Below are 56,919 nucleotides of genomic sequence, written 5' to 3'. Positions count from 1 at the left end.
CGAGCCTAGAAGACACACGGCAAGCCTAGGGGATGACCAGGATCAAAAGTCACGATGTGAACAAGCCTGGTTCACGACGTGAATGTCAGATTTTCAACCTATAAATAGAAACCGAAGGCTACCGTATTTTGTTTACAATTCTCATTTCTCTTTTACTTTTTACTCCCTTTTAGTCTATTTCTAACCCCTGGAGTCCCGGTATCATCCCCGACACCCGAAGAAAGCCCCGACGCCCCGAAGATCACGAGAAAAAGAGTTATCGAGTCGAAACTCTGCCCGCAAGAAGCCCGGTTTTTGAGAAAACATCCCGGTTTCATCGAAGAATATTACTTTAAGAGCCGTAGTGCTGTCCAATCATCGTCTTAACAAGTGAGTGTATAGTCACTTTCATCTATCACATAGATATGAAGTATTTTCTATTAAATATGTGCTATGTGTGTGTGTATATATATATATATATATATATATATATATATATATATATATATATATTGATTGTTTATTTGAGATGGTTGTGGAATGGAGGTTTTGTACAGATTTTAAACTATATATATATATATATATATATATATATATATATATATATCTCCCTATTTTAATAAAAGAATAGTTTTATTCTTCATTTGACATGTGTCACCTTATTAGCTTCCTAATTAATGCATATTTTATTCTTTTTTTGTTATGTGTCATCATATTATTCCTTCTAATTAATGCATGCCACTTCTCCATTTTAAATTTCAAAATTTGAACTTTTCACCCTAATTAAGTTAAATTAATAACAATAGAATAAAAATTAATACAAATTATAAAATGATATATTTCATATATTCATTTAAATCAATGATTATAATTCTATATAACTAAAAAAGTCTCTTAATTACTAATATATTTAAAATAATTTATTTAAAATAATTGATTAATAATTTTAAGTTTTTACTATAAAAGTTTAATAAATTTTATAACCGTGGTTTCCACGGGTTATAAACTAGTATATATATATATATATATATATATATATATATATATATATATATATATATATATATATATATATATATATAATCTACAAATATGTTGGATAAAACATGGGTAGATAGTTGATGTGTGATAAAATGATGAGAGACCTCGATGTTGTTGCTGATTTAGTCATATAGCGGAGTTTAGATGACGACCACATACTTTTCTCGACAGTACAGTGGAACGCTGACAAGCTCGCAACCTGTAGGTGTTATTGAACTTGGGTGTTCAGTTGCTGTACTCCATCCCCCACATGGTTGCCTTATTTGAAATAAATTGCTGGGAAAACCACAAAGCAGTGTTGTCGCCCCCATGAAAATCCTTAGACTAGATCCCTTGTGATAGTTGTTTTAGGGAAACAAAGTGAGGATAACGGGAATGGGTAATCGGGTTATGGTTGTTTGATGAAATTAATAAATTTATTTATTGTGGGTTGAAATCCCTATATGCTCGCCAGACTCCCAAGCCCGACCCACTAAGTTTTTCTTTGTATTACAAGTAGTGGCACAAGAGCATAAGTTGGATGACTTGTCAAGATATTTTGGATTATAGACCAGTAGTTGTAAATAACTGTTGTAAGGTCTATATTGTACTGTTGTAAGCCTGACCCACTCAGTTTTTTTTTTTTTTTTAAATTTTTTTTAAATTTTTTTTATCATATTTTGTTTTGGGAACAAATTCCGCAACAGTTTTCTTTTAAAGATAACTCCGATTTTAAAACAAAACATAAACAAATCGGTCTTTTTTGGCCGTGAAATTGAGGATGTCACAATTATTTATTCATTTTCATTTCTTTTCTCTTCCTTATAAACAAGTAGAAGTCTCTTCTATCATTATTTTATTTATTTATACTTTACAAATGTACCATTCTAATGACTATATTTTGGGGGTATTTTGCTCATTTTTGCATTGTTTTTTATACTATAAATCAAAAGTTTTTGGTGGGTGTTAGATGCATTTTTAGGTTTGTTTATTTCATGCATGTGTATTGCATTGGGTGATTATAACTCCTACCATTTAGCCATTTCAGAACTTCTATATGGATTTGTAGAACCCGTTACTTGCACATTTTTTGTTGGTTTTTCATGTGTTTTGAAGGTTGGAGTGTGACATCTCCATTTTCACGGCCAGAAAAGACCGATTTTGTTTATGCTTTATAAAAATCAGAGTACTTGTTTTAATAAAAATGTTGCGGAATTTGTTCCAAGTAAAACATGATAAATACGTTATCAAGGCATTTCCGAATAAAAATATTTTTATTCATTTTAAAACATTTGGGATGTCATCGTCAATACAGAAACATAAGCATAAACAGAACTTACATTCATTATCACTAGTGATTTATATCTCCTTAATCTCTCAGTGTAATGTGACTTCATATCAACACCTGTTATATAAATAAACTGAGTGGGTCAGGTTAGGAAACCTGGTGAGTACATAGGGTTTTCAACCCACAATAATATTATTATTATGTTTAATCTTTAAACAATTAATCAACCCAATTACCCATCCCCATTATCTTCTTTACTCTTAAGGATCTACCCTAAGAATGAACTATTCCTCGTTCATTTATTCCTAAGGATCATCGTAAGGAATTGGCACGAAGTCCATCATTACCAAGGTTTATAGATTACAACTGGTGAACACATAGTCCAAAACATCTGGTAAACACTTAGTTCATAAATAACTAGTGAACAAACTTAGTTTAAAAATACCTAGTGAACACACTCAGTTCAAAATACCTAGTGAACACACTCAGTTCAAAAATACCTAGTGAACACACTCAGTTCAAAAATACCTAATGAGCACCTTGTTCAAAAACACCTACAGGTTACGAGCCTGCTAGCCTTCCACTGTACTGTCTAGTATAGTTCGTGGTCGTCATCTAGACTTCACTAGATGACTGGATCACTGTCAACATTGATGTCTTTCATCGTTTTATCACACATCAACTATTTAATCTACCCATGTTTTACCTAACACATTTTGTAGATATAAAATACATATACAGTTTAAATCATATAAAACTTGTATAAAATCGTTCATACAACATAGATAACAAATATACAGATAATATGCACACATAGCACGTAGTTTATATATAATACTTCATATCTATGTATAAGATGAAAGGGACTATGCACTCACCTGCAAAGGTGGTGACTCGATACTCGGAAAGCACTTCGTTTACTTTAAAACAAATTTCCGTTGACAAAACCTAGTATCATTTCCATTATAGTTTAGTCTAATGTTCAATGATAATAATTAATAGTCTAGCTATTATTATTATTATATAAGCATAAAACAATACTCTTCACCCACTATGTACAAACAGGGGCTAGATATGAAACACCGGAGGGCAAGATCATTTTGGCATATAGCACTTCTGAAATCCAACAACCCAGGCAACCCTTCAAACTCGATTCCCCGTACCGCGAGTGGTTAAAAAGATATTATAACGACACTTATATAACCCATAATAATAGCTCAAATAATTATTATAAGGTCCTAATAACGTTACTATATTTAAATAAAAGCTATATTAAAAATTAGGTAGGCGTATCTTACCTACAAGGGGGTTTGGCTAGAAGTCGTGCTCTGCAGCTGCAGAACTTCCGAGCCGAAAGCTCTTCTGCTCGGAGCCGTCGAGCGCTTTGGGGCTTTCTTCTAGCGCTATGGGAGTTTTTGGGAGATTTAGAGAGTGTAGAGAGAAGAAAGAATGTGAAAGGTGTGAAGAAAATGATGGTGGTAGAGGTTCTATTTATAGGGTGAAATATGGCTGAACTTGGTGCCACATGTCACCATCTGGTGGCAAGACTTCGGGAGAAAGCAATGACCAAGATTCTGCCACATCACCCATTTTCGCACAACACACTTCCAACTTCTCAAATCTGTAACTTTCGCATACGAGCTATGTTTTTGACGTTCTTTATATCCACGCGTAGATAAAAATAAGATCCACAAGTTTCATTTTGACTCCGTCGGCTATTTCTCGACCGATCGTGAATTTAACAGTAGGAGGACATTATACTATTAAATGTCCGCCTAAAATTCATAACTTCTATATATGGACTCCGTTTTCTTCTGTCTTTTTATCGTTGAATTCCTATTAATGATATCTTCAACTCTCATTTAGGTCGCATATGCCAAAAACCTCTCGAACTAAAATTCGAGTTTCGGACCGTGCACTGCTATGCCAAATCTTATAAAATTCATAACTTCCTCATACGAAGTCAGATTTGGGTTTTTTATTTTATTTTATTTTATTTTATTTTTATTTTCTCGGTTTAACGTATACTAAAACTTTTTTTTAGATCACTAAGTCTAGAAAGTCCTCTATTGTAAATTCACTATTTACGTCTCTCGGTGCCGTGTCGGTTTTGCCGTAAAACTTCGACATGTCATAACTTCTTCGTTATAACTTGGATTTCGATGTTCTTTATATGTACGGAACCCTTGTAACATATACTAAAACTTGGTAAAGATTAATCCATCTAAATAATCTTCCATCAAAAACTCATTTTTGACGCTCATTGTCTCTAAATTGACTAGGACGGATCTACGGGTGTTACATGGAGCGTCCTTTGGAGGATTCTAGGAACCTACTAGTCAAATTTTGTGAAGATCGGAACAAAACTAAAAAATTTGAAAATTTCGAAGATTCAAACATTTCCAAGAGATTCCACGATTAGGTCATGCTTTCTCTATGGACTGACTCGGCCGAGCCCGTAAAAAAGACACCTTTTGGGAAACAGAAGACAAAACCCGGTCAAGTCACTCCAAGGCTAAAACTTGACTCGGTCAAGTCCACCAAGTATCTTGTATGGTTGGTTTGTTGAGTCTATTAATACAACCCCTAGGTTATTCCTACGAAAGATCTCGACTTTGGACATAGGGAAATGCAACTTGGAGCGGAAGGAATGTAAAGAACTCAATTTGGAATAGTAATTCGGTATTTCTAACAATTTAATTATGGAAAAATATATCAATTACATCTTTGAACTCTTGTTTTTGGTCATAAACGACTAAAAGCCTTATTTATTTATTTATTTTTGGATTTTGTTCGTCATTTGATTATTGTTAGGTCATACCTTGTTGGTTTGTGCTAGGCATGTACATGTTAGACTTTGTTATTCATTTATTGAGTCTTAATATGGGTTTTCGGTTAGGGTTGGACCGAAATCAGTCTTGATTTCGGTTCTTAGGCGTGTTGGGTTTAGGGTTTCCTTGTCTAATTGTGTTCCCTATATAAGGAGACTTATATGACTGATTTATTTTTGTCATATCATTGTGAAGGCCAACCATTGTGAAGATCTCCATTGTACTAGACGATTTCATCAATATAATTGTGTCCATTGGGTTGATTACGTGTTTGTTTATGATTTACTTTGCATTGATTCCACCCTTGCTTAGTGATTTCGACGATTACTAGTTGGTTCGTGCTTTTGGGACTTATGATTGGTATCAGAGCCAATCTAGTGTCAATCATGCTCAAGAACATCAAGATCAAATTTGGCTGTTTTAATTCTTTAAGCTTTTAATCAAAAATTGTTTAAGTTTGTTATTAGAAATCGTTCATTGTTGCTGCTGTGTTCTTGGTGTTCATCGAGAATCAAAATTCTGTTTGAAATCATCGTTTTCAGTGGAACTGGGTGTTTTCGGTGGCACGACTCCTATTCTCGGTTAGGGTTAAAGAGTCTTTGGTGGCACACTAGAGTTCTCGGTCATCGTTTTTGGCCGAAATCTACTGTTTTTGGTCAACCTCATCTGTTGACTTTCTGAGTTTTCGGTGTGACATTCCTTGATTTTTTGGACACATTTAATTTTAATAAATCAAAATGGAACCTCAACACAATGCCTTACATCAAGAACTGAATTCAATTATGGGAACCACTACAAGAATTCCACGTCTTTTATCAGCTGATGGGTTTCCAAAATGGAAGTACAGGATTGAAAAGTACATTAAGATGAAAGATTTTAAGATATGGAGAAGCATCCTTAGAGGTCTGGTTAGAATTACCAAAACAATGGCAAATGGTAAAGTAATTGACAAATCTGTAGAGAATTACACTGATGCGGACTATGAGAAGATTGAGGAACAAGAAAAGGTGCTTGCAAATTTAACCATGGCATTGTCCCCTAACATTGCTCAAGGATTCAGGGAATATGATTCGGCAAAGGCTCTTTGGGAAGAGTTAATAGAAGCTTATGAGGGAAACGATGATATGAAAGAGAGCAGGCAGGATCTGCTCCGCCAAAGGTTGAATATGTTCAACCACCTCCTTAGGGAGACTCTTGAAGCCCAACTGTAGCGATTCATCACTCTCACTACTGAAATGAGTACTGTAGGAATCTCAGTATCCCGCTCCGAGATAAACAAGAAGCTGTTAAACTCTCTTCCCAAATCCTGGGACATGAATGTTTCTGTCATTAAGAAGACCAAGGATCTTCACAGGCTCTCTCTTGCTGTGATTATGGCTATCATCAAGGTCTGTGATTTGGATGATAAGCAGCGTGAGATAAATCATGTGAATTCCTACTCCACAGAAACCTGGGAATCTCGTCAAACAATGATTTTTCATCATTCTCTGTTCCACAAACTCATTCTCCTATGCCTCATCAACATCCAACTTCCTCAAGTTCTTCAGGGTCAAACTCAAAAGCTCCTACCATAATTTCAACTCCCAAGGAAGATGAAGAAAAATATGGCATTAGCTTCTAGCCTTGTGAACTGTTATAATGATTTCTTGGCAAGAGACTTACCTCCTTAAATATCATTCACAGATCTTGATCAAATTCATCCAGAAGATGTGGAAGAGATGGATATTACCTGGCTAGTTGCAATGGTTGTGTTTAGGGCTAAGCAATTTGCTAAGAAGACAGGGAAGAACAATTGGAGTATGAATGAGGACAAGAATGTAGGGTTCAGTAGAGGTAGGCTTAGGTGTTTTAATGTTATGAGCCATGTCACTTTGCTCGTGATTGCCCAAAGTCGGACAGAAGGGAGAATCCTGATAGGACGCTGCCACCAACAATGAAATTGCAAACCTGGTAGTGGTGGCTCATACTTTTGATTGGGAGGACCATATTCAGGCGTTGAACATTACAGGGCATGAGACTACAAATCTGGCGCAGATAAGTGAGCTCCCTGATAAAGATGCTGAAGCAGAGATGATGCAGCTGTAGTTTGCTTTTATGGTCTCCACCACTTCTGAAACAAAAGAGGTCAGTGAAGTTTCTTGTTCTCAAAATTGTATGGATACTGTTAAACTTCTTCGTGATCAAATTGATATATTACGTAGAGACAATGATGACCTTAGGTATGAAGCCTATAACCTTAGGAAGGGCCAAAAACCTCTAAAAGAATAATTAGAGGCCAATACAATAAACTTTAGACAGCTTCAGGAAGACTATAGTAACAAATGTGATAACTATAACCATGTTAAGAGACAACTTGCCAGCTTGACTGACGAGCTTGACACATTGAAGACTAGATTTGAAAATGCATATTTTAACATTAAAAGGTTTGATGTGTCTAGTAAGACAATTGAGACCATGATAGAAAAACAGTTAAAATGCCAGGACAAAAAGAAAGTAGGTCTAGGGTATGACAATGTTCCTCCTCCTTTTAATCATAATTACACCTCTATCTCTATGACTAAAGAAGAAATGGACAGAGAAGCACACCTTCAGTATGGTAATGATGAATCAATGAATCTAGTAAGTAACAAATCAGAGTATGTATGAATGCAAGATTGAACAATGGATGTAAATAAGATTTGGTTTCAGCTCAATTACGCTCTCAAGGTTTACAGAATACAAAGAAAGGTTCTGTAAAGAGTTATCTTTCTAACTCTAGTAAACATTCCTATTTATAGGAAACAGAGAAAGCGTACAAAAAATACTAAGGAATAGACACTAAGCTTCGAACTAAAGTGCCTTAGTAAATACATTACAAAATATACGAAGGGTACATAATTGACTTCGACTAATTACAACATATATGACCCTTACAATCTCCCCCTTTGTAATCATAGTCAAATATCGTAATTTGTGAGTAGCTGGATGGAGTACAGCATCACCCTTCGTATCTTGGTATACCAGGATATGATCTTCTTAAGATCCTTCTTATCACCTTCATTGTTCTTCTTACAATGATTCATACGAACAATTAAGTTCGTATATTGTGATGTCGAATACCTCTCCACTTCACTTGCTTGGAACAAAAAACGTTTCACTTTTCCAACTTTGTCTTTCCCTGCGAAGACCAACCCAAAAGGCTTCAGACAAATTTCCCCATCTACATACTTGTTTAATTCTATTTGGGTCTTCGTAGGCGCTATAAGAACTTTTATTTCCAATCCTTTAGCAGTAGCTAACTCCACATCAGTTAGTGCCAGGCACTCGTAATAATTATCAATGAAAATCTTGATGTGAGCAACTCCAAGCTTGAATTCATCAGGATTAGTATTTTGAAGATAAGAAAAAGATTTAACTCATGGTCTTGGCAATCACTATAAAAGTCCTTGGGAACCAAACTCGACATGAGTACAACTTATCACCCTCAAACCTATAGGCAAAGCAAGAGGACCATACAGACGCTAGAATACATGTTGAGAGCTTGTGTGATAGACTTTAGTAAAGCATGGGATACCCATTTACCACTCATCGAATTCTCATACAATAAAAGTTATCACACTAGCATTAAGGTTGCTCCATTCGAAGCCCTCTATGGATGCAAGTGCAGATCACCTCTGTGCTGGGCTGAGGTGGGTGACACGTAGCTAGCAAGAGGACAAGTGTCTAATAGCACACTCACTGGCCATGAGATCATATGGGAAACTGCGAAGAAGATTGTTCAGATCCATGAACGATTAAAGACATCCCAGGATCGAAAAAAGAGCTACGCAGACAGGCGATGCAAACCCTTGGAATTCCTGGTTGGTGACTGCGTTCTGTTGAAGCTCTCACCATGGAAGGGAATGATACGTTTTAGAAAACGTGGGAAACTAAATCCAAGGTATATCGGGCCATTCGAGATCCTTGATAGAATCAACCCGGTAGCTTACAAACTGCGACTACCACAAGAACTCAGTAATGTACACCCCACCTTCCATGTGTCCAACCTGAAGAAGTGTTTTTCCACCGAGACTCTTGTAATCCCACTAGATGAAATCGAGGTGAACAAAAATCTACACTTCGTAGAGGAACCTGTGGAAATCATGGACAAGGAAATGAAAAGGACAAAACAAAACCGCATACCCATAGTGAAGGCTCGTTGGAACGCCAAGCGAGGGCCTGAATTCACCTGGGAACGAGAAGATCAAATGAAACAGAAGTACCCACATCTTTTCCTTAGCTCCTGAGTACCTACTCTAGAACCAATTTCGGGATGAAATTCCCTCTAACGGGGGGATAATGTGACAACTGGTAGTTTTGGGTCAATCAAAGTCAATAAGTTAGCAAAAGTCAAACAAGTCAATGAAGGTCAACTGATTAGGATATAAATTTTGGGTTTACACTTTATGATATTGCCATATTTATTCATAGTTTTAGGCAATATTGATCTACATTTTATTCAATATTTTGGTTATTTGCACGAAATTATGGTACTTATGAGGATAAAATGTTATTTGCAGCCAAAATAAAGCATTTTAGAAGAAAGGGACCAGAAGTGACAATTTATGGAACATTGGAGGCTTGAAGCATAAAAGATGAAGAAATTCACGAAATATACTGGGGTCATTACGTGAACTTGATGGCCATGACATGGAATCGATCTTTCCAGAAGATAAGTAGACGAAGAAAGAATCCTTGGCGAATACAGATAATTCCTGAAGTCACATCATGGAGCTTCCTGCCACAACGTGGAACGTGATTTTCCAAAAACTATATAAACCCCTCTCCATTACGAATTGGAAAATTTTGGCTGAAGGAAGAGGTTCTAGGAGGCAATTTACAACAGAAGTAAGGTTCTAGAAAAAAGGTTTTCAACACCAAAAGAGTGAAGGTCCATAATTAGTTTACTTGTTTGATACTTATTAACATGTTTTCTTATTTGAGTTGTGTTTATGTGTTAGTTGCTATTATGAGCAGCTGAATCTAGCTACTCTTGTCTAGATAGATGAAGCTTCTAACTTATGAATAACATAATTCTATATGGATTTATTTAGTTAGTGATTTGCTTGTGTTTGATTTATTGTTACCTAGCATGCTTATGTTTGTTGCTTTAGTTGCTTAAATTCATGTTATGTGTAGCTTAGTGACCATTAACTGCATGAACTTGATAACCTAGTAATTTAGTGAACATTGAATTGCTAGAGCTAGGATCAACCAAAATCTTAGTTAGTAATTGAAGTAATTAATTTTGCTGTGCTAGAGAACATAGATTATGACCATAATTGTGTTTGCATGATAAATCTTACATAGCATATTCATAAACATATTTGGTTCTGTGTTTAATTGTGTGTGACCATACATAGTTTTACATGAATTAATTAACTATTGGTAGATTTAGACCTAAATTACTAATATAATAACAACCAACTTAATAATCCATAATTATTAGCTAGCCATAAGGACGAAGTGGATTCGAACTAGATAAAAGTGTTTTTAATTATTGATTGAATTTGAGTTAAGTTAGTATGATCTTGCAAAATCAGATAAAAACCCCTTTTAGCTTGTTAATAATTAGATTAATTTAGTAGTAAATAGATTAATTAATAACACCGTTCCCTGTGATCGACACCCAATTTACCCAAGCTATACTGTAATCTGACTAGGTACACTTCATATAAGTGCATAGTTAGTCTAAGTTTGTTAGGTTATAAATATTAAAATTAGTGGGTACTTTCATGCACATCACTTTACTTTTATAGTTTTCGGCCTTGGACCGAAAACACTAAGATTTCGGTTGGTTCTTGGACCGAAATCACCGTGGGATCTCGGTGGTACTTGGACCGAAATACCATGGGATCTTGGTGGCACTGGACCGAAATCACCATGTGATTTCGGTGGACTAATGACATTTTCAGTGAGTAAGTGAAAAATATGAGTTGACTTCTGACGTGATAGACGCATCTTTCCCCAATGAGATAAAATTAACACCATATAAATGCCTTTACCTAACATGTAATAATTTAAACATCACCTCACCCCTCCCTATTTAACTTTGGCCCAAATCCCATTCCCCCCTTCTCATTTTCAATGTTTCTTCAAACTTCTTCACCTTTTCTCTCAAGAACAAGTGCAAACCTTCCAAGGAATTATTTTGCTAGTTGATTCTTAGAATCTTGGATAATACCATTTTCAAAGAGTTCTTCAATCACCTTCACGGGTTCTAAGCTTGAGGATCTAAACAATAACCTCTTTATTCAACCACAAACACACTCAACGTGAGTTCATACCCCTATATTTTTGAGTTTTTCATGTTTTAGGGGGGGGGGGGGGATACAAGTAAAGTTTGGTGTATAACACAAATACTTGCATGTTTCATTTCTATGTTGAATATAAAGCATTATTTGCATGAAATATGGTTATAACTAGCTTTAGAATATTTATTTGTAGTATGTTAGCTTTGAGATGTAATACTAAGAAAAAAAAACATAAATTATATTATATATTCATAAGAAAAAGTTATAATTACAAACTTCAAAGACTAAGATTTTCTTTGGACAAAATAAGGCATTTTTAACAAAAATAGTTATAACCTAGTTATTATACCATTTTTGTGGGATAAAACCCATAATATGTTGTGTTGGTCATGTATTTTGAAACTGGACAAAATATCGAGGAGTTAGTTCTACGAAAAGAAAACTTAAGAAACTATTATTTTATGTAAAAATGGATTTTTAAACAAAAATGGACATAAAAACTTTATGACATTATTTTGTGAGTTTTAATTAAAAATATATGGTTTTAAAACATATGAAACTATTTTGAGTTGAAATCCCAAAAAGGTTAGAAACAAGTTTACCAAGTTATATTTTCCTAGTTACTAGTAAATATCGTCAAAAAGGAGCAAAAGCTAGAATGGACTTTTTCATACCATTTTCTCATACTTGTGTTAGATGTAAGTTTATATGATATAATCTTTTAAAACATCTAGACAAGATAACTATTACTTATTTATATAAATGGAATTAACAAAGCATTCATAATAAACTATAATTGGTATAGTTTGGGAATCGTAAATACTACACTATCATTTTGGACGAATCATATAATTAATTAAAGGTACACTATATGTCCCCTATGGAAGGGTAATACTTTCATTGGGGGTTTCATTACACTAGACGTAAACCTGTTGAAACAATTTTGTGAGATATTTGGCTTCACCGTACTTACCAGAGTACGCACTAAAATCCTGAATTATAATCAGAATCTCGGTTAGAGAGCGTGACACTTGTGTATAGATCTATATGGGACTGACAACCCCGCACGCAAGTTGTTAGCTACAGTAGACCGACAGGTCTAGGGTGGCAAATGTCTAACATTCCGACGCTTGAAGAACGATGTAGCAGGCCACCAGTCACTAGCATGGTTATGATATCTCACATGGAGTATTAACAATACATTTGGTTTACGGGGTTAACATACATTCAAGTAGTTTTATATAAAGATAAAACTTCATAATACTATTTTCCAGTATAGCACTACTTACAATTTCTATCTTGGGATTTAAGATTTATAACTAATTTTTAAAGAAATTATTGGATTTTCTGAAAGTACACACCATCATTTTACAAGGAAAAGTTACCAATCCTTTTTATACAAAGCTCTTATGAACTCGCCAACTTAATTGTTGATACTTTTCAAAATCACTTATATTCTCAGGAAACCATTAAACAGGTAATCAATAGAGTTTTTGGAGGATGGGGCGTCTCCATGTCACGTTATTTATTTTTGTCATATGTATTTGATATCAAGTAAACAATGTTTTGAGTACAATGTAAACTTCTTAAATATTCATTATGATGGTTGTATGGCTTTGATCACTATTATTCATTGTGTTATGATACGGTGCATGGAGTTATCCACCCGAGACGTTTCTGCCGTTCTGGTTTGGGGATGTGATAGTAAAGATTAAATTTTCATTATCTCGTGATTTTCTCCAAAATGACCAAATTACCCTTTTAGTCAAACTATTCATACAACATAGTATTCCGATTTATTTTGGATTGTTACAATAACTCCCTTTGAAAGATATGTCATCCTTGGGAAATCGTTTTAGAGTCTTATGGATCATATTCCAAGTCTATAACCCTTTTGCTTAGTTATTTCCAACTTATCATCTTTTACACAATACACCAATCTACTTTGCTATTTTCTTGCATTCTTATGAAAATTTCCAAACTTTCTTCACTAAATCCTATCATTCTTACATAGTAGTACATGTTATGAAAAATAGGAGTTACATTCTACCCTTAATTTCATAGGAAAATGGATAAGGTATATATGTTACTTGAGATATACTTACAAAAATATGTGAGTTCGAATCAAAGTGATCAAGCAAAACTCATTGACATAACTCAGTTTTCTTATAATATGCAAAGAAGAAAATACACGGGTCAAAGCCCATTCGAGATTGTCACATGATGAGAATGTTGAATTCTAAATACCTTAGCCACGACATACGATAGAAGTAGCATGGCTGCTTATAAGTTGACAAAGGTGTGGCACCAACAAGCAGATATAACCCAATATTCATTGGACAAAACAACTATGAAAATAAAGAAATTGTCGAATGAGAAAAGAATTAATGAAGAACTCAAAGTTGGGTATCATGTCATAGTGAAGTTCTTTCCCTAACAGTTAAAGTCCCTACCGATATAAAACATGTTATGCAGGACATATGGATACCTCATGGTCTCCAAATATTGCGATGTACTCTAAGTCTTCCAACACAATGTGTTGCGTGATTAGGAAAAGACGCATCACGTTCCTCTTGTTGCTCTTTTTTTCTAATTCTTTCATTCCAAAGTACAACTCCCTGCTCCTTTTTGTCCAACTATGTCTTTTCAACTACAAAATGGAATTTCATGCTTAATTAGAATCATTTATCTTATTTTACATAAATAATGCTTAAAACACATGAATATCATATGAAATATTTACATAATAATATCTATATCACTAACACATGAAATAAAGTTAAATTACCACTAGAGTAAGAAATAAAGTTCTGTGAATGAAGAAACTGAAAAATCGACAGACTTGGTGGCCTATATGAGATGTCATGTATAAAAGGAGGTGCCAAAAAGAGTTAAGACAGAGTTTGATCAAACAAATAAATGAAGAACATGATAAATATCAAAGTGATTGATGTCACAACCAGACAACAAGTTACGTGTGTTAAGATCCTTCATAGTGAAACCAAATAGATCAAAGACAATAAAACCTGGTTGTATAAAAATTGGACAAAAAACTTAGGATTTTGTTTTACTATTTTGTCTTAGACTAAAGTATTTTTTAAAAGAAGGCATTTGTTTGAAAAAGGAAAATATATTTGATCAAAAAGCTAACCAAAAGTAAAACACCTTGCCAACCATGATGTATTTAGAATTAAATGGAGGTAAAGAACGCATTGTAACTTAGTTGAATGTCATATGTCGCTCCAAAATCCATATAATAGTGATTATATTGAGGAGGTTGAACGAATATTGATGGAAAACTAATGCACGATCCATGTAATTTTCATTCCTTGATTGAGTTATGTAACCACTAAAATATGTGTTTTACTGATTGATATGACAAGTGTTGATGTGGGCCAATGTGGATGAAATGAGGTTGAATGTAACTACAGTGGTTGAACAAAGAAAGGTGACAACTATTTCTTCTGCGATGTTGAAGGAAAGCCGTTGTTATACAGTTACCGGAGAGAATTGAAAGAAGCATGCATATGGTTGTAGAAGGTGACCAATGGTATTAGGGGTTATAGTATAGGTTCGTGGAGGTTTTGCTGTTATGGGAAGCTTCCTTGTACGAGTTTTACTCCATAGTACACATGGAATTGGCTTGAAACACATGGAGTACATGAACCAGGCATGATTATAGGTAGTAGAAACCTTAGTATTCCGCCCCCTTAGAGGCACCTCACCTATTATTTTTCTACTTTTAAACTTATACTTTAATTTTATGTGTGGAGAGTCGGACGAGTGTAATGTATCTGTGGAAGATTGTAATAAGTCACATGATAGATTAGTTGTGTCTTCGTGAGACTCATAAATGAGGAACATGCTTTTAGCACCTATACATAGTTTGTGAGGCTGGGATTTACTGAATGAGATATATAGTTCGCATTTCAATTTATCAACAAACAATTCAAAGCTAAACTATGAGTAAACATCAATAAGAGAAAAAACCAATTTACTAGTAGTGTGAGTGAATGACATGGAAGTGCTTGATAATGACATAGTTGTCATTGTGGCTTGGAAAAAAAGCTTAATAGAACAAAACGTAATGAACAAGAAGCTAACCTTTGATAGAGATAATATAATGTATTGATAGTCTAAATCATAGTGAAGATCCGAGTAGGAAAGATGATGTTGTTGGACTTCAATGATGTCGATCAAGCGACGTTGGTAAAGTAGGACAACGACGGATCGTATGTGTAGTAGCTGTGGTGATGGTTCTAAACTAGGCAACAACAGTTGTAGCAAAGTGTTGCAGGTGAGAGATGGAAATTTTTAAAGGGTTTCGGGTGCCTAGTAAGAGTAGTGAAAGGACTGACTTGATACCATGATAAATTGTGTTGAAACCTCTTAATTAAAGTTTTGCATGGTTAGATCATAGATATCACTATATAGATATACATGTTACAATAGGGTCCTAATACTATAGAAATCAATATATATATATATATATATATATATATATATATATATATATATATATATATATATATATATATATATAGTCCCTAAGTAGCGGATCCAGAACAAATGGTAACTGGAGTCCATAAAAGATAAAAATATAGAAAATTTGTGTGTATTAAAAAGTGTTTGTAAAATAGGAGCATTTGAAGCCTTTGTTTGTTATAGTAGCACCATAAAGAGGTATTTACTTTGGGTTTTCATATATATATATAAACCTTGATTTAAGATAACATTAGTGATAAAGTTTGATTTTTTTTTTTGGAATTTCATTGCTTCTCTGTGGGTTTTTTTTTTTTTTTTTTTTTTTTTTTTTTTTTTTTTTTTTTCACAAAAAATAGATGATAGGTAATGATATCTTTTAAAAATAAAGTCTTAATTTTTGAAAGGGTGCCAGGCACACCGGGGACCAATACTATAAAAACATACAAAACAAATCTTATTTTATCTAATGTTTATAAAATGGAATCTACAATCAAGTGGGGTCCATGTAACGCACTTCTTACATCCACCATTCTGAATTACTATACAAAATGTTAACAAACAACCAAAAGATATAAACATGTACAATATTGTGTAACAATAACTAGTAAACAATTTTCACGTTATGTGATTTGTTTTCTAACGTTGTTTGTTATAGCATTATAAAAATATTTATTAACTATCCGAAAAACTTTAGCAATTCGTTTTATTAATAGGAAAATAATATATATATTTTACAACAAATTAAAAGCGTTTGCGTTCCCTACAAATATACAATGCTTAATAAGTTGCACAAGATTCATTATACTACAAATTATACTACATATGACATCATTAATAAGATAAGCCTTTTGAGTTATTCTTCTATTGCATCGTACAGTGCTTCATTAAAAAATATTTTCCTTTTTTCAATTGTTAATGAAATTTGCAGCAAATTTTGAACGTCTTATAGCATTGTAACTATATTTCTTAGACATAATATATTTTTTTTCAAGTCCATAAGTGTTTATGTATGTATATGTGTGTATGTGTTTGTGTCTGTATACACACACTAGGAAAGTTTTAAAATTAGAATGCATGGTTGTGTATGACAGCGAGCACCAAAGTTCTATTATTTTGAATACATCACGCTCGAACATTATTTTTTAGGCAAACAATACTTAAGATGCTTATGCATGAAGGTTTCTACTTAAGCATGGAAGTTTCTATTATTGTGAAAAAGATGCTCATGCATGGAGGTTTCTACTTAAGCATAGTATTTTAAAATTTAAAATAAAACATTTACCTAATGGTAGTACTTTATAAATTAAATACTAAAGGATAGTAATTTGTTTTTAATGATTTTTTTTATTATTTTAAAATTTTAATTATACTTTGGCAAACTTATCAACACCATACCACCACTGTATTTTCACACTCGATGCTTGAATATGGTTATCCAATTATGGAATGAGAAAATAAACAGGTGGTCCGTTAATTTAATCTACCCAGTCCTAATTCCCTCAAACATATCATCATTCATGGCCTCGTCGGATGAATTGTAAGCACCGATGGTGCATTCCGGGCAAGTGGTTGGTCGGCACAAGGGAATGTGATGTTCATCAGGATCGGTCCTGAAAAATTAAATATTTTCAATGGTCCAGGACGAACAAGAGAAAAATGATCCTTATCTTTATTATAATATTTATTCTTAAATAAAAATATATAATGAGAAAAATTGGGCCCTGTGCAGGTGCCCACTTCCCCCTCCCCCCCCTCCCCCATGATGTTCATCATTGTTGTGAGTTGGCGTTCTACGACAATATTGACCTTCCATAAACTCTTCCTTTGCTTCTTTCCTTTCAACAACAAGATTGTGAACTCTTCGACAATAAGAAACAATTTGAAACACAATTACACAAGACAGGTGACAGAATCAAAGAAGAAAGGAGATGGAGGACCACTGGCAGTGGCGAGGCTACATGTTAACAAGTTAGGTCACTTGACCTACCTTATTTTATTTATATTTAATATTTTATATATAATTAAATTCTTGTGACCTACTTTAATCATTTTAAGTAAACTACCCTAATTTTTTTGCTAAAAATAAGGTAGGTCACCATTTGAAGGCCTGTATTATATATTTTAATAGCCCTAAATTTTTAAGGTATAATACAATATGCATAGTGAAACATCCCATAAATACAGTCCAAAATTTTCATTTTTAAATCATTAACAAAATTATAAATATTATCATTATATGAAAATCGAGGTACCTGAAACCAAAACTGAAAACTGTAAGCACGAAGCTTAGTGAGTCTTCCCATACTAACACATATCATACACTGGGCCTTGCCCGCTACATCGGGCCCCACCCGGTATTGGACCGAAATCCAGTATACATATAAACACATCCATAATGCAAATAACATAAACACATAACAGCACATACTGGGCTTTGCCCACTGCATTGGGCCCTGCCCGACATTGGACTAAAGTCCGAAATACATATCATAGCACATATTACATAAACATATAACACACAAACATATTAAACTTCCTCGGGCTTGCCCCGACATCAGACCGAAATCCGGTAAATATAAGCTAATTCTGCATCGGGCTTACCCCGACATACATAACACATAACATGCATGAATCAGAAAGACATCAAACATACATATACTATTCTCGGGACCGCCCCGATATCGGATCGAAGTCCGGAACATATAAGATGCATCGAGTTATCCCCGACATCGGGCCTAAGCCCGACATATATTAACATATTTAAACGGGCCGACATTGGTTTCTTCGACCCGTTCCTACTATAGAAAACTCACCTCACACTGCTGAAGTCCTACAAACAAAACCTTAGCTGTTGGATGACAGATTCCCAAATCTGTCAACATCAAAATAACACTCAATTAATAATTGGGTTCCAACACATATCCATAAATCCATGCTTGGGGTAAAAGACTACTTTACCCATAACTTAGCTTGACTCAAGCCCAAGGATCAATCCAAAGGCCCAAAAGTCTAATAATGAACCAATGCCCAACTATAGCCCAAGTTTCTAAATTGGGTCCAAACCTCTACATGGTCTTGCCTTAAGGCCCAACCATTTATTCTTGGTCCAACACTTAACATTCTGATGGACCAAAATCTCATAATCATCAAGGCCCAAACTATGCCCATCTATGGTCCAATTTTCCAAATTGGGCCCAAACCCCTTACATGGGCCTTACCCTAAGTCCATTAAATTATTCTAGTCCATTTGCTTGCTCTTGGATGGTCCATTATTATCCCAATCACCAAATCCCAATAGGAAGACCCAACTTAAAGCCCAAGTAAAATTAGGGTTTCACATAAAATGACAATTAGGGTTAAGTGTTTCTCACTTAACCCATTAAGGAGTTAGTCCATTAAGTCCATCACTCTACTAGATAAATCGTATGGTGTGATTGGGTGTAATTCACAATTCCATTCCAATGGCCCAAATATGGGTCCCAATATGTCCAAGGGCCATAAAACTAATATTAGGGTTTTCTAAACCCTAATTAGTGTTTCCCACCCAATCATAGCCCAATAGACCCAAAACTAAATCTTTAAGCCCATTAGGGTTTCATTAGGTCAATTAGGGTTTCACTAGTCGGGCACCACCCACTACCACCTTGGGTAGTGGTGTCAATGGCGGCTCACGGTGGTGGTTATGGTTCTTTTCATTATTCTTTTTGCTAATTAAAATTACAATGCTTTAATCCAAAAATAAACACACACTAACTAACATAAACACACACGCACACAACCACCCTAGTGGTGGCCGGCGGTGGCATATGGTGGCAGCCACCACCTCATGGTGGTGGAGGTGGCTTTCATGATTTTCCGGCTAGACAAAACACGCACAACATACACTAACAATGGAAAATACAGCCGCACACACACATAAACACATAGTAAAAACGCACACAGCCACTTACTACGGTGGCCGGTGGCGACGAAAGATGGCAGTAGACAACGGTGCAACGAAAGGACCGATAAAACAGCTGTTGCGGTGGTGTGACTGCAATGGCTAGTGGTTTACAGCCTCAACAGTAATGTATATCCATTCTAGATACGAGACCACCGCTCCAATCCATCGACTAGGCAGCAGGTGGCGTTGGAGCCAGTTGAAATGGCAGCTGAAAGCCATTTCCGACGGCAACAGTGACACTCGTGATGTCGAACACCTCGAGAAGGACAGAAATGCGAGATGAGGTGGTCTAACGGAGAGATTCTGGTTGTTCGTGACCTGCTCTTCTTCGTTTACAGCTCACATTCCGATCTTGGGGGTTTCTCTGGCCATTCACGACATTACATGTGGCATCAGGTGGCTACGACTTGCTTCCCGTTGTTTCCGAGTGAACTACGCTCCATCGCCGGTCTCCGTCTCCAGTAACAACAGAAACGGCGGCAACGACACTTGACTCGATGGGTTGCGTCCTCTACACGGTGGTGCACGGTGACTATGGAAGAGATGGTGGTAGCGGAAGGAGAAGGAGGGTGGAGAGGGTGGGGGCTGAACATTGGTTAGGGTTAGGGTTACAGAGAGCAATGAAACAATTAAATATCGTGCCCTATCAAACTTCCTTCCATAATGGCAGGAATGGCCCCTCTCCATAACATTTTATTTCAATCTTAATCCAATATTTACAATTTAAACCATGCCTCTTGAAATCCTTTACAAATTAAGTCCGAATTTTACCTTTTTAACCCCAACCATCCAAAAACCCTTCAAGTTAAGTCCCAATAACTAACATGCAACCCCTCCCTCAACAAAACCTTTTCAACTTAGGTCCGAAATTTACTTTTTAGCCCTTGCTTCCATAAATCCTTTCATATTAGGTCCAAATGATACTAAACACCCCCTGTCTTCTAACAATCCTCACAAAATATATCCCGGAACTTACACTTTTAACCCCCAACTTCTAAATCTATGACAATTAACTCCTCGAGACCAACCATTGATATATAATTATTGATTTTAGGACTACTATACGTTAATTAATTAATTAATTAATTTAATAAGTGGGGGTGTTACACATAGCCCAATACAAACTAAATTTAAAATTAAAAAAGAAACAAACATGAATCAACAACATCATGTTTCACATCACATACTTGGTGCATCGATCATTCACAATCGTTGGTCAAGTTGTGCCTATTTGGTGTCATATATTGAAAAAAATGTCTTAGAAAATATTAATAATGATAAAATTGTGAAAAGACATCGTCGGATATAATTGTAAGAAATTAATCATTTTTTTATATGACCCGACCTGATCCGGAACCACAATTAGTATTTTTTGATATTTCATTTTCTATCGGTTTCATTTAAATAGTGAACCATTTGGTTTTACGTTCTAAATTCGTTACTAACCGTTGGACCGGTGGTTACAATTCTTTTCTTTTATTATTTATTTAATATAAAAAATAAAAAAATGTTTGGGTCGACAAGTATCTACCATTATTTTGTAAATACTTTACAAACCACCTTATATCCGTAATTACTTTTTTTGCTTACACTGTTTTTAAAATCTCCTCATGCATGGACAGGTACATAATATAGAAAATAGGAGAGATGCTTTGAAGAGGAGAGAGAAGAAAAATCATCCTGGTACCTGTGTTTAAATTTTATAAATACCCTCTATGGGAATCTAGTTATGCACACTTAATCTGTCCGATTCACCACTGAAAAAAGATCTAATGAGGAAGAAGAATATGAAGATGATGATTAATGTGCTCCAGACATGCATATTCATTTCTTTAGTTGTAGTTGTTTCTGCAATTGATGAAGACCGAAAGGTTAGTATATATCTTAATCTCAACTTAGAACTTGAGTTTTATGATATATAATTTCTTTGAACTTTTTGTTGTATAATTAATAACACACTTTTGATAACTAAAATCTGAATATTGACTTATTTTGACATAGAAGATGGGAATTAAATGTATTATTTCTTACCGAAATAACCCAAACTCTAATTCTAAACGAAATTCTATATAAACTATTATCATTTATTTTATATCATCCGAAACTAAAACAAAAGCTTAGTCTCACATGATGTGCACATCTTTCATCCATGAAGACTAAAATATGTATAAAGACATAACTTGGAGATATGGATGTGCAACTCCGAATCTAATGCAAATTTTTTATGTAGGTTTTTATCGCTTACATGGGATTTCTACCTGAAGGTGAATATTCGGCTTCTTTGCATCACCATGAAATCTTGAAAAATATTACCAAACCCAGGTATTTCATTTTTTTTGAATTACGTACATTTTAGTTATTAAAAACCATATCTGTTGTTTATATATGTTCTTTAAACTTGTGGCTAGGTTCGCAAGCAAAGCACTGATAAGGAGTTACCATAGAAGCTTCAATGGATTTGCTGCCTATCTCTCCCAAGAAGAACAACAAAAGTTGGCTGGTAAGTTTCAGTGATCAGATTTTGTTGCATTTTGATTTTTTTTTTTTTTTTTTTTTTTTTTTTTTTTTTTTTTTTTTCAAATTAAATCAAGCAACAATTAAAAGTATAAAAACTTTCATCCCTTTTGTCCATTCTTCTGCAGTCGCCACTCGCCATCATGACCAAATTAATGTAATCACATAAAATTAACAACATATTAATCCAAAATTAACAAACCAAATGACAAAACATTTTCTAAAACAGGAGCTTATTTATTTAGTTATTTTTTTAATTTTTTTTTTGGAAAAATGGGTCTATTTTTATAACTCTACAAAAACGGGTTACTTTTAATATGGTTTGCAAAAATAGGTTAATGGTCCCACTTATCACCAAAACGTTTTTTTTTTATTTATTTTTTTTTTATTTTTTTTTATTTTTTTTAATAATTGTTTTTTTTTTTTGCTTATTTTAAAAATTATGTTTACATCTCTCTCATTTTTATTTTTACCTTAGACATATTTTTTTTATATAATAAAAATTTGAACTACAATCAAATATTAAAATTATTAAAACATGAAAATAATTAAAGAAACTACAGATTACATATCAATAAATTATATAATCAATTACATATGAAATTACAAGATATATTAACATAAATTTCAAGATTATATAATTCATATTGTATAGAATCTTAATTGAGATTTTAAATATATATTTTCTTTTAAATTTTTAAAGATAGTTAACTTTTTTTATGTTAATTACTTGCATGTTATTTAGTAATTGTATTATATTTTTCATTGTTTTCTATTTTTTCTTAGTTAATTAAATAGTTAAATCTCTGATATATTTGGACAAAACAATATTCTAAAGTAAGTATGGCATACGATATATGTATCTGAGTTAAATATCGAGACTGATTAAGTTAATCTTTTTTAATATTATCAAAAATAATATCTAATAATTGATAATAGTTACCTAGTTGCTTTTAACAACATATATTTATCAAATATATTTTATACAAATAATTTATTTTCTTGGTAAATTACCGCGCGACATTCCTTATTGTATATCTGAGTGACTTTAAAAAGGAAAAGAAATATAAAGGGATAACCACAAATTCAATCAGGTCATTCAATTATATTCAGTTTTAATATTACTTTATAGTTATGTTACATTGTTAATTGAAAAAGGAAACTTAAAGGGTTAAATATGAAAACATAGAAAACTGTTTGTTGATTGAGTGACCATTAACCCATTTTTGCAAATCATATTAAACCAACCCATTTTTGAAAAGGATACTGAAAATAGATCTATTTTTGCAAAAAAAAAAAAAAAAAATGAGTGAGAATGGGTCAATGTTAAGCCTGTTGATTCTTTGCATTTAGAGTGTTTCCAACAATCAAAATTTCTTAAGCGAACAAAAATTGAGATATATCAGAAACGAGTAGAAAAACTGAGCAAACAAGAGTTGGATATATATTGCTAAGATTGATTAAAACCCCTAATTAAATGCAGGTTATGAAGGGATCGTCTCCGTATTCCCATGTCAAAAGTTGCACCTCCAGACAACGAGGTCTTGGGACTTCATGGGATTTCCAACAACAATCGAACGCAGTCCCGTTGGTGAGAGCAACACGATTATTGGTGTCATTGACAGTGGAATATGGCCAGAGTCGGAGAGCTTCAGTGATGAAGGCCTCGGGCCAATTCCCAAAAAGTGGAAAGGGGAGTGTCAGGGTGGGACAAATTTCACTTGCAACAGGTAACTTTAATATGTGAAGTGATCTAATATTCCTAAATATCATGCATGTTTCTATTTAGTACTGTTGATTAATAATTACCATATGTAATGTGGAGACTAACACAATTTTTATAATATTGCTCACAATCAATCCATGTGGCAGGGAGATTCTGTTAGGGACACGAAAGGGCATGGAACTCATGCTTCTTCTATAGCAGCCGGGAGACATGTTCATGAAGCAAGCTATTACGGTATAGCAAAAGGAATTGCCAGAGGGGGAGTTCCTTCTGCAAGGCTGGCTGTCTACAAAGTCTGCGACGAGCTCTCATGCGAGGCTAGAGATGTAATGAAGGCCTTTGACGATGCGATTTCTGATCGATTTAGTAAAACAAGCAGGAGCCCTTGGCTGTATCCTCCCAAATCACGGATACAATTACTCAGATGTCGGACCATTACCTGTTGCAGCTCTTGGTATAAATGACATGAACTTGGTCAAAACCTACCAAAACTCTACAAAGTATGAATTTTTTTTTACTATTATTATTATTATTATTATTAAATCTCTGTTGTTTAATTATGTACGTAATTGCATGTTTATGTTAAATGATTACTCGTCACTTTTACAGGAAACCTCAAGTTCAAATTTTCAAAAGCCAAGCTATATACAATAATCCAGCTGCTCCTCTTGTTGCCTCATTTTCTTCCCGAGGTCCTAGCAAATTTATATCCGATATTATAAAGGTACTTCGTTTTTCTTTCTTTCTTTTTTAACAGCAAGAATATTATATATTAGAAAAGCTAGCGAGTAGTTCATACATTCGTTTAGAGGGCTATTACACCGATTTAACCAAGACAAAAAGAACTACCTTTCTTACTTCTAATCTTAATCAAACTGAAAGTTTAGAGCTTTGCCTTGCTAACCAAATCTTGACTTTTTCTTCTAATTCCCTTGCATGCAATTAGTGTTAGATCATGTTTCCTTTTTCTTAGGACCTTAATTTACCCATTTACTTCCAGTACCAAGTTCACGTTCCAATTCGTAGATTAGGTAGTTTAATTCCTTCATTATAAATAGCTTGTCAATTGCATCAGATTAGGAGAGAAGAAATTTGTTTTCAGTTTGTGTTCTTAATTTTGTTAGTAGAAATTGGCTTTATCAGACTGCTCCCAATCTTGACTTCTTTTTTCCATATGCTAGCAGCTACATATATAGGAGTTGTCTCCAAGTTTTATTACACAGTCAGAACCATTGCTTGTATTGTGTATAAACTAATCGGAATGAATGCTCACATTAAAATATTACATGTTGATCGAGCAGTTGAGGGTTGAAAACATGATCCGCCTAACATAAGTTAACCATTATATTATTATAGTTGTCTATCTATAATAGTTTTGTGTTTCCTTTACAAATATTAATGAAATGTTTTATGTTATTATAATTTTAGCCTGATGTAATGGCCCCTGGTGTGGAAATTCTGGCGGCGTATTCACCAATGGCTTCACCATCGAATTCCTTTATCGACAAAAGCTCTGTCAACTACACCATCCTATCAGGCACATCCATGGCTTGCCCACATGTAGCTGCTGCTGCTGCTTTTGTTAAGTCTTTTCACCCAAATTGGTCTCCATCAGCAATCAAATCTGCACTCATGACCACGGGTAATCAATTTCTTATCTTACCTTAACCTAAGAATTTAACCCTCTTCAAGTAGCTAAGCTTGAGAAAGTTGGATGAAACACCCGTCTTTTTGTTATTCATATTCTGTGTATTGTTTCTCTCACAAACAATATTTAGTATTACTAAATTAATAAACTTAATTTATAAAGCTCATTTGATTCCTTCTTGCTTATCTGTGTCATAGCATGGGAAATGGATCCTATCCAGAACTTAGATGCTGAATTTGCATATGGGTCTGGACATATTGATCCGCAAAAGGCTAAAGATCCAGGGCTTGTGTATGACATCTCTGAAGAAGACTATCAAATGATATGGTGCAACATATATATCTCACAGCGTAAATGCTAGTTGTCATGCCAATTTTACGCTTAGACAACTAAATTACCCTTCAATGGTGGCACGAGTTGATGTGAAATCTGCATTTGTGCTGTCGTTTCCTAGAACGGTGACCAATGTGGGTGATGCTAATTCCAAGTATGTTGCATCCATACAAGGAGATTCAAAGCTCAACATCCGTGTAGATCCAAACATTCTACAATTCACTTCATTAAACCAGAAATTGTCTTTCGTGGTGACTGTTGAAGGAAAAGGTATCAAGTCACCACTAACAGTAAAGAGTGGGTCTTTGTTATGGACCAGTGAGAAGCACAAAGTCCGCAGTCCAGTTGTGGTGTATACCGGGAATGCTACCACTAGCAGTGGAGGCGTCTCAACACCATCACCATTTTGTAAAGCCTTTGTTATTCTTTTTGTTTGCATTATTATAGCTCATTGTATTTAGATAGTCTAGGAACTATATATTATTCATGCCATCAAGCTTGAATGTCAGATACATATCTGTCTTTTCTCCTTTTTCATCTTACAGATCTAAATATATAGCTGATTTCTCGTTGATACAGAAGTAAACGATCTAAACCGCTTGGCTTGATGATCATTATTTAATGATAAATCAATTTATCAAACCCAACGAGCATTAGGTTTATCAGTTGATCACATCGATATTATATAATCAGTCATTGGAAACTTTCAAAATTGCAAATAAAATTTAGTTGGTAGGGATGAGCAAAGGAACCGACCCAAACCAGAACCGGCCCGGGAACTGAACTTGGTGGAAAATAGGAACCGAGCCGGACCGCAGGACGGTTCTACCGGTTCCGATTCTTACGGGTTGTTGCTGTGTCTTCAATGTTGGGACCGGTCCTTGAGAAATAGCAACATACGGTTTCGGTTTTTGCTGGTTCTATTGGTTCCCGGTTCCAAAATTCCACAAATATATCGTCCCGGTCCCGGCTGGACCGGTTCCTGCCGGTTCCCGGTCCATATCCTCATCCTTAATTTAGTGTTATACACTTCGTATAGATAGCCCATTAGCTTTACCCACTTTGCATTATTTGTATGTAGGCCCATGCATGTTATTTATTTGGTGTATATTTATTGTTTAATGAGAGATTCATTGTGGAAAATATTGGAACATGGTATCATAGACTTCCAACTTTTATCTCTTGATCCTTATTGACCTACAAGCCACCGTCGTAGTCCTCTCTCTCTTTCTTTGATTCCGGTCTATCTATCTATCTATCTATCTATCTATCTATCTATCTCAAACACACACACACACTTCTTTCCTCCATCTCTAAGATAATGTAGAAACCCTATTATGAGATAATATAGAAACCTCATTGATTGGGGTTGCATGTATTGATATCAATATATAGTGTAACATATTACATAAGAGCCACTATACTATGTTATAGAAACATACAACCGCTGAAACAATAACTCATGAATAAAGTAATACTCCTATCGAATAGCTTTGTTTTTAAGCATGTCATATTTGCTTATTGGTTATAATCTTGATTATTTAAGACTCCATCTCACTTATAGGAAAATATAGGATTTTACTGGTTCAAATACATTCACTTTATAACTACGGTTTTACAACATCATTCTTAAGAAAATATCAGATTTTCTTAAATCAAACGCGGTCTTTTCAAATGACATACAATTACTCAAATAAACTTCTTGTGAACTCACCAACTTAAATGTTGATACTTTTTCTTCAAAATAACTTGTATTCTCAAGGAATCATTAAACATGGTTAGCTACTGCTTTTGAAGACTTACTCCTAGGTGTTAGTTTAATCTTTTAAACATCATAATGTAATTGATTTTTGCCAACATGTAATACTACAATCATGTAAACTTTTCAATTATGTCTATGATCGTTGTATGTACTTTCTTTACTATTCATTTGTTATGATACTTGACATGACGTCCTTCACTCCCGAATGTTTCCGCCGTTCTGGTTTGGGGGTGTGATATTTTCCCAGATTATATATGATTCATATCAGTAATGTATAAATTTTGGGAAATTTTCTTAATTGATAGATATTTTTCATGAATTTATATCTATCTATAGAGTTAAATGCAGTTAAAATGGTTATACATACCTATAATCCATGAAAATTTATCTGGAAGTGCTTTGACACAGTTAAAACCAAAATCAGAAGTTTGGTAATTTTTATGAACTGTTTAGTATTTTTCATGATTTTATGATTATTCAAGAAATTAAAATAGTGAAAAATAGCTAGACAAATAAAAAATAAAAGAAAACTTATCTTAATATCTTTGACTTCAATTAGAACTGAAATGAAAAGTTTGGAAAATTTTGGAACTAAATTGACTTAGTTTTTTAATATTTAATCATTGGAACACCTCCTAAAATGTTTAATTTTAACATTTCAATAATGTGAAATTCCATTTGAATTTGTTATACAACAAATTGATTTATAGAAATTTAAATTTAAAAGAAAAATGTTTGTAACTTAACCATATTAAAATTTGATACAATATTGACATAATTTCTATTGTAGTAGTAAGTATACTAGTGTTAGATTTCGATTAGAGACTCACTAGTGTATACCATTCTTATAGGAATCGGTAGTGGTACAGGTGGAACGTAGTTAAAGGCACCATCTGCATCATCACAATGCATTGTGAGTATTCATGACTCCCTTTATTTTCGGTTTTTATGTTTTGGGGTGGAAAAGCATGTCCGAAAAACTATTTATTGCTCGTTGTATTTACATTGATTTGTATCAAACTTGATTGCTATATTTTGCTATGTATGTTTATGCAATTTGAAACATGAGGCCTTATCGTCTTAAGTCCCTTCCCTTACACTTTACTCCAACCATTAACTCTTTGAGCCAATGGTCATTATGGGTAGCACTATTAGGAATTGACAACTCTTCACTCACCCGATTGCTGGAGTGCATTATACCATATAATCTATGGAACGATAAGCATACATCTTGATAGGGCATCAGTCATAGGCTTCGTTGGGAACTCATTGTTTGCTCATATACATACAAACTCACTTATTAATGATAGCAATGAACTTTGTTTCTCATTATAGCGATAAACTTTGTTTCTCATTATAACAACAAACTTTTGTTACTAGAAACTTATTTACTTCTCTTAGCAATGAATTTGTTTGCTCGTTGTTGCAATGAAATTGTTTGCTCGTTTTAGTAATGAACTTTATTTTCCATGAGAATATAAACGTTGCATCTCATTTGGCCAACATAATTTATCTCTCATGATGACAACAAACTTTGTTTATGCAAACTTATTTAATCATTTTTGCAATATGTTTTCATTTATGGAAACTTTTATCAAAATTTTGATTTTGATTCATGAAACCAATATTATTTTTAATCTGTGAGTACTCACCAACTATTTTTATAGTTGATGCTCGTTTTACATGCTTTTTTAGGAATCATCTAGTAAGAGGCACGTAGAGACACAACACTTGTAGGATCATTTGCATGTGTTGACTTTTAAATATATTGTACTCACCAACTATTTTTATAGTTGACGTTCATTGGTGTTGTCTTTTAACTTTTTCTATGAGACCCTTTGTAGTGCAACGCCCCATGTTTCTTGTAACGTCCCGATTCCAGGTATAAATTTAATTAAAGAATAATTGGTCTTATGACCTACTCGGCGAGTTGGTTGCCCTACTCGCCGAGTAGCAGTGGGAATGGAACGCGTGTTTAGTGACCTACTCGGCGAGTCCACCAAGGGACTCGGCGAGTAGGATCTTGCAAGTGAAACCCTAAATTCTGGGGTTTTACACCCTATTTAAAGGATCATTGGCCTCCAACAGCCTCCCCTTATGCTTCTTGTCCCTCTCAAACCCTAAAATGTGTGTGTGTGTGTTCTTTGGTATCTAAGCTTGAAGGAGTGACCTTGGAAGGAATCATTTGAAGAAGCAAGGAAAAGCAAGGCCAGGAACTCGGGAAAGCTAAGGGATTGCATCAGACATCACTCTCTGGAAGGTAATAGGCTATTCCTTAAGCCCTTTTCACTTTGAACCTCCCTTAGATGGGTGTTATGAAGGACTCTCCATGTTTAAGCTAAGATCTGAAGTTATAACTTCAGATCTGGACTTCCCTTGACCTCTAGATCCATAAAGTTTCCAGATTGTGCAAGGTTGAAACCCTCCCAAGGTGTAAAACTCCATTAAAGAGATTAGATTGATCATTTTGGGCCTTTAGAGCCTTGCATGTACGTAAAGATTGCAACTTTACGTACTAAACGTGCCTTAGGAGCTTGGATCTGTAATTTGGGGCCTTGCCATGGCTTAAAGAGCATCTGCATGGATTAAGATCTGCATGGACTCGGCGAGTTGATTAAGGGACTCGGCGAGTCCGTTGAAGATGGCCATGAACTCGACGAGTTGGATGAACAACTCGGCGAGTTCGTTGAATATTGCCTTGAACTCGGCGAGTGTTAGAAAACTCGGTGAGTTGGCTAGGGTTTCTCCGAAAATCTTGGCCGCATATGAACTCGACGAGTTAAAAGGAGACCTCGGCGAGTAGGTCGAGGATTCCACGACTTCTCGAACTCAGGAAGAACTCGGCGAGTCGGCAACCTGCACTCGGCGAGTCGAGTCAACATAGACTGTTGACTCTGACTGTGGATTTTGACTTGGACCAAGGGGTTGACCAATTGAATTCTGTGGGTTTCTGGGATTGGGAGATTTGTGAAAAAGGTCGTGTGGTACTTTTAGTTGGCGGAGTTCGTGTTGGACCCAGGAGTTGAGCTTTCTTATTTCCGAGGACAGTTGCGAGGTGAGTTATCCTCACTATACTAAGGGGTCTAAGGCACAAAGGCTGGCCCATTGGATTTGATATCCTAGTAGTTATTGTTATGTTGAGTTTGAGTTAGTAATGCATGCCAATTGATGTGCTAGTCGGTTAGATCTGTAGGACTGCCTGTGATACTGATTGATTACATGTATGTGCATTTATCTGTTACATGTCGACATGTTATGTGGGGTGGGTTGAGGTTGTACTGCTCCGTGCAATAGCCAACAAACCCGAGAGCATTCCAGATACGAGCTGAGGGCCCGGTAGGCATTCCAGACTCGTACTGAGGGCTCGATGGCATTCCAGATACGAGCTGAGGGCCCGGTAGGCATTCCAGACTCATAATGAGGGCCCAAGGGTAGTCCAGCTTGTAAAGCTGTGGACCCAGTGCATTCTGTTCCATTTTTAATTGATATGATATGCTAATGTTGATATTGTTATGTGGACTGTATATGTATCAGTATTTTGGGGGTAACTCACTAAGCTCTCGGGCTTACAGTTTCAGTTTATTGTTTCAGGTACCTCAGGGGATCGCGGCAAGGCGAAGGCATGATTGTACAGCTCCTCCTATTGTGTTATGTTTCTGGGAAAACTCTGATATAAATGTATTTTGAAAACAAAGTTGTAATGTTTTGATGAATTCGACGTGTTTTTGAAAATTTAAATTTGGCTTAAATTTGAGTGTTACAAGTTGGTATCAGAGCCTTGGTTTGAGTGAATTGGAGGAACATTCGTGTGAATCTAGTCTCAAATCGAGGAAAGATTTTTAAAATGGTTTTAAATGGTTTTTAAAATAAGTAAAGGAGGATGCAGGGTGTACGATCAGCCGGAGCCAGTAAGTAGACCCCAAAATACAATACAGTTATTTGATATTGTGATATGTTAGAATAGCATGCTAGTACTAGGCTAGGGATCTTCAGGAATTGCATGATAGAATTGCCTGATTATATGATGCCTAATAGCCTAAGGATCCCTTATGTGAGATTCACATCATTATTGTAGTTGTCTAATGTATGCATCACAGTTGTACCTAATTAAGATCTTATAGTCTGAGAATGTTTGATTTGGCCTTATGTTCTGTTCTTGTTTGATTAGGAGCTTGGGGTAGGATTGGATATTCGAAAGTCTATAGGGTCCAACGTTATGTATGGCTAGCATACATTAGTGCTGCAGGGTTGGTGGAAGTTTCACGGATAAGAAGGATTGAGTGAGACCGAGAGGTCAGTTGTGAGATATTTAGCATTCCTCTAGGAGTGAGGGTTGAGCGCTCGCCTTGTAGTGCATATTGTTAGGGTGTTGTGGGGATACTTGGGACGAATATGGGTAAGTGTGGAAGGTAGTAGGGGCCCATGCTACTGAAAGCACATAACCTATGCGCGTGACAAGTAAGTCGCAATCCTTAGGGTTAGTAGGGAGTTGGCTCCCAAATATTTATATGAATTATCTAATATCTTGTGCTATGTTTCGGAATGGTGATGACGAGATGCTTCGTGGTTGGATCCGGTTCGGGATCAGGATCAGGGGATGGAGGTGAGGAGGGGCCGACAGCACCTGAGCCAGTGGTGCAGATGGGTATAGAGGAGTTGGATGCCAGGATTCGGGAAATCCTGCATGATGAGGTTTCTGCTGCATTCCAGACTCAGTTACCGGAGATGTTTAGATCGATTAAGACCGCCATGGTGGAGTATTTTTATGAGCGCTATGCAGCCCTTGCAGAGACAGCCGCCACAGCAGCTGCATTAGCTGTATCAGCGACGGGGGGAGGAGTTGGTAGGGTTTTCAGTACAGGGACTTCGATAACACGAAGCCCCCTACTTATGATGGGACGTAGGATACCATCAAGGCTATGAGGTGGATTTCAGATGTGGAGGGGTGTTTCTTCACCTGCTCGTGTCCTGCTGACCAGAAGGTCAGGTGTGCTCTGAACCTGCTTAGGTCGGGGGCCAAGGATTGGTGGAGACTTGCGACTGGGTCATACTCTGATGATCAGAGAGCTGTTGTTACTTGGGAGCAGTTCAGGGATATGTTCCGTGCCCGTTACATTCCACGGGTTAAACGGGAGTGATTGTCACAGGAGTTTTTGAGTTTGAGACAGGATGGGGAGTCGGTGACGGAGATCACCCGGATGTTCACTGAGAGGGCGATGTTTTTCCTGGAGTTTGCTTCAGAGTAGGCTCAGATGACTCGTTATCTGAGTATGCTCAAGATGGATATCCGTCAGTTTGTGTCTACCCAGCGACGTGATACTCTTCTAGAGTTGCAGGAGGCCACCAGACGGCATGAGTTGGAGATTGAGAAACAGTTGAGAGAACAGCGGCAGGCCCCGACACATTCTCAGTCGACGCCGAAGCGGTCTAAGACCGCTGATACTTGGACTAGGGGTCAGCAGATCCGCACATGTGGGAAGTGTGGTAAGGGTCATTCTGGTGTGTGTCGAGCTGGTAGTGGATTCCACAAGTGTGGAAGGGAGGGGCATTATGCGAGGGAATGTCGCCAGGCCGCTCCGGTTCAGAGTCTGATGATATGTTACCATTGTGATCAGGTTGGCCATTTGAAGGCCAACTTCCCGTTACTCACCGCCAAGCCGGCGCAGGCTCTAGCGCCGGCTACTTTGAGGATCACGGATGGGAGAACAGTCAGGACTGAGCCTCCAAAGGTTCAGGGTTGTGCCTTCCAGCTTACAGCGGAGGAGGCCAGAGCAGCACCGGATGTGGTTGCTGGTATGTTTCTATCCTTATCTCTTTATTTTTATATATGTTGCATTCTTATCTGTGGCACCTATGGTTAGGTACGTTTTTAGTGAAATCCTTGCCTGCTTTGGTCTTATTTGACTCGGGGGCGAGTCGGTCTTTCATATCTCAGACTTTTAGTAGGGGGTTCAGTGCACTAGTGGGCGAGTTAGAGTGTCCGTTGCGAGTGTCTATCACCAATGAACACGGGGTTTTTGCTTCTTCAGTTTATCGAGGGTGTGACTTGGAGATTTTCTGGGTGTCATTTCTGATAGATTTGATTCCGATTCCCATAGGGGAGGTATGCGTGATTGTAGGCATGGATTGGCTCAGTAGATTCGGTGCCATGATCGACTGTGAGGGGCAGCGTGTGGTAGTTCGAACCCCAAGTGGGGGAGAACTGATTGTTTATGGCAAGGGCACCAGAGTGGGATCAGGGTTTTTTCAGCTTCCAGGGCACGACAGTACATTCAACATGGGTGTATAGGTTATCTAGCGTACGTGATAGATACGCAAGCCAGGGACCAAATTTCAGTTTCCGACATGCTGGTGGTCAAGGAATTCGTAGATGTATTCTCGGAGGAATTACCAGCGATACCTCCGGAAAGGAAGGTCAAGTTCAGGATTGACCTGGTGCCAGGTGCCGCCCCTATTGCTAAGGCGTCGTACCGGTTGGCACCGCCAGAGATGCAGGAGCTGTCATCGTAGCTGCAGGAACTGTTGGGCAAGTAGTTCATTCGGCCTAGTAGTTCTCCATGGGGAGCACCGATACTTTTCGTCCGGAAAAAGGATGGTTCACACCGGATGTGTATCGACTACCGGGAGTTGAATAAGTTGACGGTGAAGAACCATTACCCGCTCTCGAGGATAGATGATCTCTTCGACCAATTACAGGGTGCATCTTGGTTCTCTAAGATAGACTTGAGGTCTGGGTATCATCAGGTCAGGGTCAGAGAGGAGGACGTGGAGAAGACCGCGTTCCGAACTCGTTATGGACATTACGAGTTCGTGGTGATGCCGTTCGGGCTCACCAACGCGCTAGCGGTGTTCTTGGACTTGATGAATCGAGTCTGTAGACCGATGCTTGATCGCTCGGTCATAGTATTTATAGATGATATTTTGGTGTATTCCAAGACCCGAGAGTAGCATGCGGAGCATCTGCGGGAGCTGTTGGGAGCTCTGAGACGGGAACGACTATACGCCAAGTTCTGGAAGTGTGAGTTTTGGCTACGGGAGGTCCAGTTCCTTGGACATCTCGTTAACCAGGAGGGCATTTTGGTCGATCCGACCAAGATCGAGGTGGTTATGCAGTGGGAGGTTCTGAAATCTCCCTGGATATTAGGAGCTTTCTGGGATTGGCAGGGTAGTACCACAGGTTTATATAGGACTTCTCCAAGATCGCAGTGCCACTCACTCGTCTGAATAGGAAGGGAGTAGATTTCCGGAGGGGTCCCGAGCATCAAAGGGCGTTTGAGACCCTGCATCAGAAATTGTGCGAGGCTCCAGTGTTGACACTCCCGGAGGGAGTTGAGGATTTTGTGGTGTTCTGTGATGCATCCATCACAGGTTTAGGGGCGGTCCTCATGCAAAGAGGACGAGTGATAGCTTACGCATCGCGACAGCTAAAGCCGCATGAGACGAGATACCCTACGCATGACTTGGAGTTGGGGGCGGTGGTGTTTGCTCTCAAGATATGGAGACACTACCTATACGGGGTCCGTTGTACCATTTACATTGATCACAAGAGCTTGAGACATATCATGGATCAACCAAACCTGAACATGAGGCAGCGCAGGTGGCTGGATATAGTCAACGACTACGATTGTGAGATTCCTTATCATCCCGGTAAAGCGAATGTAGTGGCGGACGCTTTGAGTCGCAAGTCAGCAGGGTCTTCCACCCCAGCAGTATGTATGAGGATATCAGTGGATTCTACGCTAGTGGGTTTGATCAGAGATGCCCAAGTCGAGGGCATCCGCCCGGAAAATTGGAAGCTGGAAAGGATCAAAGGCGAGGACACCCAGTTCGTGAAGGATAGTCGGGGACTATTAACCCAATGTGGTCAGGTTTGAGTCTCGATGATGGGTGGGGTTAGGCAGACGGTTATGGAAGAGGCTCATAAGTCTCGTTTCTCTATTCACCCGGGGGCCACCAAGATGTATCGAGATTTGAGGTTGAGTTATTGGTGGCCGTGCATGAAGCGGGAAATAGCTTCGTACGTTGAGAGGTGCTTGACCTGTAGGATGGTCAAGGCCAAGCATCAGAGGTCGCATGGGAAATTTCAGCCCCTAGAGATTCCCATGTGGAAATGGGAACAAATCGCGATGAACTTTATTACCAAATTGACAAAGACGGCAAGGGGGTTTGATGCTATATGGGTCATCGTGGATCGATTAACCAAGAGCGCCCATTTCTTGGCTATTCGAGAGGGCTCATCGGCCGAGAAACTGGCTGAATTGTATGTTCGGGAGATCGTGTCACACCATGGGGTTCCTGTCTCCATTGTCTCTGATCGGGATGTCAGGTTTACCTCTCGCTTCTGGCAAAAGTTTCACGAGGAGCTGGGCACGCGGTTGCACTTCAGCACAACATTCCACCCGCAGACCGACGCCCAGAGCGAGCGGACTATTCAGACCCTCGAGGACATGTTGAGGGCATGTGCAATTGATTTCGGCGGGAGCTGGGACTCCCACCTACCGCTTGCGGAGTTTGCCTACAACAACAGCCATCACTCCAGTCTGGGCGCCCCTCAATTCGAGCTGTTGTACGGGCGGAGATGTCGCACCCCAGTCTGTTGGGGAAAAGTTGGACACAGGGTGATGGGTAGTACGGAGGTGGTTTTGCAGACTACCGAAAAGATCCAACAAGTTAGACAGCGCTTGCAGACCGCTTAGAGTCGACAGAAGAGTTATGCCGACAAACACCAACCCGAGTTGGAATTTCAGGTGGGAGACATGGTACTCCTGAAGGTATCGCCATGGAAGGGCGTGATCCGCTTCAGGAAGAGGGGAAAATTGGGTCCCCGATATATCGGACCGTTCAGGATCACTGCCAGGGTTGGCAAGGTGGCTTACAGGTTAGAGCTGCCGAAGGAACTTAGTCGGATACACAACACTTTCCATGTTTTGCAGCTGCAAAAGTGCGTTATGGATCAGGAGGCGGCGGTGTCATTGGATGATATTCAGGTCGATGAGTGCCTGAACTATGTGGAGAGGCCCGTGGCCATGCTAGAGAAAAAGGTGAAGATACTAAGGAACAAGGAAATACCTTTGGTGAAGGTACAATGGGAGCATCGGAAAGGATCCGAATGGACGTGGGAGGCAGAGGCAGAAATGCGAGAACATTATCCGGGACTATTCACTGCAGCAGACTTCGAGGACGAAGTCTAGTCCAAGTGGGGGAGCATTTTAACGTCCCGATTCTAGGTATAAATTTAATTAAAGAATAATTGGTCTTATGACCTACTCGGCGAGTTGGTTGCCCTACTCACCGAGTAGCAGTGGGAATGGAACGCGTGTTTAGTGACCTACTCGGCGAGTCCACCAAGGGACTCGACGAGTAGGAGCTGGCAGATGAAACCCTAAATTCTGGGGTTTTACACCCTATTTAAAGGATCATTGGCCTCCACCAGCCTCCCCTTATGCTTCTTGTCCCTCTCAAACCCTAAAATGTGTGTGTGTGTTCTTTGGTGTCCAAGCTTGAAAGAGTAACCTTGGAAGGAAGCATTTGAAGAAGCAAGGAAAAGCAAGGCCAGGAACTCGAGAAAGCTAAGGGATTGCATCAGACATCACTCTCTGGAAGGTAATAGGCTATTCCTTAAGCCCTTTTCACTTTGAACCTCCCTTAGATGGGTGTTATAAAGGACTTTCCATGTTTAAGCTAAGATATGAAGTTATAACTTCAGATCTGGACTTCCCCTGACCTCTAGATCCATAAAGTTTCCAGATTGTGCAAGGTTGAAACCCTCCCAAAGTGTAAAACTCCATTAAAGAGCTTAGATTGATCATCTCGGGCCTTTAGAGCCTTGCATGTACGTAAAGATTGCAACTTTACGTAATAAACGTGCCTTAGGAGCTTGGATCTGTAATTTGGGGCCTTGCCATGGCTTAAAGAGCATCTGCATGGATTAAGATCTGCATGGACTCGACGAGCTGATTAAGGGACTTGGCGAGTCCGTTGAAGATGGCCATGAACTCGGCAAGTTGGATGAACAACTCGGCGTGTTCATCGAAGATTGCCTTGAACTTGGCGAGTGTTAGAAAACTCTGCGAGTTGGCTAGGGTTTCTCCCAAAATCTTGGCCGCATATGAACTCGATGAGTTAAAAAAAGACCTCAGCGAGCAGGTCGGGGATTCCACGACTTCTTGAACTCAGGAAGAACTCGGCGAGTCGGCGACCTGCACTCGGCGAGTTGAGTCAACATAGACTGTTGGCTATGACTGTTGACTTTGAATTGGACCAAAGGGTTGACCAATTGAATTCTGTGGGTTTCTGGGATTGAGAGATTTATGAAAAAGTTCGTGTGGTACTTTTAGGTGGTGGAGTTCGTGTTGGACCTGGGAGTTGAGGGTTCTTATTTCCGATGATAGTTGCGAGGTGAGTTATCCTCACTATACTAAGGGGTCTAAGGCACCAAGGCCGGCCCATTGGATTTGATATCCTAGTAGTTATTGTTATGTTGAGTTTGAGTTAGTAATGCATGCCAGTTGATGTGCTAGTCGGGTAGATCTGTAGGACTACCTGTGATACTGATTGATTACATGTATGTGCATTTATCTGTTACATGTCGACATGTTATGTGGGGTGGCTTGAGGTTGTACTGCTCCGTACGGTAGCCAACAAACTTGAGAGCATTCCAGATACGAGCTGAGGGCCCGGTAGGCATTCCAGACTCGTACTGAGGGCTCGATGGCATTCCAGATACGAGCTGAGGGCCCGGTAGGCATTCCAGACTCATATTAAGGGCCCAGGGGTAGTCCAGCTTGAAAAGCTGTGGATCCAGTGCATGTTGTTCCGTTTTTTATTGATATTATATGCTAATGTTGATATTGTTATGTGGACTGTATATGTATCAGTATTTTGGGGGTAACTCACTAAGCTGTCGGGCTTACAGTTTCAGTTTATTGTTTTAGGTACCTCGGTGGACCGCGGCAAGGCGAAGGCATGATCATACAACTCCTCCTATTGTGTTATGTTTCTGGGAAAGCTCTAATATAAATGTATTTTGAAAACAAAGCTGTAATGTTTTGATGAATTCGACGTGTCTTTGAAAATTTAAATTTGGTTTAAATTTGAGTGTTACATTTCTGCTTTAGCGGGGTGTGACATTTATGATTCATGTGAACTTGGTGAGTTGAAGGGCAAACTCGACAAGTTGAGTCAATTCGAAGCATTGAATTTGACCTTGACCTAGACTTGACTTTGACCATAACTTACCCTAAAGAGTTATGAGTATGAAATGGAAGCTAAGGGATTGTTTTGGTTCAGGGATTAACTAGAGCTGATTTTGGGGCAGAGACGTTTCAGCTATCATCCGACACTTGAGGTGAGTTTCCTCCTAGATTGAACGGGTCGAAGGCACCAATGCCGGCCCATGTATAGTATGTATGCTGATTGGTAGCTAAGTGTGGGAAGGACCCGTATCTTAGCATTAATTGAGTATGGTTATGGAATGAATTGGTAGGTTCTGGTTATACTTGTTGTCTATGTGATACTTGAATGTGTCTCATAGTTATTTAACATTTCGTTTATTAAATAAATAAATAGATAAAATTAATAAATGAATAGTAGCCCTAAATGCATAATAATTTATCAAGGCGTTGGCTTTGGGGGTTAAAAAGTCATAATATCGAGTTTGGGGGTTAAAATTTAATTTCCGGACTAGTTTGTAAAGAATTTTGAAGGGTGAGGGTTGTTTGTTAAATTATGGATTGAATTTGAAAAGGATTTTAGAAGTTAGGGTATGATTGGTAATTTTTGACTTATTATGAAAGGATTTATAGGAGCAGGGGCAAAAGGGTAAATCTTGGATTTAAATTGAAAACAAATGTTGTGAGGAGGGACTGAAGTTGGAAAATGGAGCATAAGTTTGGAAGGAACACGAGATCAACCTATTATCCTGTTTCCCTCCCGTATTCGTGATACAACCCTAACCATAAGCGTGTTCGCTACAGCCGCCACTACCATGTAAGCCCTCTCAATCGCCGCCTGCATCAAGAGTCGATCGCTACCCTTTTCCACCTGCTACCTTGTTGTTGAGCACCACCACAACAACCTTGCCGCCGAAGATGTAACGAGAAGCCGGAAGAGTCACCATGACCGAAAAAAGAAGCTGTGAATGACAATACTGGAGTCGCAAACGGATGGAAGGTTCTCGGTAAGAATATTCACCACCAACCTTCCTTCTTCTTCTTTCGTTTCTGTGGGTTGAACATTGTGTGCAGCGCTGCTACTGCCGGTGGTCTTTGGCCACTGATTTCGCATTTTCCTGCATTGTTAGTCACATGGGAGGTGGCGGGGTGCTCATGTGTTCATGTGTATGAATTTCTCTAGAATTTGTGGTGTGATATGAGTATTATTTGGTCAAAAACCCACCTCCACCACCACGAGGTGGTAGTTGCCACCGGTTGTTGGCGCCTGCCATCGCGAGGGTGGTTTTATGTTTGTGATTATATGTATATGAGTACGTCTCCTATGTGATTCGGTGTTTTGGCTGAAGAAAAGCCAAAAAAACCACCGCCACCACCGTGTGGTGGTGGTTGCCGTTGTGAGCCGTCATCGACCAACACTACCCAAGGTGGTAGTGGGTGGTACCCGGCCTAGTGAAGCTTAAATCAACCAAAAACATAACCATTGGGACTAATTGACTTGTGTTTGGGGTTGAAACCCTAATTAGGGTTTAGAAAACCCTAATCTTGGAGATTTTAATTTGGACTTTCCGGGACCCGCATTTTGGACCATTGGATTGGAATTACGAATTAAGCCTGACCATACTGTATGATTGTCCTAGTAGATTGATGGACTTAATGAATTATGTCCTTAATGGGTTAAGTGTTTCTAATTAACCCTAATCGATAGTTCATTTGAAAACGCTAATGGTGTTGGGTTTCGAGTTGGGCCTTTTCTATTGGGCCTAGATGTTTGGACCCTTGATGGGCCAACTATTAACAAGTATATGGACTAGAGAATTTGGATGGGCTTTAAAGTAAGGCCCATGTGAGGGGTTTGGGACCAATTTGCAAAATTGGGCCATAATTAGACCTTGGTTGTTTAATTGGGTTACGGGCCTTCAGGTTGTAAATTTGGGCCTTGGGCTTGAATCAAGCTAGGTTAGGGTTAAAGTAATCTTTTACCCCAAGCATGGACTTATGGTTATGTATTGGAAATCAACTATTAATTAGGTGTCGATTTGATGTTGACAGTTCAGGGATCTGTCAGCCAGCAACCATAGATTTATTCGCGGGACTTCAACATTGCGAGGTGAGTTTCCTCCAGTAGGAACGGGTTGAATGCACCAATGTCGGCCCGTTTATGTATGTTAGTATATTCCAAATTAGGGTCCGATGCTGAGTAGTGCCTGATGTAGGTTTATATGTTTCCGGACTTCGTTCTGATGCCGGGCAAAGCGTAAGGAATGTTTGTATGCTTGACGCCTTCGCGATTCTTGCATGTGATGGTTTTATATGTTTCCGGACTTCGGTCCGATGCCGGGGAAAGCCCAAGGAATGTTTGTATGTTTTCAGATTTCGGTCTGATGCTGGGCGGGGCCTGGGGAATGTTTATATGTTTATCTTATGTAATTGTTTATGTGTATATGTTTATATGTTTATATGTATGCCACACTTTGCTCGATGTCAGGCTGGGCCTGATGCCGGATTTTGGTCCGATGACCGGGGGGATGATGTAGCGGGCAAGGACCATGTTATGTTATTATGATATTATGTGATTATGTGCATGGTATGTGGTAGTTTGGGGAAACTAACTAAGCTTCGTGCTTATAGTTTTCAGTTTTGGTTTCAGGTATTCGCGGTAGCAAAGGGAAGAGATCGGGATGATTGCAATGCACACACCATGATTTTAGTTTGGGATGTTTTTACTTTGATATATCTGACATATGTTTTGATATCGATATACTACTTTGATGTTTTGAGATATTATGTTTCTTGTTTTGTTATATGATTTTTAGTATCTATGGTTTATTCAATGATTTAAAAATGACATTTTTGTTCATGTTTTTTGGGATGTTACAAGTTGGTATCAGAGCCGTGGTTTGAGGGATTTGGGCACACTCTCGGGTGTGTCTAAACTGAAATTGAGGAGTTGGTATAAAATTTTTAAAAGAAAAACCATTTTTACAAAAGGATTTTGAAAAGAGAAAAAGGGTGTGGTGCATGCAATCATCGAGCTCAAGTAAGTACTCCCAAATTACCCATACAAGTTTATGTTATGATATGATTACGAGAATTGCATGCTAGATTAGGGCTAACGATCTAGGAATGATGCCTTGTATGCCTGTTATATGTGTATAAGAGCTGCATGCTAGATTAGGGCCAAGGATCTAGGAAAGGCATGCCTATTGTATGAGCTTATGAACTACATGTTAGTACTTATTAGTCAGTGATATGATGGCCTGATTAGGATATGCTTGGTTTTGTTTACTCAATGCTCGAATGCTGCTTGCTTTGTGATTTTAGGAGTTCTAGTTATCTATAATTAACTAGTAAACAAGTTAAGTTATATATTACGAGGACTAAATAATTCCATAAGTTTAGGTTTAGCTCTATTTCGCAGCTCTTGTTTGAGTCTAACCGTTGTAGGGTAGGACCTCTCATTTAAAAAATTATCTGGTCTTAGTGATATGTAATGGTATTCACGAGCTAGTTAGGGGGAGATAGCAGGGACTTCTTATGCAGCTGTTGGTGGAGAGTGGGGTGGAGATTACCCTAGGGCAAGCCTAGGATGAGATTAGCGCAGAGAGCAGTAGTAGTGAAAAGGACTTGGTGGAGTCAAGGTAGTTCTTGTGGAAAGTATATATAGATGTGTAAGGTAGTATGGGCCCGTAAAACTGAAACCAGAGGATCCAGACTCGAATCAAGGAGGGATGAGATAAAACTAGGGAACTTTTAGTGTATGTGATATCTCGATTTATGACGAGTATTCTGATATTATTATAATATACTTGAGAATGGTGACACTACGTGGTTGACCAGATGACAGATCTGGTGCCGAAAAGGGATCATGCTCAGACTCTGGAGTCGGGCCACTTGATGATTAGATGAGTAAGTTCACCTCATCTGAGATTACGCACAGTATCATTGAACAGACTCTTGTGATCTTCAATACAGTCAAGGAAAGCATTTTGGAGATTTGTGATGAGAGGTTGGGTGCTTTCCGCACCAAAATGGCGGCCATGATAGGGAAGCGTACGTTGACATATCGGGAGTTCAGAGCTTGTGGAGCTCCAACTAATCATGGTGCTAGGGAACCCATTACTAGCAGCAAGTGATTGGCAGAAGTCGTCAGTGTTTTTGTACCAGCCGTAGTCCCGATGTGGACAAGGTCCGACTTACGTCCTACCTCCTAAAGGATAGGGCACGTGATTAGTGGGAAAAGGTTGGTAGTGAGTTGGGTGATGAAGCGGTTGATGCTATGTCATGGGATGACTTTCTGACCAAATCCTGGGGAAGTTGCTCCGGCGAGTGAGGCGGGATAGTTGGCGCAAGAGTTGTTGGATCTTCGCCAGACCACTAAGATTGTGGCAGAGATTTCTGCCAAGCCTCGGGAGAGAGAGCTTATTTGGTACCGCAATATGCATCAGATGAGGAAATGAAGAAGGTAGGGTATCATGATACACTTTGGAATGATATCAGGGAGATCGGGAGTATCTTAGGGTGCGAGACCCTGAATGATATGATTTCTAAAGCTCGAGAGTGGGAGACTGATTTGGAGCATGTTAAGAAGAGAGGGGGGGGGGGGGCAAATCATGTGCATATATTGGAGGGTCCCGGGGAGAGACTCAAGAATTCATATATGCTTTTAAGAGGCCAGCAGGGCCATATTCAGTGCAACACTTGCGGTGAACTGCATGATGGAGTTTTTCATTCCAAGGGCTTAGGTAAGTGTACACTTGGGTTGTTTGCGTGTTTATGTTAGGGTTATATTTTCAAGTTTTTTCATATTACCATTTTCATGCCGAGATTTATTAGTGGGGAGCGAAAGATCATTTCCCTAAGAGCGGGTTGGGAGTATGTAGTGTCATCTTGGTTTATGGTCGAGATAGGTTCAGGGGTGTTATGTGGAAGGTCTGTAGTCTGGGTCCCGCAGGACGATTATCCAACATTGTCAGGATTAGGTGGTCCTAGTAACCGTTATTGATTGGCTCATGGAAGCACCAAGGAAAGTGGCTCGTTGCTGAGGTATTGGTTGGAACATCTGTATTTTGGTCTTCAAGGTTCGAGTGTGGTATGATTTCAAGCATCAGGGGCTATCGGTTTTGCTGGGATTTGGAAAATGTTCATCTGGTTCTTAGAAGTTATCTGATCTTTTGGGATTGGCTAGTAATGGAGAACTAGTTGGTAAGAACTGGTTGTCATCGGATCGATCGTTGGAAAGTGAGAAGGATTAGGAATTTTCCAATTTTCCTGTATTGTGAAGACTTAATCGAATCTAAGTGGGGGAGAATCGTCCAGGGATTCAGAAGCAGGAGCAGTTTTGAAACTGTGATAACTTTTACATCCTTGTTAGGAAGAAAGACTGCCCAAGCGGCTATATGGATTGAGGATAGCGTGAGTTGGAGGTTCGGAAAACTTGCCAATAATGAGATTGCGTTCTCGGAATTTGTGATAACATGCTTTAGGGAATCAGGTTGGGGATTCCAGTCAGGACATGAGTTCAATTTGGGATGCTAGATCGTGTGTGTGCTTGACGTTGGATGTGTTTGGATTGGTAATCAACAATTGAGACAACATGGAAAGTGTTGTAAGACTGCGGGATAGCCATAACATTCACCAGCAGTGAGACAACGTTGAAAGTGTTGTAAGACTAAAGGATAGCTGTAGCATTCACTAGCGGCCAGATAATGTGGGATGTGTTGTAAGATTGCAGGATAGTTGTAGCATTTACTAGTATCCAAATAGTGTGAGAAATTGTTGTTAGACTACGGAATAAGTCGCAAGCATTCACATGTTTATTCATATAAGTTAGGCCCGGGTGGGTCAGTTCGTAGGATTATGTAAAAGGCGATAGCATGCGGTTCCTGATAGTTCCAGTGTTCCGGGCAGTATCCTGTTGAATTAGATCAAAGGGGAGGCTAGCACTCAAATATGCTTGGCAGTATCCAGTTGAAATAGACTGAAGGGGACATGCTTGGCAGTATTAGTATTTTAGGACTTCAGGTATGGATGGGTGAATGATTGCTTGGGTAATGCTAAGTCACTCACAAATCCCTTCAGATGATTTAGCTCAGGGCAGGTCAGCCGTATGAATGTGAGTAGCCCACAGTATGATTGGATTCTGGAAACGGTAGGTCGTTGGAGAGCAGGTGTGATGTAACACTACAGTGGTTCTGGTAGCATTCACTTTTTGTATTAGATTCGATGGCAACAGGTAGTTGGACGGTCATGATTGGGAAGATCAGAAGGAATAATGGAACCATGAGTGGCAATATGGTTAGGAAAGATTTTAATATCAGGAAATCTCTAATAAAGTCCTAAAATTTTGGCCCAGTTTAAGTTTTAGTCCTAAACTAATTTTTGTTTACGAAAAAGTCCTAAAAACCGGCAAAAGTATGCATTTTGATCCTTTTAGACCGGTTGGAACCGACAACAAATTAATTTGGGACTATTTCATAAACTGACCCAAAATATTGGGACCATTTCACAAAATGACCCAAAATATTGAGACTCTTCTGCAAAAAAATATTATGACTTTTCTGCAAACAAAAACCTTATTATTATTATTATTATTATTATTATTATTATTATTATTATTATTATTATTATTATTATTGTTATTATTATTATTATTATTATTATTATTACTAGAACATAAACCATGCCAAAAATTTAGGACTTCATTGGAGATTTCCCTTTAATATCCGAAGTCCTCTTCGGAAGTCGCGTGGGGCGACTATGAGGTTACTCTTGGCTCTGCAACCGGACAATAATTCAGTATTCCAGATAGGTTAGGGACCAGGGAGGTCTCAGATTCCTTTGGAAAATAGATAGGAGTTAGCGTGATGCTTTGGACAGTAGTAGTAATTTGTAGATTCATATAAGTGGAGTAACTTATGGATCATAAGTGCTAAGTTACTTGCAGTTTGAATTAAATAATCTGAGAGTAATTAGTCTAACCCTATTACGCAACTATCGTTTGAGTCTAACCGTTGCAAGGATGGATCTTCTACTCGAAGGATTATCTAAGCCTTCTGTCAAGTATAAGTTCTCTACAATTGATTATGGTCAGTGATTTTGTTTCTAATGCTAGCATCGAGGTAATCAAGGCTAGAAGCGTGCAATTGGTCGGTTATTCAAGGAAGATTAAGCCTTGTAAAGCTCAACCTGGGTGGTCTGTCATCCGCCTTCTACATCAAGAGGCTATTGCCACCCTTTTCCGCCTGCTACCTCGCTGTTGAGCACCACCACAACAGTATTGCTACCGGAGAGGTAGCGAGAAGCTAGAAGAGTCACCGAGACTGGCGAAAGAAGCTGTGAATGACTATACTTGAGTCACAAACGACTGGAAGGCTCTCGTTAAGAATATTCGCCTCCCACCTTCCTTATTCTTCTTCCGTTTCTGTGGGTTGAACGTTGTGTGCACCGCTGCTACCGTCGATGGTCTTTGGCTACTGATTTTGCATTTTCCGGTGTTATCAGTCACATGGGAGGTGGCGTAGTGCGTTTGTGCTCATGTGTACGAATTTCTCCGGAATATGTGGTGGGATATGTGTATTATTTGGCCGAAAACCCACCGCCACCACCACGAGGTGGTGGTTGCCACCGGTTGCTGTCGCCTACCACCTTGGGGGTGGTTGTATGTGTGTCATTAGATGTGTATGAGTATGGTTCCTATATGATTGGGATGTTGATTTGATGTTTTGGCTGGAGAAAAGCCTTTGAAAAACCCCCACCACCACCGTGAGGTGGTGGTTGCTGCCGTGAGCTGCTATCGACCGCCACTGCCCGAGGAGGCAATGGGTGATGCCCGGCCTAGTGAAGCTTAAATCAACCAAAAATAGAGCCATTGGGACTAATTGACTTGTGTTTGGGTTGGAAACCCTAATTAGGGTTTAGAAAACGCTAATCTTGGAGATTTTAATTTGGACTTGCTGGGACCCGCATTTTGCACCATCGGATTGGAATTACGAATTAAGCCCGACCACACTGTATGAGTGTCCTACTAGATTTATGGATTAATGGATTAAGTCCTTAATGGGTTAAATGTATCTAATTAAACCTAATCGTCATTTCATATGAAAACCCTAATTCTGTTGGGTTTTGAGTTGGGCCTTTTCTGTTGGGCCTAAATGTTTGGACTCTTGATGGACCAACTATTAACAAGTATATGAGCTAGGGAATTTGGATGGGCTTTAGAGTAAGGTACATATGAGGGGTTTGGGCCCAATTTGGAAAATTGGGTCATAATTAGTCCTTGGTTGTTTATTTGGCTTTTGGCCCTTTAGGGTGTGAATTTGAGTGTTGGGCTTGAATCAAACTAGGTTAGGGGTAAATTAGTCTTTTACCCAAGCATGGACTTATGGTTATGTATTGGAGCCTAATTATTAATTGGGTGTCTATTTGATGTTGACAGTTTGCGGATCTATCAGCCATCGGCCAGAGATTTACTCGCAAGACTTCTACAGTACGAGGTGAGTTTTCCTCCAGTAAGAATTGGTCGAATGCACCAATGTCATCCCATTTATGTATGTTAGTATATTTCAGATTAAGTTCTGATGCCGGTTAGTGTTGGATGTAGGTTTATATGTTTCCGGACATCAGTCTGACGCCAGGGAAAGCCCGAGGAATGTTTGTATACTCGATGCCATCATGATTCTTGCATGTGTTTGTTTTATATGTTTCCGGACTTTGGTTCGACGCCGAAGAAAGCCCAAGGAATGTTTGTATGTTTCCGGATTTTGGTCTGATGCTGGGTGGGGCCCGAGGAATGTTTATATGTTTGCAACAACAGACTTCAAGGACGAAGTCTAGTTCAAGGGGGGAGAAATGTAATATCACGATGATGAGGTATTTTCATTTTTAGCGCCAATATGAAGAAGTATTGCATTTTAGCCCTTGTACATGAGAAAGTTTGCCAATTTTCCCATAGTGACATTTTTAATATATGGGGGCGGAAACGCGTACGCAAGGCGTACATGGGTAAGCCACAAACACTATTTTTTAGGGTTTAGAAGCTATTTAAATATCCGTAAGTCCCCCACCTCACCCTCTTTCATCAGCCTCTATCTTACCCTCGTCCCTAAAAAAAACTCTAATCCATCTTTGAGCCATTTTGAGCTTTAGGTGTGTGTTTTGGCCACCTTGAAGGAGAAAGGAAGAAGAGAATATCACCTTTGAGGAGTTGGTCTCTTTGGATCTAGAATCAAATATCCATTTGTCATCACCTTGAGGTAAAAAGCTTTGAACTTGATGAAAGATAAGCATATATTTAGGTTAGCCTTGAATTTGTATCCTTTTTGTCCCAATAGTTGGGTATTTTGAGTATGAGATACTTTAATCCATTCAATTCGTCCTTTCACTCGTTTTGATGTGCCTAGAGGCATAAAAATGTGGATTTGAAAATTTATTCCCTTCTATGCAAGTACTACAGGGTCTTAATGGGTTAAGTAGATGAGATCTTTAGTAATAAGCACTTTTTGGCCTTGCAAGACCATAAAATTGGAAACTTTATTGTAACGCCCACGTTTCCAGGATAGGCATTATCGTTGATATAATAGTCTAGGTTAACCCTTGTAAATCTTTTTGAAGTATTAATGATGAAATATTTGAGGATTATGTGAATTATGTGTTTATTTTCTTAATTATTATAATTTAATGAATTAAGAATAAAATAAGCATCAAAATTAAAGTGTGAGATAAGCCCGATATCTTTTCATAAAGATGTAGTGGTTGAAACAAGGATTCCAGAGATATAAAGAATGTCGAAATCTGAGTTATAACGAAGAAGTTATGACATGTCGAAGTTTCGTGATAGAACCGACAACGCTGAATGACGTAAATAGTGAAATTTACGTTAGAGAGATATTTAACATTAGTAATATAAACTAAAGTCGTAGAGTTCGTTAAACCGAGAGCGTGCATAAAAAGAACGCCAAAATCTGACTTCGTATGAGGAAGTTATGGTTTTCCGAAATTTCGACTTAGCAGTATGCAACCCGAATACTCGATTTGAGATTGAACGGCTTTTAGCCGAAACAATCTAAACTAGAATAGAATATCTCGTTAATAGTAGTGAAACGATAAAAGACTTGCGAAAACGGACGTCAGATGAAGAAGTTATGAATTTATAACAGAGTTTTCCTATCCCAGCCTACTAAAACTAAATAATAAAAATAAAGTCAAAATTAGCCGACGGAGTCTAAATGAAAGTTGTAGAGTATCGACTCATCTACGCGGGGATATAAAGAACGTCGAAAACGGAGTTCGTATGAGGAATATATGAATTTTTCAAATTTATTAAATAATTAAAATATTAAATTTAATTATAAATTCCGATATTATCCAAAGGGGGGAGTCAGCGACCTTATCCGGGTTACGCCCAGTGTAACTAGGATTTACGCCCAACGTAAATCGAGGATCCATCCCCCTATAAAAGGAAGTCGAGTCTATCGAGTTTCACTTGCTATTTTCTTTCCTTCTCTCGTGTTTTTACCTCGTTTTGCGTGTAGGAAATATCCCGAAGCCCTGGTATCATTCCCGAGACCGAAAGCAAGTCCAGAAGCCCTGAAGATCCCGAGAAGTAAAATTCCCGAGCCTAATCTTTGCTTGCAAGGAGCCCGGTTTTTGTGAAGATCTTCCAGATCCACCGAAGAATACTACTTTTACAAGCCGTAGTGTTGTCTGTTCATCTTCTAATCAAGTGAGTGTGTAATCACTTTCTTCAAACACATAATTAACTCTGGGAAATGCTCCCACATCTCAGACTCAGGTTCCTAAGTCCATTCAGAACCCTTCTGATGTTGACATTGGACCTTGACTAGAGATACCACCTTGTTATGCAAGGCCTTCATCTTCTGATATAAAATCACCACAGGTCTGTCAATGTAATTCAGGTGATCATCAACTTGCACATCATCCAAAGGAATAACCACTGAATCATCAGTTATACCCTTCTGCAACTACAAAACATGGAAAGTGATTTGAATCTGACTGAGCTCCCCAGGAAAATCCAACATATAAGCTACCTTGCCAACCCTAGAAATCACCTGAAAATGAACGATTTACCGGGGACCCAATTTTCCCCTCTTCCTAAAGCATATTACGCCTTCCAGGGTGATACCTTCAGCAAAACCATGTCACAGACCTGAAACGCCAACTCAGATTGATGCTTGTCTACATAACTCTTCTATTGACTCTAATCTGTCTGCAATCTTTGCCTAAGTTGTTGGATGAGCTCTGACATCTGAAGGACTACCTTAGTCCTTCCCAATACTCTGTGACCAATCTCTCCCAAACAAACTGGGGTACGACACTTCCTCCCACAAAGAAAACTTGGATAAGGCAAGATAGGAGTCCCATCTCCCACCGAAGTATATGAAACAGGCTGTCAACATGTCCTCAAGTGTCTGAATAGTCCGCTCACTCTGACCATCAGTCTACGGATGATAAGCAATGCTAAGATGTAACCTCGTACCTAGTTCCTCTTGGAACATTAGCTAAAAATGAGATGTGAACTGAACATCTCGATCTAATATAATGGAGACTGGAATACCATGTCGAGCAAAAATCTTATGCACATACAAACGTCCAATTTATCGGCCGAAGAACTCTCTCAAATGGCTAGAAAGTGAGCGCTCTTGGTCAGACGGTCCAAAATAACCCATATTGAATCGAATCACTTAGACATTCGAGGCAACTTGGTGATGAAATCCATAGTGATATTTTCCCATTTCCACATGGGAACCTCCAATGGTTGCAACTTGACATGCGGCCTCTAATGCTCGGACTTGACCATTCAGCAGGTCAAGCACCTCTCAACATATCAGGCTATCTTTATCTTCATGCACAACAACCAATAACTAAGCCTCAAATCCTGATATATCTTGGTGACTCTGGAGTGTATCGAAAACCAACACTTGTGCATCTCCTCCAACACATTCTGCCTGACCCCACCAAAGTTCGGCACCCAGAACCGTCCATACTGGGTTAACAATCGTCGATTGTGAGTGGCGAGCCTGTCAACCTCACCCATGAGTCTTTCCTACTTCCAATTCTCCTTGACTCCGTCGGCCTGATCCTCCCTAATCAGATCAAGAAATAGATAATCAACTAATATTCTCATCCATAGAGTCTCAATAAAAGAACTAGCCGCCTTGCAGCTCAAAGCGTTAGCGACCACATTCGCTTTCCCGGGGTGATACAGAATCTCGCAGTCATAATCCTTGACCACGTCAATCCATCTATGTTGTCTCATATTCAGATTTGGCTGATCCATGAGATATCTCAAACTCTTGTGATCCATGTAGATAGTACACCGGACCCCATACAAATAATGTTGCCAAATCTTGAGAGCAAACACCACTACTCCCAACTCCAATTCATGAGTCAGATAACGAACTTCATGCGGCTTCAACTACTAATAAGCATAATCAATAACCCTCCCATGTTGCATAAGTACCACTCCCGGACCAGTGATGGGTGCATCACAAAATACCACAAAGTCCTTAACACCCTCAAGAAGGGTCAACACTGGTGCCTCACACAATTTCTGCCTCAGTATCTCAAATGCAACCTGTTGCTTAGGCCCCAAATAGAAATCCGCACTCTTCCTCATCAGATGAGTGAGGGGTACTGCAATCTTAGAGAATTCCTAAACAAATCTCTGATAATACCTTGCTAATTGTAACGACCCAAAATTCAAGACCAAAAATTTCTTTTAATAAAACATTACTTAAGGCAAAATCATCAATCCAAAACATAAACAGAGTATTAATTTCCAAAAAACATGCTCATTATCAGAGTAAAACATTCCCAGGCTGTCTAATCAATGGTGTGTGCCATACAATCACCCCGAGCTCTTCCCTCCGCTATTGGAATGTAACGCCCGTAGATCCGGGCTAGTCAATTTAGAGGCAATAGGGGTCGAAATTGACTTTTAGACAAAAGATTATTTAGAATAAATAATCTTAACAAAGTTTTAGAATATGTCACAAGGTTTCTGTACATATAAAGAACGCCGAAATCCGAGTTATAACGAAGAAGTTATGGCCCGCCGAAGTTTTACGGCAAAACCGGCACGGCACCTGGAGACGCAAATAGTGAATTTACGATAGAAGACTTTTTAGCCTTAGCAATCTAAACAAAAGTCGTAGAATATGTTAAACTAAGAACATCGATAAAAAGAACGCCCAAATCTGTTCGTACGAAGAAGTTATGATTTTTCTAAGATTCAGCTTAGCAGTGCACGGCCCAAAACTCGAATTTTAGTTCGAGCAGTTTTTGGCTTACGCGGCCTAAATGAGAGTTCAAGGTCTCATTAATAGGAACTCAACGGTAAAAAGACAGACGAAAACGGAGTCCGGATGAAGGAGTTATGAACTCTTCGCGGTCATTTAACAATCTAAACGCCTCCTACTATTAAATTTGAGATCGGTCGAGAATTAGCCGACGGAGTCTAAATGAAAGTTGTAGATCTTGATTTTACCTACGTGTGGATATAAAGAACGTCGAAAACGGAGCTCGTATGCGAAAGTTATGATTTTTCTAAGTTTGAGGGCTGATACGCGATAGGGGGTGACGTGGCACCACCAGAATTGGACACGTGGCACCACCAGAAGGCCACCACATGGACCAACTCGGCGAGTAGGTCCCCCATACTCGGCGAGTAGACCAGTCAGCACCCCTATAAATAGAGGTGCCGGGTTCCCTCATTTCCTTACCCCTCACCCCTCTTCTTTCTCTCTCTATACTCTGTCTCTAAGCTCCCTTAAGCCCCTAAAAGCCTAGGTAAAACCCCTAGCACCCGAAGGAAGCCCCGAGGCTCCCGGAGTCCTGAGAAAAGAGCCTTTCGGCTCGGGAAACGCTGCTCCAACGAAGCCCGGTTTTGCGAAAAACCCGCTGTAAGTGAGCTACGCCTACGTTAGTTTTAATATAGCTTCTAATTAATTATAGTAACATTATTAGGACCTGAAAATAATTATTTGGGCTATTATTATGAGTTATATTGAGTGTTATTTAACGCTTATATAATAATAATAATAATAGCTAGATTATTAATTAGTCACGGTTATCGTTAGACTAAACCCTAGTGGTATTGGTACTAGGTTTTATCGAAGGAAGGTTGTTTTGAGAGTATCGAAGCGCTGTCCGAGTGCTGAGTCACCACCTTTCAGGTGAGTGCATAGTCCCTTTCATCTTACACATAGATATGAAGTATTTTATATAAACTACGTGCTATGTGTGCATATTATCTGAATACTTGCTGTCTATGCTGGATGAACGTTTTATACATGTTTTAAAGGATTTAAACTATATACGTATTTTATATATATGAATATGTTGGGTATGATGATGGGTAGATGAATGATGAGAGGTAGAAGATGACGTGAGTATACATTGGCAGCTATAGACTTAGTGCCTATGGGACAAACACCGGTAGCTATGGACTTAGTACCTGTCAGACGTCGGTAGCTATGGATTTAGTACCTGTTAGGAGTTGGTAGCTATGGACTTAGTACCTATTAGTTAGACACTGGTAGCTATGGATTTAGTACCTGTAGGAATTGGTAGCTATGGACTTAGTACCTGTTGAGCGTTGGTAGCTATGGATTTAGTACCCGATGAGTAAGATATAGCAGCTATGGAATTAGTGCTTTACGAACGAACATTGGCAGCTATGGATTTAGTGCCAGTCCTATAACCCTGGAAGTAAGGGACTTCGGAATAAACAAATGCAGGATAGACTACTCTTAGGTTAAATCCTTAAGAGTAAAGAAGATAACGGGGATGGGTAATGGGGTTAATTGTTTGATGATTAAACATAACAATTATATTATTGTGGGTTGAAAACCCTATGTACTCACCAGGTTTCCCAACCTGACCCACTCAGTTTATGTATATCACAGGTGACGAAGTGAAGTGACATTACACTGAGAGATTTAAATAGATATAGATCACTAGTGTAAATCATTGTAAGTTCTATTTATGCTTATGTTTCGGTATTAACGATGACATCCCAAACGTTTTAAGATGAATAAAAATACGTTTCTTTGAAAATGTTTTAATAACGTATTTATCGTGTTTTTCTGGGAACAAATTCCGCAACCTTTTTATTAAATGAAGTACTCTGATTTTTATAAATCATAAACAAAATCGGTCTTTTCTGGCCGTGATTTTGGGGATGTCAGTACCTGAAACCAAAACTAAAAACCGTAAGCGCGAAGCTTAGTGAGTTCCCAACCCTACCACATACCATGCATAACTACATACTACACATACTGGGCCACGCCCGCTATCTTGGGCCTCGCCCGCTATAACGACCCCGCCGCTCCAAGCCCCGCCTGGCTTCGAGCCCCGCTCGGATACAGATCTGTTTCACTTAGGCCTCGCCTATCACAAGGCCTCGCCCGCCAACAAATAATAACGTATAAACATATCACAGGGCCTCACCCGCCAACAAATAATAACACATAAAGATATCACAACACATAAGCTAAACTCATACGACTGATCCTGTCCTAAGGCCTCTCCTATCCTGGGCCTCGCCCTAGTCCTGCTACTGATGAGTCATGGAACCCCGTCCACGCTCCTACTGGTAGTGAGATACGGGCCTAGCCCACTCTCACTCCTTCCTTAACTTGGGCCTCGCCCCTATTCTGCTACTAATAAGATATGGAGCACCATCCACACTCTGTTATTGGTGAGATATGGGACCTCGCCCACACTCACCTCCCTACCAGGCACATACACGTATCACACAGACAACAAGTATAAACTATCATATAAAAAAATTCTTGGGCACCCGCCCGCTACTAATGGACCTCGTCCTGAATGTCATACTAGCATATTGTGCCTAGGGCTAACCCCCGGGCCTTCTACTCATAACTACATGGGCCGACATTGTGGCCTTAGACCCATTCACACAAAGGGAAACTCACCTGCACTGGCTGAACTTGCTGATGATCTCACTAGCTGCTGTCCGGCAACTCTCTGAACTCCTACTCCCCTTGCTCCCCAAACTACCAATATCAAAGCAATACTGAGTCTAACTGACCCCTGAAAGTCAATCCAGACAACGTTGTTCAAAGTCAAAGTTAAAGTCCTGGTCAAGTACAACCTCCCAGGTCAACCCTACTCGCCAAGTCAACCTACTGACTCGCCGAGTTCATATATTCAGAGTCCTTCCTTTCGCGTCTCGACTCGCCGAGTCAATCCATGACTCGCCGAGTCTACCGATTTCTGAGTCCTGACCTGTCCAACTCACCGAGTCTCCATTCGACTCACTGATTTGAGTCTCATCTTGAAGGGTTTGGGGTTTCGCGACCTGACTCGCCGAGTCCAAGAGCAGACTCGCCGAGTACAAGGCAATCTTCATCTGAGTCGACGAGTTGTTCATCCCACTCGTCGAGTTGATCGTAATATTCATGCTACTCGCCTAGTCCACTCAAAGGACTCGCTGAGTCCATTCAGATCTCCTTACATGCAGAGTACTTTTGAGTCATGCATGGACTCCAAACTGTAGATCTACCCTTCCCAAGCCTATTTCTCACGTACAGTTGCAAACTTTACGTGTAGAGAAGGAGATCTATGCAAAATACACCATAAACTAGGGTTTAAGGCAAAAAGGCTCCATAATCAACTCAAGGGCAAATACTTTATGCTTCTCAAGACCATAATATGCTTAGATCTGAAGTAGCAACTTCAGATCTGGCTTCTAACTCAAAAGGGGTAGCTAATCATGGCTAGAAAACCCCCAAAACTCACAACCATACTAGATCTAAAGGAGAGAACGACTTAATACCTTCAATAACTCATACATTTTTCCCCAATCTCTAGCTCTTAAGGCCACTCCTTGAAGCTTCAATGATTCCCCTTCTTCTTCTTCCTTCAAATCACCCAAAAATGGCTTGGAAGCTTGAATGAGCAACCATGGGGCTTAGGGTTCGATGTTCTGGGTGAAAGAGGCAGTAAAGGAACCCTAGGGGAGAGAATGAGACGTTTAAATAGGCTCCAAGTCCTGAATTTAGGGTTTTCCTCGCACAGACCAGACTCGCTGAGTCCCCTAGGCCGACTCGTCAAGTCGGTCACTTACTCCTCGACCCGGATCCCGCTCGGACTCACCGAGTTCCTACTTGGACTCGCCGAGTCGCCCCTTTAAAATTAGGGTTTTCTTTCCTTTCTTGGCCTTCCAGACCTTGGGTGTTACACTAATCCTAATAAATTCCTAATCTCTAAAGGAGACTTCGGGACCCCCCACTGCATAACCGCCACGATTTTGGCCGGATCGACCAAAATCTCATATTGGTTAACGAGGTACCCAAAGAACTGGACCTCTTGTACCCAAAAATCTCACTTCGAGAACTTAACATATAACTATTCTTGTCTCAAGACCCCAAGAAGCTCTTGAAGGTGATCCATGTGTTGCTTCCTAGTCTTGGAATACACCAAGATATCATTATGAACACAATAACTGATCTATCGAGCATCAGCCTGCAAGCCCAATTCATCAAATCCATAAACGAACATGTAATGACCATAATGAGTCTGAAATGCGGTCTTCTCCATGTCCTCTTCTCTAACCCTCACCTAATGTTACCCTGACCTCAAATCGATCTTGGAGAACCAAGATTCACCCTATAACTGCACAAAAGGGTCATGAATCCGTGGAAGGGGATAACGGTTCTTCACCGTCAACTTGTTTAACCCGCCGGTAATCAATGCTCATCCGATATGAGCCATCCTTCTTCTTAAAAAAACAATATTGGGCCTCCCCATGGAGAACTGATTGGTCTGATGAACTACTTCCCTGACACCTCCTGAAGCTGAGAGGACAACTCCCTGCATCTCATATGTTGCCAATCATATGGTGCCTTGGCAACTAGAGCCGCACCTGGAACCAAATCAATCTTTAACTCAACCTGCCTCT

The 56,919-nt window shown here is 38.8% G+C and overlaps 1 pseudogene across 1 annotated transcript; it reads left to right on the top strand.

The window, feature by feature from the left end:
• Positions 1-22,203: 22,203 nt before the first annotated feature.
• Positions 22,204-26,188, top strand: LOC145039254 (subtilisin-like protease SBT4.3; annotated as a pseudogene). Its single transcript, XR_013679804.1, has 6 exons — positions 22,204-22,318; positions 23,816-24,062; positions 24,171-24,558; positions 24,668-24,782; positions 25,487-25,700; positions 25,904-26,188. The product of XR_013679804.1 is annotated as a subtilisin-like protease SBT4.3 (transcript).
• Positions 26,189-56,919: the final 30,731 nt, after the last annotated feature.

The sequence above is a fragment of the Lactuca saligna genome, chromosome 4, assembly GCF_052625555.1.
Source record: "Lactuca saligna cultivar CGN05327 chromosome 4, ASM5262555v1, whole genome shotgun sequence".
Lineage (NCBI taxonomy): Eukaryota > Viridiplantae > Streptophyta > Magnoliopsida > Asterales > Asteraceae > Lactuca > Lactuca saligna.
The sequence above is the reverse complement of the archived record's forward strand: the minus strand, read 5'-3'. Positions and strand labels throughout refer to the sequence as shown.